Below are 72,089 nucleotides of genomic sequence, written 5' to 3' on the forward strand. Positions count from 1 at the left end.
TATGACCTATGGTGATGGTAAACAAAAGCTCAACGAACAAACTTCAAGGGGGTTCTATAATAACACAAGAAAATATAAAAAATCTTATGCATAATTCTACTGTTCAAGTCCATTCACACGCTTGTAATGAAAGAAAAATATAGGGGGAAAACTCCCTGAAAATTCTCCCCTTTTCTTTTAAAAGCAAAAACAAAACTATTAACACCGCACACGCTTCTAAAAACTAAAATATCGAGTAGATTTTCCAGTAAATTATGAGCTGAACTACCCTAGTTTAAAAAAATATACCAATATTTTGAAAAATGCTTGGTAATAATGTGTAAATCATGCTGTCTACCCTATTTTGGACGTGTCGTGAGGGTACGCATGTGCTGCAACGTGACAGGTTTCTTACAAATAATTTATCATGAAACGTAATACAGTCAAGTTGGAACAGATGCGTTTTCACATCGGTATTGTTATGATTAACGTTACAAAGTTTTTTTGGGAAAGTTCATTATTATGGAGTTGGAATTTTATTATGAAACCGTTTTAACAGGATTAAATTAGTTATGCTTCACATTGATAAAATGTATTATTTTCACATACTTGAACACATAACATCACGAATTTCATACCCGACAGGTGTAGGCAGAGATCTATAAAATAGTTTGCCGATCCAGGAATCCAACCCGAGACCTCACGATGAGCAGTCGAATATACTACCGACCGCGCTACGGAAGCAGTAATTATTTTTTTACAATTCATTGTATCTTTTAATTAGCCAGAGTCAGCTAGCCCACTGCTGGACAAAGGCTTCTAGTTGTTCGTTATCGCAGGCTATCCATCTTGGAACCGGCCCAAGTCATCTCACCTTTCCACAAGTCTTGCCCCTCACCGCAAACCACCTGACTGATAAAAACTTACCCTTCTGATTAAAAATGCTAATCAACACTGCAAATATTTTTTAAATAAATGTATATAACTTACTATGGTAGTACTTGAAATAAATGCAAAAACACAAATAAAAAAGTTATTTTTAAAATGAATACAAAACTCAGATAAAACAGTTATTTTTTAATATTAAGTTGTAGAAAACAGAATTTAAAAAATAAAAACCATATTAAAAATAAACCAACAACACCAGTTCAAATAAAATTAACATTTCAACCAACTATACTAACGCACTACAACCGCTATTATCTCCCATACATTTTTCCCGTAGTTTTTGTTGGAACATAAAAACAACGCGATCTTTCCGCTTACTTTAATAGAAGTACCGCATACTATCCCTTGGGTTCTATAGCTACGGAGCACCAGCTATGGAACCGACAAAGGGAAGCCCACGCCATGGTCCAACGTAGTTATTATGGGTATATCCGAAATTGTCATATCGTATGTGACCTACATTGTGAAGGTACAGGTAGGTTAAGTTAGATTTTTATGTGGAAGTTCTTAAAGTTAATGCTATTTTTGTTGTACAATTGTTACTTCTTTTTATTTACAGTCGAAAAGCAAAATGTTAAAATTTATATTTTAAGCTAAATGACAAAAATGGCTTTAAAAAAAACAGCTTCAGATATCGTCAACTGTGTAGTTTAAAAAAATAATGATACATTCTTAAGTTAAATTAAAAAGTAAAGTAAGTAAAAAAAAGTAAAGTTTTGGCACCAATAATTGTCTTTAGTCAACTGGACTAGGATAGATATTGTGCTTGAATTAATTATGTATGACTATATTATTCTAACTCTATGAGATATTATTCTAATTCTAGCTCTATGAGAAATGAAAGAAAGATAACCAACCATACGTACGATTAGTTACTAACGCAAAAGCAACTATCGCGTCCAAAAACCTTTCTAATGACATCATATTTATCGATCTCACAAAAAAGATACGTTACCGAGGGAACACTACTATTTAACCAAAATCAGACGTATAAATAACTATCCATATCCATACTATAACTACACTAATATTATACGTGCGATTGTCTGTCTGTTTGTTACACCTCAAAAGAGGAGGAATACTGCCTGTTTTTTACGCTTTTACATCTAAACCGCCATACCAAATTAGATAAAATTTTGCAGAGAGACAATAAAAAACCTGGGAACAAACATAGACTACTTTAATTTTCGAAAATTCACCCCAAAAAAGGAGGAATAGGGAGTGAAATTTCTTTCGCAAGCGGCGCCACTCGGGGCCACTAGTACCAAATATCAGGTAACCACACGCAATGCCGAACTCATATTCTATTTGATATAATTCTAAGGGACGCTCGCCGGTAGGGGACGTTTCCATCGTGACCCTGCTACGTCGTAAGCTATTAAGCATATTACTTTTCTCGTTATTTGTCATGTTAATATAAATAAGCGTGTTTTGTTGCTTTTGACGGTTATTTATTTGATATGCCTTGACCCTGTGTTGGTTGAGGATTTTGTGACTAGGAAAAAAATGACTGTATAAAAACTGGTCTCTAGTCACTAATTGTCTAATTATTACACAGATTTTAATACAAATAATTTTATTTTATATTCCATAGTTCAACAATATTTTGATATTATTGTGTCAATGACAAGACGAAACCAACATTTTCATTCTCTTCAAAGCGCTGTTGCTCTGGTCTTAGTTTTTACCTGTTTAATCATTCTTGTTACACTTACATTAAAATCTAACACTCTAATACTTTAGATAGTTACCTACAATAGCAAATTGTCTTTAAATGCTTTATTCTAACTGTAATTAGTACGCTAGTTAGACATTACAGGAAAAGCTTTAAACCCTCTTTATTCTACAATAAATTTAATCTAACTGTATGTTCTAGAAATATAAAGGAGCTAGAAACATATTATTGTTAAAACGGATAATACTTAGTTCAAAGTTATTTGCTTTGTCATTTTTCACCCGACTGCGACACACAAAGGAGTAAAATGTCTTGATCTGCCTATGGAGGTCTGCGTTTCTTCGCTGAATAAAAATGAATAAAGTCTCCTATCAAGATATATTATGATAAGATATTATAGAAATCGACAAAAATAATTTTCAAAACTATATAAAGATATATTGGAGTAAAACATCTGGTTTCATTGTATATAATTCTATAGAATCACAATCTCTCGCGGTTAGGAATGCACAGAATTGCTACCCTGTGGCCCGTTTACTGTTATTTTGTGCAATTCGAATTTATTTGCATGGCTTTAGCTACTTCTTTACGACTCCAACGGCCAACTGCTGAAACTCTAAGCTGAAATTAACTTGAGAATGGAAACGTCGCGTTCAGATAACGTGAAAACTATCTTATGATTCCGTTACAGTAAAGTTTAATAAATCTATAGTAGTCGATACATATGCTGTCTTACTAATAAACGTCGTAGTCACACATTGTATTGTGGCATTCACTCGTATACAGTTTCAAAACTGATTAAAAAGTGACAAAACACTGTTTAACTAATCAGATATTACGCGACTTTTACTATAGTTATCATATAACTGGCCCGTTTACTGCAGTCTCAAAGAAAATTTTAATTTATAGTTTTATAATTTCGAGATGCATAACTATTTATATGCGAGTGCAGAGCAGAGGTGAGATGTTTGATTCCTACATGCAGTGGTTCAAAAAATTCCTTCTGAGCTATTTCGTCAAGAAGGAGTTACAGATAATGCATGTATTAATAATAATAATAATAAGACTCCGGCTGACCACCTCCGCAGGAAATATAGAAACAGAACCTATAAAAATCCAACGCGGCATATTTCCAGGAGATTCCCTTAGTCCCTTATGGTTCTGTTTAGCTTTAAATCCCCTATCAAAACAGTTAAATTTATTAGAACCCGGTTATTTATTAGATTATGATGACACACTGACTGACGGACTAATTGACAGACAAAAATTGAAAATTAACCATCTGCTTTATATGGATGACATTAAGCTATATGCAACCACCCCCACCGATCTACTCAAATTAGCAAATTTTACAGAACAGGTTTCAAGTGATATAGTAATGGAGTTTGGCATCGACAAGTGCAAGATCAATTCATTTAGATCCGGACAGCCTTATCGGTATTCATATGAGGTACAAACAGGAGAAACTATAAATTCACTAAACGAAAATGAATCATACAAATATCTAGGCTATGCCCAATCTCAACAAATCCACCACAAACAAATAAAAGCATCACTAACCCACCAATTCAAGCACAGATTAAATTCTATCTTTAGCACCCAACTCAACTCACGAAACACTATCAAAGCCGTAAATACATACGCTATCCCTATCCTAACCTACTCTTTTGGTATAATTAAATGGTCTAACACAGAACTCAAAAACATACAACGCATCATTAACACGACTATGACCAAGCATAGAAAACACCACCCCAGAGCTTGCATTCAGAGGCAAACATTACCAAGAGAGGAGGGTGGCAGAGGAATTATTGACATAACAAATCTACACAATAAACAAATAACAGTCTTAAGAAATTACTTCCATTATAAATCTACACTTTCAAATCTACATAAAGCAATAGTCTATACTGATAACAAATTCACACTGTTAAATATGTCAGACAAAACCGAACAAAATAATGAAAAGCAGAAAAGCAGTCAAACTAAAATAGAAGAATGGGGCCAGAAGGCGTTACATGGCAGGCACCGCCAGGATCTAAGTCAACTGAACGTCGACAAGAAAGCGTCGAACGATTGGCTCACTGACGGACACCTGTTTCCTGAAACCGAAGGATTTATGATAGCGATTCAAGATCAAGTAGTAGAGACCCGAAATTTCCAAAAACATATAATACGAACTCCAATTACAACAGATAGCTGCAGACGTTGCAATGGTGCTTCAGAGACCATCCAACATATTACAGGGGCCTGTAAAGCAATAGTGCAGACCGATTACAAACACAGACACGACCAGATAGCCAATATAATACACCAAAGATTAGCATTAAAATATAAATTTATAACTGCACCATTGATACCATATTATAAGTACACACCAGAAACAATCCTCGAGAACAATACACATAAGCTATATTTTGACCGAGCTATACTAACCGATAAAACCACCCATTACAATAGGCCAGACATTACCCTAATAGACAAAATCAACAAAACTGCCCAACTCATCGACATAGCTGTACCTAATACTCACAACTTGCAGAACACCATAGCAGAGAAACTCTCAAAGTACATTGATCTAAAAATTGAAATATCTAGAATGTGGCAACTTAATAATGTCACAATAATACCAATAGTAATTTCTACCACTGGAGTTATACCTAAACAGCTCCACCAATCAATAAAATCTCTGGACCTCCCCCCGTACATATACAAAATGCTACAAAAAGCAGCTATCCTTAACACATGTAGGATAGTCAGAAAATTCCTTCAAACAGACAGTCAAACAAATAGATCAGCTACTACGCACACATAATTACTACCATTATAATCTCTCATATATTCATCACTCCACTCACATTCCCAGGGTTTACACTTGGCTTCGGCCCGTGTTCTCTCTAAAATTACCGGCGTCAGCCGAGTTACAATAAGTAAAAACTAAAAATAATAATAATAATAATAATCTTTATTTCCCAGAATATGGTAAATTACAAGGTCTTACATAAAAATTTGTACAGCATATTCTGCCATTGTAGGCGTGCAAATATTTTATAGCCACTTAGAATTTATATAATCAACATGCAATAAAATTATATCTTATATTAAATACATTATCCTGTAGCGCGATTTTCCATAGTCGATACTATACAGTATTGGAGAGCTTGACATTTTAAATGAACTGCAACAATAGTTCCGCCGACGACCGCTGGAGGCGCTGATCAGATTTTCGTACAAAATTTGTTGACCTGTAAACGATATGGAGAGAAATTGCCCCTCACATTTAAATCTTACCAAGTATACTACAAACGAAAATACTTGAGCATTTTTTATTACCAGAAGACAATATGCCACGACATTAACATAAAAACAAAACTAACACGCCATACTAACAAGCCTTAAAACATAAAATATATTAGCATATAAAAAGCTCAAGTATGTGAATTGATTGAACTATTTGCGTAGTAGCGTGAGAATTACTAGTTAGTTCCGCGTACGAGCTGTTTTAAAAGTAGGCCACTACAGGGCGGAACTGTAACGTAAATTTTACACTTTATGTCAAGTTAATTATATTAATGAATGTAGGTACATGGATATGACGTATAGTGGAACACACGCGATCATGCGAATCTAGTCCAGTATATTTGTACTATAAGTCTCTCCTACTCCTAGGTATCATTTGAGGTAAAATTACCTACTAATTGATACACATAGTTCTTGCCTTTCAGTTGTTAAAAATTGCAGTTAATGTCGGGTTGTCGCAGCCGGTTGTCGATAGTCAACAGTGGTAGGGAATCGCGCTACTAATTACATATATGTATATCAATCACATTGATCTATTAACCGATCCGTTACAAATACAAACGTTTCAATGCACTTCATATTGTTACCAAGTGCCGTTATGATATCAAAGGGAAATTGCTATATTATTATTTTAATTCCTGCGTTGATGCGTGTAATGTTGCGTTATTATTGCATAAGTTATAAAGTTATAAATCATTCCTATATTGTAAAGTAAACTTTCATATCATTGTAATCAATGACACTAGTTCATTTACAAATGGCCTGCGTTGGTAAATGATCATCAGACCGGTCATTTATCGCATGGATAAGTATTATACTATAGTTGAGTGCTAAGAAAAATCCAAAAGTATAAAAACCATGCAAACATTATTAACGTAATTTTTAAGTTTTATTTGTTTATCCTCCTTTCACGTAAATACTTAATCATTTTGAACAAAATTTTACAGATTGATAGGTTATTTCACAAGGTGTCCTTGGGATTTTAATATAATACTGGGTGTATTATATTAACATCCCCAGGACAGTTTAAAAAAAACAATAACTTTTAAAACAAGAAATACTTATATAAATCCGATCTTGCACTTGCTAACTTCAAAGTCAATTAAACTATTTGACCTTCCATTCTATCTTTAGACATTAAATAGTTCTTTGTTGAAACCAGGAAGCCAAACTAAGTTACTGGCAACTCCTCAAGACAGAATTATCATCGGATGTTATCTGATTGTGAAGTTAGATGAATTATTTGTTCCGGCTACTGTAGGCCTCGCTTTTTGCCGGTTTGCATTTTAAATTTCCTTTTCAATAAATTTATCATGAAGATGCTTGCATTATTATATTTAATATAATTTTTATTATACTGATAGCTTCACACTGGCTATAATTTAAGGGTACTGAATGAAATACACCCGCTTTTAGCCTCGTAATAGTTAGCGAGTTTATGGCCACATAATATAGTATTCACTTTTACAAAACTACAATTTTATTACAGGAATGAAATAGATCTAAATCTCTGTAATTTTGTTCATCACATTACATCCAATTTACTTGTTAAGCGTGAAATAACCTTATCGAAACAAACACAGAAATTTTCACAATTACATCAACGGTACGACAAAAAATCGTCGTTTCGATAATTCAATCGCTTTGCTCTCGTGTAGTCGTAAATACACGCTGACTCTTAGTACCATCGCACAATATACAACAGGCACGTACGTTTATATAATAATAGTAGGGACACATTTATTGGTGTACTTATATCGTTTCCAATAAATAGTTTTTCCTTGTTTTGCTTTGGTCGTAAGAGCTAAATGCCTACATACCTTTCGCTACCTAACACTACTACAATTGCTTACAGAAAAGTTCTTTTTATAGTGTTGTGTATTTTTTGTTTGGTATTTCGTGAGTTACCTGACGTTATGGAAACTTATCGTTACTATAACCGGAGTTAGGAATGTTTCGAGCGCAGAGAGGACTGATTAAAATTCATCGTAATGGATTATCCCTACTGAAAGGTCGTCTCATTTTCATTAACGTACTTTTCTGAGTAATGTGAACAGCAAAAATGTTTGCATATTATTGGTGTCAGACTGATTCTGACATAGTAGTTCTATTTGTTATGAAATTAAAACATCGAACCTCAATTAAAACATATAAATATACGTTTTATATTCAGACGTGTTTTATATTGCCATATATTTGTTGTCACAAAAAAATATAAAATTCTAAATCCGGGAATATATTAATTTATAAGTAAACTGAAATATACCCTTATTTTGATCTCCAACTCAACAATTTGACGAGTTATTCCCAGTTATGTGCATCCCAAAGCAAATACGTCGTCCCTTTTTAAACGTTCTATATAAATAGCGTTCACTCGAGATTTTCATTAATTAAGTCATCGCGAATAATATCACCGTGTTATTTAAACAAACAAGAGGCTTTTAATTAATTTCGTTTGTTTATTTTTCTCATAATTAGTGTAAAGTGTGACGTGACACATTTATTTGAGGTGTAAATATCACGGAGAGCGTGTTCGCAATGCTGAATTTCTTATTTAAATGTTTTAATGGAAAATTAAGCTCATTTTCTTTATAATTTGAACCAAAATTATTCCCTTTTTTAAATAAATGCTCTTATTTTGTACGTTCTATATTTATACCTTTTAATACAGATGATATATATCCGATAATATGTAGAAATAAAGGCTATAGGAGCTAACATCCTCATTATTTGGTAACTATTTGAAGAATAGCCAACTTAATTTTTTTCTGCCTTATTCACACCAATAAGCATTTTTTTATTTAACTTATATAATAATCCAAAATATGCTTTAAATATTCAATCCAAAAGGTGGTCTTCAAAACCTTTTGAACAACAACTTTTCTTCAAGCACATTTTACCACCTCTCCAACAATACGCATTGTGGAATGTTATATAGGTTCTGTTCTTTTTCTAGATAAACTCCGTCATTGCTAGCTTTCACCGCAATTCCGCTGGATCTGAAGTTTGTTAGAACTTGGAATTCTCTTGCGAGTACTGCACTGAATCCCGAAGGTCCTATGTGTATACTGCTCTTGGTCTTAAGATGGATACTAAAATCGTCTTTTAGTTAGCATTTAGTTTCTAAGAACTTTATATGTAGAAAATTCTTTATACATTTAAATTATTTAGTACTGACAGTTACTTGTGGAGTATGAATGTACAGTACTCAATAACAGTTGGTTGAGCAATCCTTAAAAAACAGTTATATTTTTGTTATTAAACTTCTCTGACTTTATTTCTGACTGGCTGAATAAGGACTTGGCATATATTGTAACATTAATAACCGCGGTAGTCTAGGAAAACTTTGTATAAGAAAAACCATGAAGACTTTTTAAACAATTCTTCTCGCTGCGTGACGGCCCTTAACCTTAGGTTATCCAGTTACAACAAAACGAATATCAACACCCTTTCAATATTAATAAATTGTTACCGATGTAAGGCTTCATGAATACGAAACGGCCGCGTTACATCGGGGACGATCCTAAACAAACACACTTTTAGCCAATAACGCACACAGTATTGGTTTAATGACAATTCTCTGGTTAATTCAATAGAGAAGGACCCTTTTTTATGTTGCAGATAAAGAATTAATTGGTACTGGCCGTTTTGCGGGGTAATGCGCGTTTTGAGAGGGTTAACGACTATGATGTAGACGTAGACGATTTTTGTTAATGAATGGTTTGTTTTTTTTGTAATATAAGAAATACGAATAAAGGTAAGTTATGATTTAAAAAAATACGACACATAACATAAAATTTAAAATATCAAACGAGCATATAAGTAATAAATTGAGAAACTGCATCGAGAAAAGGATGTTACGGCCTTTTTTTTCAATGAAAGGAAACCTTAAAATCAGGTAATTATGCTCTGAAAAAAAAATTAATTGGCGTCATGATGATACCTGGGGAGAAATGAGTCCCAGTTGTAACGTTGCATGGATTCCAGTCTGCGTGCAGAAAATGAATATTTACATAGAAAAATTGACGCACAGTTCCCAGAATTTTGAAATAAAATTCTTGTATATAAATTAAACAGTATATTTATATAATTATATATTTTGATACGTTTTGCAAATTGAATAAGTACGTCTCCAAAATATAACGTGTCTCTTTTGTTGGTTTTTAATTTTTTATTTATTTATTATAAATATCGCATGTCATTGACAATTATACAAAAATGGCAACTGAAAATGTAAATTGTAACAACTGAATCCAACCCAAAACCCATCCGTAGCAGTTCAAATTAAAAACGGTATAAATCCATTTCTACTACGCCTTTCACATTTATGTGCCATAATTTACGTTTATTCACGTTACAGAATCAAACCTACAATGAAAATGCTATCATTCGACAATTCTCCTCACTTTAATAAACTTTGTGAGATTTATCGTATTTTTCTCATCGGAGTTATTAAAGTCTTTTAAAGTGCAGTTTAACTTCACTTATTTTTGAAAGACCAAATGTCTTGTCTGCACTTAAACGATATTTTTTAAAGCGTTGTTGGTTACAGAGGTTAAATAGTAAGATAATTTTATTAGTGCAGCAGGGAATTCAGTTCTTTGTTCTTCCTCTTTCTTACTATTTTTTTACCAAACAGCCCTTTTAAGAGCAGTTTCGTAAAACTATCTTACCGCCTAGATTGGCTACTAATGAATATTAGATAGTGTGTTTCTCTTTCACAAGGCTGACACATACATACATAAGACGTCGCACTACCACTGCTTCAACATCAACTACAAATAAATGGTTTTCAATAAATAAATTTACTTAGGATCTCTTGAAAGAGCCTCAAAAAGTGGGGACGTATAACAAAGTTCCACGTCAAAATAGCCTAAAGAGAAAGCAAAAAATCAAGTTCTCAATAACTTTATACATAATACTGTTTTCAAAGGTCTCAATAATGAAATACTTTAGCAGTAATGGAATTTATAATCTCAAAGTTAGCAAGTCAACAGGCTGTTAAGTGTTGAACAAGATCGATCGCCTATTTAATGGAATATTTACTTTTTAAAGTATAACAGAGCCACTTAGTAAGCTGGGTCAGTTGATTCTGCAGTATGACCTCGTTCCGATAACGAAATGTTTGAAAAACGGTACAGGAATTATTATTTCGAGCTGTTTTTAGAATCGATTTCTATATTTGGGAATATCCCCCGTATCTTTTTTCACAATTGGTTTAGGTATAATATTGCACTCGGCGCCAAATAAATTTTATATCGTCAAATTTTTCATAATAATTTTCCGTACTAGTTTCGGTCTATAGCAAAAATAACAAATGGTTTAAAGTCATTTATACTATAGATACATATTTTAAAATTCCAAAATTTGTTAATAATACATATTCATAATTTGCGAGCAAATCTGAACGATACATCGCAAACCAAACAGTGGCAAAAATTAACTTTTGTATGAACACAAACGTTTGTCATTCAATGTTTGCAGGGAATACGCTGCGTGGGCGATACACAATGTCTATCTATATACAAAATGTCGTGAAATGAGGCTGTTTGTTTATCGAAAATAACCATGATTCGTTCTGAGAATTATATATTTTGAGATACAAAAGTAATTCGCAGAATCAATGCGTAGTTTGTTGGTGATAAACCTACGTCAAATAAATGATGGACGATATAATAATAATATTGATCGTTAGGTGTCTGTTGTTTGGGTTTTCTTCTGCATTACTATTTTGAAGCTTATTTATTCATATACATCAAATGTATCTAATTTTTCATCATTCATATACATAAAATCTATAGCAATGATTTAAATTTTCTCTTAAAATGTACAACCAGCTTGAATTTTACTTCTTTAGATATTATTTTCAGTAAAATAATGTAGACGTAAAAAATACAGTTATATGATCGTGTATTTATTTCGTGACTTGGCCGGGCTTACTTTTCTTTCATTTTGTCAACCTTTTTTTTATTTGAAACAAATTTTTTATTCGAGATTTTCTAAACTAAAAATCCAATTTATATAGAGCATTTCAGACCAAAAATAAAAAAAAACATAGGCGACCTAAACCACGTTCAAAAGATAGTTGTCCCAATATTGACGCGATCTAACCACTAAGTTTGTTTAGGACAGACATAGTTCCTGACTCAGTTGAAAATTCGAACACTGTACATAATCTTTAGCGTTGTAATCATGTGAAAATAGCCAAAGGTACCTACAAATTTGGGTCAGCGCCCGCACGGGACCGATTAGCCGAATTTACAACCGAACCGTACTGTTTTTGCATTATTTATATGTAATTCTCTTGATATTTTGTTTACACTAATGTTTGTAGAATGTTTCTGTTTACGCCTATTAGAATTTAATATGAATGCGTGAGTTAAATTGATAAACAAAACGGGAGGTTCTCTGAATGGTAAATAAATATGGACGTCGTTATCATCCTTTTAGACAATACACGAAAATAGATAAGTGTAATGTTTGATTGTCATAACATTAATATAATTTATGGAAATAATACTTTACTATTTCTTATAAAAAAGAAATAATTGTATTAAAATATAATACAATGAGAAAACGCTCGCTGCGCCGCTCCATAATTTAATTTTGTTTATAATCCAATAACATTTTATACGACTTGAGAATCTGCAGTCTTAGTCCGCCCTCGCTTGCACTACATCGTTGGTATCCCTGCCGTTGCACAACGTACGTGAATCCACTCCTAACACAAGCTTAGCTGGATGCGTTAAAATATTCATGACATATGGCTGGTTTTGCCACTTCTAAATAAATATCGGTTAGCTTATAAGGTTTATTAACATTTTTTTTATAAATCTATTGTTATTATATCAATCAGTACTGCTATTTTCTACCACTATCGACAATCGACAAATTTGTATGAAAAATCTGATCAACGCCCCTAGTGGTAGGATTAAAAACTATTTTAAGCACATTTAAAATGCCAAAGTCTGTATAAAATCTATAGAATAGAAAAGACCGACCGCAGAGAATCACACTACTTATAGATTTTCCGATACTCATCGATTCGTTGTGTACATAGTCTTAGAGAAATGTACTGATAATGACACCGCAGTTTTAACCAAGTACTCTCCCCTGCTGATTCTCTTCTGCCGCTTCAAAACGCAGATTGATAAACAGTCGTCCCTTTATTCCTCGCAGTGAGGGTAGATAACACTCCATGCTACAAAGGAATGCGTACAGTCCACCACACAAGTAGTGCATCAAAGCATACGTAATGCGGAATGACATGGCAACTTTATCTACTTAGTGTATGGAGGGGTGACGCGCGGTTACGCCTGAAGCCAATTTTGGAAATGAATTTCCTTCGGATTGTATCATTTGTAAGGTATGGAAGAAGGTAATCGGAATTAATTACTTTTGTTTTCAGTAGGGATTAAAATTTGTAACTACAGTACACACATAGGTATCTGATAGATGTCATGATGTAATATATGATGTACTAACATATCTAGTTCATATACGTTCCATACCCACCTTAACATTGCATTAAAGCCGAATTTCTGCAAAAACAATATTTAGCCGAACTTATATTATTGTAGTTGACAAGTAGAGCACTCAATGTAGAAAAAGCGAACCATTAAAAGGAACTAAAAATAGATTTCATATAAACAACAAACATCCGATATTGTGGTCCTATCAATAGACCTCAATCCAACCTACAAATACAAGTATCATTCACGTATACAAAACAAACATCTGTAACTCGATTCTCTACTACTACTATCGACAACCTACTACATATCGAGAAATTAGACACGATCTGTTTAGCGCCTCTACCGGGTGCTGTAAGAACTATTTTGGTAGTACATTTTACATGTGTTCTCTCGATACTCAACAGTACAGACTATACAGAATTGCGCTACAGTACAGACAAACAAACACTACACCTTTATAGAGAGAGAGTCGAGAGCTATACGGGTCGCGTATTTATTTGGCAACAACAGCTGTCATGGCAGAAAGTTTACGCAGCCATACGTCTAACGACAGTTTTCGCTTTGTGCCGCGCCGTGTAATCATGTCGCTCGGATAATGTGTATCAAGTCTACGTGTTTCAACTGGATTTTGTATGAAATACTGCTTCAAATGAAATTTTCACCATATCGTTTTAACTGTATTTACCTACTATATATTTTCTTACCAGTGACAGTACATCGTATCTTGCTTCTTCGGTTTTATTGTCTCACATTTGTATTATACGTTCGACAAAAGTTTTTCTTGATCACCTGTAAAAGTAAATATTATAAGTGATAGAGGACTTTCGTGTTTAATACCAAATAAAAATGATTGAAAGCGTGATAACTGATCTCAGCCGTCCTTTTCATAATACGTCTATTTATGAGCCCGAAACACAGTGCGGTAAAAGACGCCTATAAACAGTTTTATCAATTACTCTGTTATCAATAATGATTAAAGACTTTCTGTACTACCACATTCACTGTCCATAAAACATATTATTTTATATTAACACCACATAATACCTACATTTAAACACCCTAAACCAAAAATTGTTCGCATCATAACATGAGCCCACAACCGCTAAGTTGGAAGTGTTGACCACGCGCGCGGTCAACTTCACCACAGCATAAGGTTCTACGGGGTAACGTAGGGTAAACGATACGTGGCCTAATGTTGCCTTCGAGTGCCGTGGTCATGTGGCTCCCCGCAAATCTCGGAAGCTTTTGTACCGATTATGATATTAAATTGTTTTAGTCGTTTTGCGGTTTTGTGTTTTATAATAATGAGTATTTTATAGGTAGTAGGTACGACTTCCTTGGTGTTTTGATTTGTTTTGAATCATTTTTGCGTTTACAGATTATTGTTGTTTACCATAATCGCTTTGTTTTTATAATTACGTTAGGGACGACTTCAATTTATAAGCTAAAACCCACAATATGACTAACTTTACCGACATCGAGACGGAGGATATCTAGTACACTAAATAATGTCAGTAGCATGATTTTCTGTACTAAGTAATATCGAGCGTCGAGACTTTGACATTTAAAATGTATTGCAAAAATAGTTTCTACGGCGTTAACTGTAGGCACTGACCAGTTTTTCATATAAGTTTTATCAATAGCCTGCGGGTTTTTAATAGTTGTCTGAAATTGCCTCTCTGATGAGTAAAGTAGCAAAAAAATATTTAAAATATCAATACTTAGACCTAAAAGACTCAGATAATATCAGTAAAACTGTGAGAGTACTCCCCTCCCACACAGCAGTTATATAACGTTAGAAACTGAGGTATAACATTTATGTTTAAATTGTTTTAGTATCGTGTTACACAATATTGCATAACGTCATAAAAGTGCTGTGTGGGAGCACCCTTACAAATGCCGATACATAACAAAAGCACGTCCACGAACAGGCTCACCGCTTCAACTTCACGCGAAACATTTTGTCCCGCCATCTTATCTAGATTAATCTTCGGTGGAAATTACAGGATCCTTTAAGAACGGTCCGCTAACTTGTTTCTTGGTTACGCGACGAGAATATCTTTTTACTCGTTAGAAATACTAGCAAAAATGTAGGTAGGATTCACTAGTCGGTGTACATGACTATGCTTTTGAAATATGAAATCTTAAGAAGTACTTTCTATATCTATACTAATATTATAAAGCTGAAGAGTTTGTTTGTTTGATTGTTTGATTGTTTGATTGTTTGATTGTTTGATTGTTTGATTGTTTGTTTGTTTGTTTGTTTGAACGCGCTAATCTCAGAAACTATTGGTCCGATTTGAAAAATTCTTTCAGTGTTAGATAGCCCATTTATCGAGGAAGGTTATAGGCTATATATCATCACGCTTAGACCAGTAGGAGCAGAGTACGAGTAAAAAATGTTACAAAAACGGGGAAAAATTTGACCCATTCTCTATTATGTGACGTAAGCGAAGTTGCGCGGGTCAGCTAGTAGATTATAAAAACCCGTTACTACCTCACTATTGGGCAACCGAACCCACTGTCAAAGAAAGGGTCTCCTTCCGAAATGAGGAGAGGCTAGGCCTGGATGCTGGTAAAATGCAGAAACTTTGCTTTCTCTTCAATATCTGTTTTTAGAACTCGGTAAAGTAAAGTTTTATTTACTTCCCTTCACCGTTGGAACAAGTAAAAATTATTGGAACATTGTCAATTACATTCCTATGATAATTTTTTTGAGTTCCTTATTTTTTACAACCGCTTGCCAAGAAAAAGAACATACAATATTCTCTTACTATATCGTAAAGTTATAAGCCGGCTACTCAAGCCAGTTACTAAGTTGCTGTAACGTTATACATCTATTTTCTACGTCATGTCAAAGTTCAAAGGTGTACGGTAGCGCAATCAGGAATTTTCGATGCACTAATAACGGACTCTCTAGCTCATATCACAAACAGCCAGTGTTTGATATTTGGCCGTCCATACTATATTAGTTCCTTTGACGGTCGCTAGAGGCAGTGAGTGATCCAAGTTTGATACAAAAACTGATGACAGGTATTTAATAATAGAATTGTTTGAAATTCACATACATAATATGTACCTTTGCTGTGATTATTTTAATTGCAAAATATTTTATTTTCATCACTTGCAGTGAACTGTTTTGAACAACTTAAATACCCATATAGTATCTTTTGTATAATTTTCTTTTTATTTTCTAAAAACGATTTTTGACACGTAATGAAGAGAAAAAGTATGAAGTAAATACGCCACACGCCACAGCACGAACTCAAACAAGGTATCAAAATAAAATAGGAATTAAAATCTAAAACTGTTCAACAAAATGTTTGTAGAGTTCTACTTTCGGAACGAAAGATCTTTGAACTTGACATTGATCTCATTTGAAACTTTTAGCTCAGTGAAATCGTTCGGAGATGAGAACTTGACCCTCTTGCGGTATCTATTTTACGCACCCTTTAATACTAAATTTTACGGTATCATCAATCTTTTAAAAACGTTCTGTTACTGATGATTTCCATAAACACTCGGTACAGGTTTTCATATGTCGTCACGGCCAGTGCCAAAACATCAAGCAACCTTGATTTTCCATGTGTAATATTTTCGGTTACTTTCTGTACCGTAATGTATTTGAGGACTTAAGTGGTTTTACATTTACTCGAAATAATTAACCTAATCACGCTATGGCATTTTAATCAGGTGGAAACGTTAAGCTACAAATCAAGTACCGCTAACCTTTAAATATGCACGAGACCCGTCTATATTGTGTATAGAACGCGATAGTTTATAATCGTTAAACAATTTTAATCGATTAAAACTATAAATAGCGGTTAACTTTCGATGAACAAAACTATGTTGGTAACTGTACCGATATTTAATTGGGACAGGCGGGTTGCTGCCGAGTACAAAGATAGATTAGTTGGTGCAGCGGCTATTTGGCAACGAGCGGGCACCTAAGTACGAACCATAATCTAAAATCAGTAGCGCTTTAACATGGCACGTCCTGTTAACGGGAGGCTAACGTTTCTGCTTAGTTTTAGGTATTTAATGAGTTTAGCTTATTACCTTTATAGCATGCAGCTTGTTAAAAACTGTGTAAATATTTTTTTCTACTAGAATTCGAAATTTGCGTTCTAGATTCTTCGTATAAACACAAAATCTACATCTACGACAACAGTAGCCCGATTTTCTGCCACTATTAACTACCGATAACCGGCTAGTTATCAACAAAGACTGATCTGCGCCTCTAGCAGGTGCTAGAGGTAACTCTCGATATAAAAAAGTGTCAAATGTACAAAGTCGCACTACAGAAATATTTGCATAATTTTCATTATTCTCTACTGGCCTCTTCGGGCGACTTGAACAACTATGACACTAGGTTGACCACTAACCTCTTACGATGAGAAAGTAAGAGAAAGACTACCTCATAAGTTGACCTGATCCAAGGAAATTAATAAGTTTTTTTTACCTGTGAGATGTAGATTATTATCAATGAGTGTATAATACACGTATAAGAGATCTCTACACTCAAAGCACATTAAGCAAGAGGCTACAACACCAAACCTTGTGTAAATTCCAGTTGTATTACAATAGGTACAGTGGACCGGGCGTTTTCCACGAAGGTCTACCACATACCAGTTCTCCCTTAAAGTTTTTTGCTCCAATCGTTTTGATTACGATCGACGATCAAAGGAACGGTTACCGTGAGGGTCATCGCTGAACCGAATGTAACTTTAAGTGTCTGTATCCGAACAATCGTTGACAAGATATATGAGTATTTGTTCGCTATACGTAAGATATTGAAATACGGAAGATAAATGCTTATATTGTGGGCTGTTAATACCTTATGCTGATGTTTGTTTAAGAGACTAGAAAGTAACTTTGAACGCAAATGTAATGTTCAATCTTAATAATTTTGCTAATTACCTGTACAAAAAGTATAAGTGTTCCCAGAAACTATAAAAAGCGATGAAAGTAATAATAACAACAATGAATGGTATGGATTTCAACGAATCGATTTAAAAATTCCAAAAGGAATAGAACAAGGGAGATAGAATCGTATCTTTTGTATTCTCAGCTATTTCCCAAGAACTAAACATGGAAGTAGTCTTGTACCTAGCTTTGTACATCATTTGTGCGGCAATTTTCTACGAAACGTCCCTTTTGCGAATTCACGATCTCGCACATGTATCCCATGCTCTCCTGTTTATCATTAGTCATTGAATAGATTCAGCCAACCGTGCACCACTATTTCCACTCACTTATAACACAAGAACCAAAATAGTCATATACATAAGAGATCGCTGTCCAAACTTCCTTAAGCCCATGTTCAAAAGTGCGTACAAAGCATCACCATCTAATAGAATATAAGCCCAATATACGTACAAACGGTCAGTCAAATAAAACTCTTGTCATAAAAATAAGAGAATGGTATTATTCATCATTACCATAATAAACCGTATAGGGGAAGCAAATAAAAATAGAAGGGAGAAAAATAGGAAACGAAGGGAACTTGAAAAATTCACAGATCATTTGTCTTATATACCAGGGACGAATGATCGATGGAAGGTAGAAAAAACAGCGGCGGTATTTCTATTGTGACCTCGTGAAAGGTCAATTGAAATGTTACAGGTGATACTCAACTATAATTATGGTGGAACATTTATCTGAGCTATTTTTCCGATATTGAAACTTGCTTTTTTTTCTATTTAACCGGAATATGCAAAGGTCGTGGATTGCGCAAACCCTTAAGCAGTTGCTTCTAACTAGTGCAACTACGTACTTCTAACAACTTCTAGCGAGCGTTTGACCGTTTGAATATTTGAAAATATTTGAAGTAAATAGTTTTTGCAAAAGGCGCGATGTGCGCTGATCAGTTTTTTCGATAGTCAAATCGCCCATTAGATCCCTATCACCCATCAGGCAAAAAATAAACAAATCAATAATTTTGTGGGTTACATAACTGATTGAATAAGTTTTAGGTGGTTTAAATGGACTAGTGTAGGTACCAAAAGCGGCTGCCGAATTAAAATATTATCACACTATTGATGGACCGGTAACTACAGTACAACATTCTGAATAAGTACCTACTTTTATCTCTGTACTCTGACGAAAATTTAATAAACCTGTTCAAAAGGCAAAAATAACAACCCAGTAATCAAATACTGGAAACTTCTGACTGAGCAAATAAAGCACTTAGAATCGTTACTCAAACATCTAAAATAAAAATATTACAGCTCTTGTAAAATGAATACTTTTCCTAAGGAAAATAAAACTCCAAAAATAATAACAGAAAAAGGTAATTCTTAACGTTCTGCTCCGAGGGTCGAAGTCCAAAATTTATTCATTGTACTTCATTACCGTAATAATGTTAAGGGTATTCAAAGAAAATCTGGAAATATGCTTACAAAATGTATTTATTCGAAATCTTTTCCTTTTTTATTTTATAAATAATACCTATGTACATAATTGAAAAAAAATATTCCGAATGACAGTCTTAACTTTGTCGTTCTCCTAATAATATAATACCCATATACCTTAACGCTGTATCTTAAAACTATTTTTCTATTCGCTACTACGAGTTTTTGTGATAAAAAATAAACGCCTTAAAACATATACAGCAATTAACTGAACTGAACCAGATAGGATGAATTGACAAAGCTTTTCATTGATTGGTAAACATTTAGTTGTAATTGCTTGGTAAACTTCCATTTAAATGGAATCAAGCCTGCAAACACATATGAAATAATGGATACAGCCGCAATTTTTGTTCACATTTTGTCAACAAAATGTTACCTGTAATTAAGCTTCAGTTAACTCTTTATCAAATAGTTTGTACAAGTTACTAACACTTTTCATAAAGTTCAATAATTTAGAATAGTCTCCATCGTATTCTTGTTTGATGAATTCTGCTCCTCTTTCTGCTATCATGATAGAAGGAGCAGCGGTGTCTCCACTAGTGATTGTCGGCATGACACTTGCATCTACCACTCGCAGATGGGTAATGCCATGGACCCTCAACCTACTATCTACAACTGAAGTCTTCGGATCAGTTCCCATCTTACAAGTCCCAACTAGATTACTTGCAGAAGTCACCATGTTCATACTAATGCATCTCCAGTACCTCTCACCATCTAAGTAATTGCGGTCACATTCTGGCCACGGCATTCGTCCCAAGAAACCATTGACGTCTTTAAAGAATTTTGTTCGAACTACTTTTGTAGCCATTCTGATTCCTTTGATCACAGTCTTCAAATCTCTTTCGTCTTCGAAGTAATTTGGGAATATAAGTGGAGGGTCTTTTGGATCATTTGACTTTAGAGTAATATTTCCTCTTGAATATGGATGCAGAAGGCTTAATGCAAAGAAGTAAAGAACATGTTCTTTATTCTTCTCTATAATGTAATCTACAATAGGCTGTTTGTATCTGTATATCGATGTTAAATGTTCTCTCAGTTTTGTTGCATTCTTAGGTTTAATCATAAGTTGCAGTTGACATTCAGGAGCCGTGACATTCTTTTGAGTTGTGAAGAACGCCATAACATCTGTCATAAGATTACTATGTGCCAAATGTCCTGTCCGATTGAAAATGTAATGTATTGTACTTAAATGTTCTTCACCCACTGTATGATGATCTGGCATATTCTGATTACCGTATATTGTAATAGGAACGCGTAAATGATCCTGCAGATTTTGGCCTACCATTGGTGAATCTACGATACAAGAGATGTTTTTAGAGCGAAGTTCTGCTTCAGGACCGATACCAGAAAGCATCAATAGTTTGGGAGTATTTACAGCGCCAGCACTTAGAATGACTTCATGGACAGAGTAAAACGTCATAGTCTTACCTTTCTTCTCTACTTCAACGCCAAAAGCCACAGTTTTATCATTGCTTATTAAGATTTTTTTAACGAAAGCATTTTTGAGTACTGTCAAGTTAATCCTCTTTCTAGCTGGTTTTAAGTATGCTTTGTGTGTACTGTGTCTCAGGCCGTCAGCTGCAGTGACAGTTACGGCGCCAGAACCAAATAGACCGGCCACATTAAGATCCGGAACTACCTTAAATCCAATCTCATGAAAAGCCTTCAGTACGCCATTAGTGCAATTGCTTGTACTGTTAAATTTATTTATAGCTATAGGTCCTGTAACACCATAGAATCTGCCAATATCAGGATCGCAGATCATGTCTTCTTTTTGAAGACCTTCGGCGTTCTTGAAACATCTTCTTACGCTATCCAGGCTCCATTGCTTATTACCTTCGTCGTACCAACTTTGAAAGTCGCGTTCGTTTCCCCGAGTATAAACCATGCCATTGAGACTGCTAGAACCGCCGAACATTTTCCCCATTGGCAGATTTATGGAACCATTTATAATAGCTTGACCTATAACGCTGTTGTTCGCTGTCACATATTTCCAGTTGTATTCACTGTTGGTTATGTCAGCGTCAAATCCCGGAATCTGAAAAATTATCGCATGAATCAATCAATGCGTCCTTTTTGTTGTGAAAACTATTTTTATTCGGAGAGACAACCACAACTCAAAACGTAAGTTAATTTAGTGATGTATATTTATATTATAAAGAAGCTCCTACACTAAAAGCATGTATCACATATTAGGTACTGTAATAAAATGTTGAAGTCTTTTCACCAAAACACGTAAATTCTCAGATTGTTTTAACAAAGACTGTGTATTTTAAAGTACGGAATACAAAAGCGCAATGTGTTGACCCAATTTAAAATACAATACACAGTAGCTACTTTTGTATACTCACGTCGGACTCAACAGGCGGGTCACCCCCAGCTTCAAGTAGCAATATCTTCCAATGTCCGACTTCACTGAGTCGGTTTGCAACTACACTCCCTGCCGTCCCCCCACCCACAATTATAAAGTCAAAGCTTTTGTAATCTGAAACAATATTCATCCATTAATAAAATGCATTGTTAAAATAAAGAATAAAAAACGTTGTTTGTGAAAAAATATCCATTATCTTTTGTTTTTTAAAGTGAAACATAATATTAATTGAGTTAGGCGTTTTTATTTTGAGGTAAAAATAATCAAAAGGTATGAAAAACGAACGACTTTTTCAAGGGGTTTGAACGTAATCTCAAACTCAAGTTTGGAATAAGATTAAAAATACTATGGTTTCTGTTTTTTTTGCCTTTGGCAGAGAGCCTAAAAATGGATGTTGGATGTAATGCAAAGGCAAGATTTGAAACATTCGACGATAAACTGTCTTATTCTTCTTAGTGCCATTTGAAATAAATAAAAAAAATCGAATAGAAATCAATTTAACCATTTCTTTTAGGCGATTGGTAAGATGAAACCGTTGACCATAATAATAAATAATCGGAAAAGAGATGGGCCCGATCATTACAAAACAGTTGGAGCATAAAACAAAATAAAAAGCAGTAGTCTAACAACTTACTTGGAACATCGAACTCCTGTGCACTGTCACCTTTGAGAATACATTGTGTGGCTGCAAAGTACTGCAGAGCCGCCGCGAACGTCTGCGGGGCGGTGCCTGTCGTCGGCGACAGGCATGTTGCATTGTCTATACTGAAACACAATAAGTCTCGGTTAAATATCGAAAATAAAGTGTCGTCACAACATGTTTACAACTACAAGTCATGACAAGGAGATTCCAAAATAAAGACAACAATATGTCCAGTGTTAAATAAATTGTAACATATTTGACAGTATTGTATATTTAAAATCATAAATACGATCAATTGCAAATTCAAATTATTTTAATTTTTATGTATTGGAATCTTGAACAAAGGGGCAACCTTTGCTAGGATTACAATAATTGTCCAGTAACAAGGCTGTTTTATTAAAAAAAATACATTGAATATTTGTTATTAAACTCAAGCACACTCTACTGCTGGACCTTTGTTATTTTAAGGCCATATAAAAAAAATTGTTTTTTTTATTTTGGGACTGGCTTTTTTAATCTGGCTAATTAAATTAAAAAGAAGAACTAACAGCCGGCCAGGCTTCTTTCAGCCAGTAGCAAAAATTGAATAGCCGCCCGATTCTTATGAAATACCTACTTAAATCACGTATAAGAAAATAATTTAAAGGCCAGAACTTACCAAAACATTTGTGTTAGATGTGTTGCTGCTTCAGCACTACGAGTAATATGAATCCTTCGGCACTCGTAAATACCTTATTATAGTAGAATATATTACTTCGGAAAAATTATTAAGACCGCCCGCAAACAATCGACTTTGTAGAACTAACAATTTGCGAAGAATAATACACGAACTTTTGTTCCTCTTTTGTTGTAACACTACATATATTATATGAGTCTTGAATTCAAACCCTAGAACCAAAAAAATCGGAACTAAATAATAAGAAAATCCGAATCTTTCTTCATTTATAACATTTCTCGTTACTACCACATTAACCGAGTGATGGTCTATTTAATATAGCATGTGTAATAATGTGTATCCAGCAGTAGAAAGCCGTATACTGAACATATATTAAAAAAAAAATCATTAAATACTAATCGTACGTCCGCGTCGAACCTAAAGTCCCAACTGTGACAAATGCTCTTTAAATATAATATTTCATAATAGAGTGCAAAATGTATTGTGTTCTTTTATTGTAGTATAATGTATGCGAACCACATGTGTTGTTTACTTCACCGTATTATAATCCGATCAAAATACTTTACACCTGTGAAAATGATAACTGCAATGCAGTTTAATGGGTGGATAGGACTGTGACTCACTTGAATAGATTTTCATTTGAGCATAAGACCAACTATATTTTGATAAGTTGTAGTTTTTTTTTAAGACAACTTGCGCATTGAGCTTTGCTCCTGTGTCGCCGGGACTTTTACAAACATACAAACAATGGACACAAAGTGCAACCAGACCCGAAACAATTATTTGTAGATCGCACAAATAATTGTTCCGTGTGGTAATCGGATCCACGAACCCCCGACGCAATGGTAGCGGCGTGGAGACCTAAACCACTGCGCCGCGGAGGCAGTCAAAGAGTAGTTAGGTTCAATGGCAGACTGGGTTAAGAGTTTCTATAAAAAATTGCATTGTGATGTCGAATCAAATTCGCACGACGCATCGGGGATCCATCTTCGCACGAGGGAAATAATCGTATCCAATCTTGCGATATTTTGTCACGTTTTTTAGTCACTCAAACTGCGGAAAGAACGTGGCTTGACTTACAAAAATGCATCGCAGCAATTAATGTTGCAACAGATCTACTTTGCGAATTCGTATCGCGTTAATTCGTAGTTTTATACAAGTCTTAGTCCTGATAATTGACAGAACAACCTAAAGTATATTTGGAATCAAGTTATATCACAACTTTTAAATTTACTAACCGGGAGATATAGTGACAAAATTATTTCTAAGAAATCTGTAATGTATTCATAAGTTAACCCTCACTTACTGAAGGTATAATAACTTGCTATAAATATCTTCGCAAATATACATGACATAAGTCATCTTTTTTGTCCTTGGAATTATCCGCTCAACATTTGCTTACAATACAATTTTATTTAAGTATCAAATTATTTATTCAATTACATATGTTATTATTTAATAAAACACATGTACTTTTCGTTCTGGAATCAGGTTCTATTTTGTAATATTATAACATGATGTGGCTTTGTTATTCAATATACATAATACATAAAATAATATTAACATGTATTTTGACATAAAACTCACGTGATAAAACAATGACAAAGCAAAAAAAACGCACAGGTGGTTGAGAACCATGTTGACACATTTTTAAGATATATTTTTTTCAGGTTGGAATAAAATATGTCATAAGAATATAGGATTAGGAGAACAAGCAACAATTTGCAATTTTGTAAATTGATAGGAGAGGTTAATAAATCCGTTGCTGCTGCACTGTAATTACTCAAAGTATTTAAGTATAGCATAAAAATTAAAAATATGGTTATATTTCTTCGTATCTAATCGATATTAAATGACTCTAACAGTGTATACATAAGTACTAAGTACTGAATCAACCGCTCCCTATGAATGGGCGGGCCACTAGTATATTCATAACTAGCTGACCCGTGCGGCTCTGCTCGCGTGAATTTCGTACTGTTGCTTATTCGTTTGAGCACGCGAATTGCAAAGCACTCGATACACCTACACATAAAAATGCTAACAACTCTTTTGTAATCTAATGGTTATTTACGAAAGGGACCCGAAGGGCACACAGTGTGACACAGGCTCAGGCAAGCCTGATTTCCTGTGGTTACCTTCTTTCCGCTCTCGTCTGTATCCGTACCAGTTTACAGTGTAAAATATAATACCTTATTATAGACTGATCATTGCCCGTCTGGATTCAGAATATTATTATAGATACAGACATACCTATCTGCGCCGTAGCTCTTCACACGCGTAATAATGTAGGTATACTTGCGACGATACGTCCGAAACCGCGTAACCCGTAATTATTTTTTATATATCATCCGTTGTTTATTTTTTAAAACCTACCACATACCTAGTCTGTTTCATAGCTATCCAATTTATTTCTTTGATGCAACCAATTAATTTGGTTACGTGTTACGAACTACAACGCCATCTGTTAGTTGCGGCGAACAACGACAACAAACGAAATTACTCAGTTTGCCATCTAGGATATCCCGACCGCACCGCAACCACGTAAACCAACATTTTTGTGTAATATATCATACAACATTTATGTTTGAAAATCTTATAAATGCAAAGCCTGTTTCAAAGGTATTTTTTTTACAATAAAGCAATCAAAATAAATTAATTAGGAAAAACATGCTGTGTTGCGGACTATAACGCCATCTATTGGTTGGTGCAAACAACAGGTATCGATACGGCAGGCGCCGCGTAAGGGTCAGCGCAGACCAAGAGGAGCGCAGCGGAGAGGATTTTTTTAACGCACTTAAAAATCAACTTTAAAATCATTAAAATAAAGTGCATAATTGCTTGAACCTGACAAAAAATGCTCGCGCGTCCTCGAGGATGCGCAGGTATCCCCGCGCATCCTCGAGGACGCGCGAGCATCGTACGAAAAATTTCAATGTTGTTACTGAGTTTAAAGAGAGAGAACGTCATTTTTGTTCTTCTTCAGTCAAAAGAGCAATTATAATCATGGCCCAGTCTACTATCGTTGACGAATTTTCACGAAAACTGGCCTGTTTAATGAAGAATGGTAACCTAGAAAGTTTTCCTCGCGCAGGCTCGAGCAGTCGCGAGCATGCTCGAGCATCCGCGAGCCGTAAAGAAAATGCTCGAGACCGCGCGAGGATTATTCCGGTCTGTCTGCGCTGGGCCTAAGGCCCAGCGCAGACAGACCGGAATAATCCTCGCGCAAAAATTCGTCAACAATGGTAGACTGGGCCATGATTATAATTGCTCTTTTGACTGAAGAAGAATAAAAATGACGTTCTCTCTCTTTAAACTCAGTAACAACATTGAAATTTTTCGTACGATGCTCGCGCGTCCTCGAGTATGCGCGGGGATACCCGCGCATCCTCGAGGACGCGCGAGCATTTTTTGTCAGGTTCAAGCAAATATGCACTTTATTTTAATTAATTTAAAGTTGATTTTCAACTGCGTTAAAAAAATCCTCTCCGCTGCGCTCCTCTTGGTCTGCGCTGACCCTTAACTATGCGAATGTTGTGAAATGGATTGACGCCATCTATGGTCTCTTTAGGGAAACGCAGGTTCAAACAATTTCTACGTATTTTTTTCAATTTTCTAAAAATCTATGAAATTTTATGCGATAAAAAGTATCCTAAAAATTGCTCCACTACTTATTCTATGCATATACCAAATTTCAGTGCATTCTATCCGGTAGTTTTTACGTGATAGCGACACATACAGACGGAGGACAGACAGACAGACAGACAGAAAAGAAAATTATAAATTGCAGATTCGGTATCAGTATCCGTTACTAAACATCCCCCATTGGTTTTTTTTTAAATATATTCAATGTACAGAATTGACCTCTCTACAGATTTATTATAAATATATATATATATAGAATAGACTAAGTAAGCACACCATCTTTCGCCGAAACCGGGAAAACTGCAACCATTAGTTTTTTCTCTAGAACTATAACACAATTTTCGTCTAACTAACAAAAAATAACAGATTCAAAAGTCGATTAAATTACCTCAACTAACATCAATCAATCTCAACGAAATCCAGAAAGAATAAACTAAATAAAGCAAAGATTATAAAGGGGTGAAAAGTTATTACGTTAAAGACAAAAGGTTGAATAATGAACGAAACAAAGCCTACGAAAGCTGTAAATATGATTATGCCGAGCTACCTTCAGCGATGAATTATGAGTGTCTCTACTACCCAAGGTATAAAAGGCCCGTAATTATTAAATTCATTTAAATTTGTACCGAGCTATCATTTTGTAGGGGCCCCTTGGTTTTCATTTAGCTCAAGGTTAAATATGATATAACCGCAAATGGTGTTGTTTTAAAGCCAGCGTTTTATCTCAGAGCGGGACTAAACATTTAATTAATCCTAGATCAAATCGTATGACATTGCTAGTGTGCGATAGTAACGAAAATAGTTATTTTGAAAACGGTAACGTTACGATAATACACCAAGAATTTGGCATCTGATATGCTTAAATAAAATAGTTTGTTACTAAAGGTTATGCAACCATCACCTAAAGTAACAAACTATTTTTTATTTGTCACTCATGTAGATACAACACATAACATCACTTAAACAAAATAGTTCTTGCAAAGAACGCTTGAGGCGCTGAAGCGCGATTCTCTACAGTCGGTACTATCGAGTATCGAGGAGTGTCAAATTTAAAATGATTAGTAAAAATAGTTCCTACGGCTCCTGCTAGAAACGCCAATCAGATTTTCATATTTCTCGGTGGCTAGCCAGTTTTCAATAGTCGATGGCGATAGAGAATTGCGCTACGAATTAGATTTTTGTCTAAAATTTGTCGATAGCTAGCCGGTTGTCACTAGTCGATAGTAGTAAGAACTGAGAAAGAGGTTATAATCTCATTAAAGACACACTATATCTACTTATTAATCCAAAAACAGAAAAAAATCTGAAACTGTTCTTTTCAACTATTGTCGACAGAGTTTCAACAACTGGCACGTATAGATTAGTAATCACCTCTATAGTTTATAGAGTTTGTAGTTTATATTGTGTAAATCATAGATTACCCTATCAATTGTTTAACATGTCTACAACTATGAATTATAATGTATTCTGTGTATTACAGCCATCAATTCGTAGGAATGCAGTACAAAAGAACAGATGTTTTCATACGAATAAAACACGTGAATATACATCAAGTGCATACAAGTTGTTTTTATGCATGAAATTATTTTTATTGTAATAGCCACTTTTTATAGTAGGTACCTAAATGAAATCCATAAAAATGTTTTTTTTTTTTAAAGACAACTCCCGCACTAAGTAATGCTCTTGTGTCGCGGGGACTTTTACAAACACAGAAACGACGGACACAAAGCACAATCAGACCCGAAACAATTATTTGTGGATCGCACAAATAATTGCCCCGTGTGGGAATCGAACCCACGACCTCCCGACACAGTGGTATCAGCGTGGCGACCTAAGCCACTGCGCCACGAAGGTAGTCAAATAATGATGCGTCTTTTATTCTCTATATCTATATTTTTTATTTGATTTTTGAAAACTTAGTTGAGAGCCTCTTGAGTCTTGCAAGATTTATGGAGATCAATAATTTTGTGATTTTCCAAAATAAAGTAAATGTAATTAGAAAAAATATTAAGCAAACATAACCTTAAAAATCACTGACGTTCTAAATTCTAAATTTAGTTTACAACCGCCAGCCGCGAACCTTGAAAAGGATACGCACGCGAAATGAGCCACGCGATATAGCTAGTCTATATACCTACCTAAAGAGACACTTTTTTGCTGCCAGTACACTATAAAACGTATGTCATCTAAAACTAGGCGGAATACAAACTATTTAGTCAGCCATTTAGTGAGTCAACACAGTGCTCATAGAAGGAGCTCATTTCGTGTCTAAACGTAGTTAAAATCTATGTGAAGCAGACTTTACACAGGCGTCGTCAACAAACTCGTGAACGTACAAGGCGCGGCAGGATCATAGGACAGAAGCTTGACATGAACTTTCTGTATCTCACTTGAAAGTAATGTAAAATGTCAGTTTAAAGTATTATTTTTACTTGGCTTACCATACATTTCAGTTACTTGTTACTAGAATACATGCCTAAACTCATTTGAGGGCCTACTAAGATTCGTGAAAACGATATTTCGTCAAATATTGAAGGTGTTTGTTTATGACTTTCTCCTTTTGTATTTTGATACGGAGTCAGGCAGTATCGGATAAATAATAACATACATACAAAAACGTAAAATACACATTATTATTATATCGATAGCCATGTCACGTCAAATTTAATACAACAAAAACCATGTAAATTATTTGTCGGCCTGTCTCCTCAACTACACAATGTACCTGACGAAGGTGTGTTCCGCAAGCCATTAAGTAATTGAACCAGTTATACACAGTTTACGTTGACAAAACAACAATTTTAAAATAAAACAATATTTATATGTTATTGTGTGTTCTGAGTTATGTTTGCGCACGTTTCGATCGTTTAATCCACTGTGTTTGCGATACGCAGCAATGTTGCAATGCAACATTTGTGAAAGATACTATAGATTATAATGAGACTGTCAATTAAGCTTGCAAGACTATAAACATGATGTTGGTGAATTAGGTATCGGTTAGGTGATCGTACCAGAAATTGATTTGACAACCTTTAAATTAAATTTTGTGATGATATCAAAAGTGTTCTACCTACTTACAATGCTACAGCAGTTTGGGCAGCAACATATATTATATGACCGCTAGTCACTAGACCCAGTTCGATTCTTCGTTTGAGTGGGTCGATTCTCAGATTTCTCAGGTCGGGTTAAGATTAAGCAGAGACCAAAGAACACCACTTGCTACGATCTCTACATATTCCTCTTATATACAAAACCTTAGTGTAATGTGTACAAGTCGCGATAGTTTAAAAACACACAGAATATATTTCAAAACTGAAAAATATGATATACTTATGTATTTGCTTTTAACAATTGTTACATTAGTCGTTTACTTTCACTTGTGTCAATAAATGTGTAAATTCTTTTACAAAAAAATAAAGTTGTTGTAGGTAGAAATATAGTACATCTGTCTTTTATACATTAAGTTTATAGTATAGGTATTGACGGGTTAAATAAGAAATGACTTGCCTGGATCGACAATCATCATCCCTAATCAGTGTTATCTCCACATGCGTTCAAAGATTTCATTTTGGAACGAATGCAGCGAATTTTTGATCCTCACTCTTCAACTAAAACTCCAACTATCTTCTTGATAAAGTTCTAAAAAAATGATTCAGCAATTTAGCAGCGAAAAGGTATCATACAGACCTTTTCATTTATAATTAGCATGGATAAATGTAGCGAAGCTTTCACCACTGGATTAGGGTTTCTGTAGTTAAGGTCTGTCTGTAAGTCTGAGTTTCATCCTAATCAATTTCAAGGTAATCATAAATTTCGAGGTACGTATCTATTATTCAGGCATAGACGAATAAATCAGTGTTCGCACAAAACGCCCTCGGCGCGATACCACGAAGCATTTAGGATTAATTATATTCGTGCTATATTTTAAATGGAAGTAAACCTGTGTGTACAAAAAGATAATTATTTACATTATTAATTTGTCATAATTTTATACATTCTCAAAGATTTGTTTCATTCAATTTGTCTGTTTCTTTGTCATAGATCTATTGCATCAAGGGGAACCAATTTAGCGCTATAAACCAAAAGAGTAATGACAAAATGAGTTGGAAGTCTAAAGGAGTGCTTATAGTCTAGAATTTCATAAAACAAAGAAAAAGTAAAGGTTTTGATTATATTATGTTGTACAGCGTTTTTTGTTACTATTTATCCACATGCAATTATCCAGGTATATCATATTATCATATCTTAATGACATCTATCGCACCTTTATTGTTAATTAAATCACACGTCCAAATTGATATTTAGGACAAAACATAAAATAACAGTAGATAGATTTGTGAAAAAAGAGAAACAAATCTATTTTGAAACAAATATTTCATTCAAACCCAGTATTGTGTAAACGAAAGTGATTGCCAACATATTGCAACTACAAAGCCGGTCAATCCTATAAATAAAACAAGGCCACAATCAAACTAAAAAATGCAATAAAAAAAACTCAGTAAAAAAAAATATTTTAGAGATTTATGTTCGCATACTGGAAAGTCATCTACGTAATTGAAAGTTGCGCTTTAAGCTATCGCTTCATTTGTGGTAAATTCGGCCGAAATAGCAACTGTAACGCAGCAGTTAAGGGGTTCTAACGCTGGTACCAATATGCACGTGGTTGCGCATTTGAACTAGACAGAGATATAGGAAAAAATAGTATTGGTGTATTTTGGCGACGAGATTAATTCTATATATCAGCCTAGACTTTCTTCCAACTATGTTGGAGTTGCAGTCGGCTTCAAGTCTCACCGGATGCAGCTGGATAGCAGAATTTTATACAAAGCGACTGCCTATTGGACCTCCACAACCCAGTTGCCTGGGTTATAACACGATACCCTTCGGTAATACTGGTTGTCAGTCTTTTAAGCTTCTGACTACTGTTAACGACTGTCATAGATTTTTGATTTTGACAGCCGGGATCCACAATTTAACGTGCCTTCCGATACACGGAGGAACTCAATATGCATATGATGATCACCCATCCACAGACCCACCTCGGCAAGCGTAGCTTAACCTCAGAGATCAATCCGCGCGGCTGTTGTTAACCTGTTGCAATTTTGTTGTTAAGACGAGCGACGAGATTAAGTCTAATGTAAGAAAATCGAATCTTAGAACTGCATTACAAATTGAACATTGAAAAAAAGACACAATCATGATGTAAGACCATCAAGCCACATTTCGCTTCGCTAGCTGCCGTCTCTTGGAAGGAAATTTTATCAGCGCCTCTAGCGGGTGCTGTAGAAACATACTCTCATGGTCATTTTAACTGTCAAACTCTTGATACTCGATAGTACCAAAGGTAGAAAATGGCGTTGCAGCTGTGCCGACCCAGTAGTAACTGTGAGACGGTGACAATTTGACGCAATTTCCTAGGTATTACAATCCCCAACAAAAATTCGAAACAGACCTCATAACAACAAAACGAAACATACCAAAACTCAAGTAAAAAGATACCAAGATGAATCTCCTTGTCGTTCTCAACTAACAATAAACTGTGCTGCAGTTGACACTACTTGTGCTTCCAAACTTAACCTGAAACTACTAGAATTTTCTGGAAAAACTTTGTCAAGAAAAAAGAAGTTTTTTTTAATGCCGGATGCGACAGTTACCGCAATGCAGTTAATAAAATAATAAGATGAGCACATACTTGTAACTTGAAGTTGGCAGAAGTCTTGATAGAGTTAAGTTGTAGTAATTTTATACTCTTTTCTTATCTGTAGTTTATGTATCAATATACCCAGATTAGTTTAGGTTTCTGCCTATTCAAAGCGATCTTGGACAACTCTTCCTAAGTGTTTATAGATTTGTTAACTGTAAATTCGGTACCTACATATAAACAATTTGCTCTTTTATGTTCATCGTGTTGCTATGACCATCGAAACAGTAGGGAAGTTAGGTATTTTATAGAACTTTTTTACTCTCATCATCAAGTAATTATAATAGTTTCTAAGCACTACGTATTTACTACGTACTAGCAATATAATAAACTAGCTGACCCGTGCAACTTCGCTTGCGTCACATAAGAGAGAATGGGTCAAGATTTTCCCCGCTTTTGTTACATTTTTTATTGCTAGTCTTCTCCTTTTAGTCGTAGCGGGATGATATATAGCCTATAACCTTCCTCAATAAATAGGCTATTTAACAGTGAAATAATTTTCCAAATCGGATCTGTAGTTCCTGAGATTAGCGCGTTCAAACAAACAAACAAACACTTCAGCTTTATAATATTAAGTATAGATTAGTGAATCAGTATGGTTTAGTTTACAGCCAGTTTGACACATCCCGTTCAAATCGTTGGCAAATTGATACTTGCTCAGAAAACAGTTTCGAAGTAAGTTTCGACATTGCCTAGGTGTTCTAACCACTCCCACTTACTTAAAACTTTTAAATACGTATTCATGTTTTAACTAAGCGCTGAGGAAGTTGGGCTAAGTTGTACCAACTTACCTCAACTCTAACGTTATTTGGAACACCTCGAACTAACACACTTTTGCTACAAATACGGGATTTAACATGTATAATATACTATAATACTGTTAAAAAGTGAGATTTAAATAATCTCTCGACATTTTAAGAGTAGGTACTTTACATCAAATGGACGAAGACTACATATTATAAACTTAACATAAACTATATTTTGTGTCAGTTGTCATCGAGTGCATTTAAGTTATAGGAAACTTTATTGATGTTAGCAAAAATCCTCATTGTAACATTGTACACTGTAGTAGGTATTAGTTATACCGTAGGTTTCTAGTACCACAATAGATAAATAAACTATAGCCTACGAGTATATTTTTACATGCATACTATTCAAAACTAGGATTAAGTTTGGGCAAGCCGTCTAGAAAATAAAAAACACTCGCAAGAAAATGTACGTAGAGTTTCGTTAAAAGATTTTTTGGAGATGTCACTCGCAAGTGGAAGTATACAAATTACCCGTATGTCCTTGGCGTTTGTAGGCTTCCTAATTAACGTTCTAGAAGTTTATTTGGGGCGAGAATTACAATTTGGGCTTTCAGTAAAATTTTGCTTTTATGAAAACACGTCTTGTGTGCGTAAAAGCCTAGTGACAGAGTGCCAACAGCGGGTCGATCGTCAACTTCTAGGAACTTAACAAATTACTTTTATTACGTACACGTAATTAAACTTCGGTTATTAAGGCCACATAAAATTTAGTTTGTTTAAATACAACAAACCGTGTTTTGTATCACAATTGCCCAAATAATACTCATATTGGTAATTGACCTTGTATTGATAGATAATAAAAAATATACGAATCATGATGAAAAACACTGACATCTAAAATATTTCTATCCACTGCATTAATTTTCCAACTAAAATATTACTACTCCGCAGAATTACTCGTCTGGTAAGTCACTTTGTACATTCATCTTCGTTCTTTGCGTCCGACAATTAATGTGTTCATCTAAAACTAAGTTAGGACTTACTCGCACACGACTAAAGAACGAAATCCTTTGTTACAATGCAACTAAACAATTCGTACGAAATGCAAGCGAATTATTCACCAACTCATTTTCAACGTTGGTTTATTAAATTTACCATATAAATGGTGCTTGTCGAGATGAGTTGGTATAAAACACAGTACAATTATAATCACCCATACACTCCAGGGATGCAACGTACCGGTTAATTATTCGCGCAGTCACAAGGGAAACTTAAACATATCGCATTCAATATATCCAACCGAAATTAAAATTTTAAAACGCCGTATTTTATTGAAATTGAATGAATATTGTTTTAATTTTCTGACGATGCACTCATTTTGATTGTATGAAATAATAAAATTAAGTTGTTGACGATTGCTGGAAAATTCCGATTTTCCTCCAAGAAGCAGTCGTATAAAACAACGCAAGATTGCAACAATGAAATAACTTCATTATAGCAATGTAAACGTTTTTATAGTAGGTATATAAAAACAGATTTTAATGTTCCAAAATGTTTCTTAGCACACTGACTTGTGTCGATAATATCAAAATTTAAGAACTTTTTGTAGGTTTTTAAAAATTCCTTAATAATGAAAAACTATTTTATCACGAAAAAGCCTTTACACTATATATGAACAGTACTTTCCTTACTCCAAACAAAAATATAAAAAGAATCACATAATAAAGCGTCCATTTTCTCAGCAAACTATGCAAATTCCAAACTTCCTTTTCCTCCATACATAGTTATATAAGAAGTTACATAAAACGGACTACACGAACTGTTCCACAGTTCGACAAACATGGCAGAGGCACATTTTGTATCAATCGATGTGAATTGAAACAGAAAATCTTGTGAAACGAGGAAAGAAAACAATATTCACTATCACTTTAAACAAATACAATAACAATGACTTTGACTGCCTCTATTGTCTGGGCTGTAGTGTTACATCGACGGCTGATCAGAAGGTCTTGAGTTTGATACCCTGGTCGCGCAAACTGCGATAAGAATAATATTCTTAATAGTGCCTGATATTATATAACATAACGTTTTGCACGTTTGGCGTAGTGGTTTAAGCGGTCACCTCGCCGCAACAACCGTAGCGTCGCGTGTGGTGGGTTTGAATCCCACCTGGGACAATTTTTTGTGTGATGAGCACGAGTATTTGTTCTGAGCCTGGTTGTCTACTTATCTATATAAGTATGTGTTTAAAAGTATATAAGTATGTTTATCAGTTATTTGGTTACCATAGTACAAGTCTGCTTAGTTTGGCATCAAATACCGTGACCGTGTATGAGTTGTCCAATAATATTTTTTATTTATTATTATTATTATTTTGTTAGTGACTAAACGTCAATGTGTTAATGAACTCTGTCTATCTTCAGGTATGATACGCATGTATGTATGTAAAAACAGTAACTGGTCAGACACAACAGATGTCTATGAACGGCTTCGGCCGCGTATGATACCAGAGTTTGGTAACCAGTATCATACGAAGAAAAAATGATCGTTGTAGGATACTGGTATCCAAGTAATAGGGATTTTTCGTTTTATGTAACCCAGTATCAGCTCAGGAAAATATCAAATAATTACAAGTGAATAATTAACATCTCCTCGTATGCAACTGATGATGTCATGTGCATTGATATATTTCCGCGATGCCTGTAGTCCAAAATGAGTAAAGATATTGAATTTATCACTACGAAGAGAGGAGGAAGAGCACTATTGAGTGATGGTCGCAAGTACCGCAGGAAAAAACCTTACTCAAACGAATCTACCTTTTGGCTTTGCCACAATATTAATTATAGATGTACAGTGAGTGTCAATCTAAATGTTAAAAATGAAGTCGTAAATCAAAACTCCTTGTTTCCTTGTATGTTTTCAATAAAGCGAGAGTTTACAATAAGCGTCGGTACAGAATGCGACCCGATGGCTTTTACTCGGATGAAAGAGGACAATAATATAACCAGAAGTGGATAATGACATAATGACACCATATTTTTTGCGAATAAAAATAATTTGAATTTGATTTTGAATAACCAGATAGTGTTTTCATTTCAGTATTGAGTTGGGAAACTATCACAGTTTTGCCGAGTTGGTTTCATAGGCAGAATGTTATATTACTTACTGGATACTGGTTACCAAACATAATAAAGAGTATCAGAAAAATAATAAATCCTATTACTTGGATACCAGTATCCTACAACGATCATTTTTTCTTCGTATGATACTGGTTACCAAACTCTGGTATCATACACGGCCGAAGGGCTATGAACGATATTTTAAGGCAAAATATTATCAAAACACATTTTCAACGTGAGTTAATAATAAATATGTATGTATGTATGCAGATGGGATGTGACAAACACGTATGTTTTCCTTGCACCGTGGTCGGTTTTGGAAAAGTCCGCACGTGATGTATTGGTAAAGTATTTAGTAATATTTTCGACAACTATTTGATGCACGATACCTGATGAACAATGTGCCGCAAATCCTTCATCAGAATTGCCTCAAATTGATGCTTTTTACGTCTAGGAACGGTCTTTCACATAGGAATAGTACTCTTTAACAACTATTTATAATAATATTGTTTTCATAGTATTTTAATTAACGTATCTTTCAAGGTCTACAGTATACAATTGTTTCGCAATATTATGTTCCATTCGCTCAAAGAATGCAAGTTCATAGAAATAATACAGATAAAAACCCCAACACGTCCCCACATTTCCAAGGGGACGACATTTTTTACCAAATAGAGTGAGCACACGAACTAAATCTTTCTAGTTCAATGGCTTGAGAGATATCATGTGATTGACTTCACCCGTCTGCAGATTATAAATGATACAAACTATCAAACAACTTAATGTTTTCTATCAATATTTTTGACCCCTAAGAACTTAGTCAAAGTGTTTCAAACGTCTTGAAGTCTTTTGACTTGAATAAATGATTGCTGGCAAAACGAATTATAACAATCGGTGCTAACTTGATTGCGTTAAAAGCGCATTTAAAAAAGTGAAACAAAAATTTCACGGGTCATAAATAAATTATTTTGTAGATACGATATTTGTGATTGATTAAACTGAAAACAATTAACTTTGTATCTTCTACTAACATAGTTATAACGCAAAAAGTAATTTAAAGTCACAAAAGCTAAACATACAATTAAAAACCCCTTGGCTTACGCGATGGACTCGAACCCTAAGAAATAAATGACTAATGGCTTAGAAAACCTTCTGAGTGCAGGAGTTGACTTTCAAACGTCGGTATATATTAAATATGTACATTTATTTTATGATGAGATGACCACTCATTACACACTTCACTGGCTGTCAACTTTATTTCAAACACCATTAGCTTTCTATAAAAAACGATTCATCAAAATCTTTACGACTATAACCTAGAAAATAGCGTTTAGATTTCATACGGGTTTTATCAAGGCTATGTACAGTCAACTTTAGAAATATGTATACCCTGTCACATTTTTCTATTAATAAAATTACCTAGAAATTTGCATACAGTAGTAAGTTTGCTAATTGTATATATAAAAATACTATTATTATTATAGTAGTGTGTGGTATGTAGTATGGTATTATCGTAGCGTGGGGAGTCTGTCCGGTACGTAGAATATATAGAAGTGTGGATGTGAATAAAGCAAGGGAAGTTTGTAAGGATCTTACCAAGTGGCGTTGGCCTCTTCCTAGCTCTATTAGGAACAAGGAGTGATTTTATGCATGTATGTAAAAATGCTATTGAAAATGTGACAGTGTGTATATATATTTTTGACGCCGACAGTACTGGGACATAAATGAAAATATATTTACTTGAATAGGTATAATATTTAGGTTACGTTGTAATAAGCCGACGCGCGTCGCGTTAACACTTTGGCCGCTAAATCTCTTTGCAAAAAGTTCAGTATACGATAGACGGAGACAAATCGTTTTATATATTAAATATCTAGTTCTGTTCGCTTTTCTAGGGCGTAAATAATCGTAGAATATAGTGGCGACGTGGAAATATGGCTTATTTTTAAAGAAAAATGGGAATTTTATAGATTGATATTGTGTTTTGACATAATTTCACATTAGTTATAGTTAGTCATATACACGCTACTAAGCTGCGGACCACATGGGATGAGAATATTCCAACAGAAATGAACACCAAAAATGAAAGCATCGTTTTAGAACTCAGGTAACTAGATGGTGGTCGCCCATCCGTTGGTACAGGATTATCCATTATTTACGGCACACCCTGTATATAATTGAGTTAATTTTTCTAGTGTTTAAAACGCCCATTCAATCTTAGAGGACAACTGAAACAAAACAAATCATGATAAATTCGATTCGTTATCTTGTTACGTGAGACGAATATTACAACGAGTTTATATCGCGTAGACACTTTATGGGGCGAGAAAATATTTTGAAATAAATCTGACACATTTTATACACTAAAATAGAGCTCTGTATTATATTTTTAAATAGGTCTTTCTCGTGATATTGATAAATAACCACTAAACTGCTATTTTATTTAAAAAAGCTATGAACATATTACTATATTATTTAAGACTTTATTTGATGGCGTTTAATTATTGTGAATCTTACGTCACATGTTCTCAGGACATGCTAAAAAGTACTCAAAATTATTACAAACTAAAATATGTTCGATTTTAGAAGAAAAGTCGTGTAGCTTGGAGGGTTTCCAATATAATTTATTAGCAATCTGGCAGAGGCATGCATCAACAAAGTTTACCGCTCCATAAGTTGTTCTAAATTATAAGTTGCTTAACAAAATTATGTAGGTTTTTGATCTCATATTGTTATTAAGGTTTCTTTACCTTACCGATTGTTTCCAACTAAATCGAATCAACAGCCCAATAGAAAGTGTAACTCTTGGATTGCTCAGTCCCTAATTTTTTTTCATGAGTCTTATTCTGTGCTCGATTACGTCGAAATAAAACTCTTAGTACAGATAATGTATATAAGTACAGATATAGATGCTCCCACTAACCCTTCCTGCCAAAGACAGTGGGACGTGCCGCTCTGCGCCAAGGTAAGGCAGTCCCTTCTGGACAGCACTTCCACTGCCGCAGAGCGCGCGCGCCTTCTGGCTGTGGGTGAGTGGGAATCGGGTTTATGGCTGCAGGCTCTCCCGTCGTCCAATGTAGGGACTATGTTGGACGACGCCACCTTCCGACTTGCTGCCTGCCTCCGTGTAGGGGCACCTTGTGTATCTCCGCACCGCTGTCATTGCGGTGTACTAGTTGACAACCTCGGACATCACGGCCTCTCCTGTAGTAGGAGCGCCGGCCGCATTTCACGTCATTGCAGCTTAAATGACATAATTCGTCGTGCTCTTGTCACCGCCGGCGTGCCAGCTGTTCTTGAACCTAATGGGCTGGCACGTGACGATGGCAAGAGACCTGATGGTATGTCGTTGCTACCTTGGAAGATGGGTAGGCCTTTGGTATGGGACGCAACTTGCGTCGATACCCTTGCGCCATCACATCTTCCTAGCACGTCGATTTGCTCCGGCGCTGCTGCTGCAGCTGCAGAGTCCCTCAAACGGCGCAAATATGCAAATCTTATTGGTGATTGCATATTTGAGCCGTTCGGAGTTGAGACGATGGGGTCGTGGGGTCCGAGTGCAAAAAAAAATTTCTTTGATATCTCTCGCCGAATAGTCAGCACGACACGTGACCAGAGGGCTGGCCTTTACTTAGGGCAAAGAATAAGCATTGCCATTCAACGTGGCAATGCTGCCAGCCTTCTGGGCACGTTACCCGGGGACGGCGATGCGGAGATATTTTATGATGCCTTATTTTAGTTTTATTTATGTTTAGTTCCTTTATTATTATTTTTTTTTTTTTCGTTTGTACATATAAAATTATTATTTAATGTATTAATTTAATGTTTAGTTTTAGTTTATTCAATAGTAAATATTTAAATAACTAAAAAAAAAAAAAAAAGTACAGATATGTTTATCTGTGACACAATAAACTTTTATAAAAATGAAATTTTCTGACGATAAAAAAACTGAGCAATAATGAAGTTATGGGATATTGAAAAAATCGGCGTTAAATAAAAAATTCTTAACAAACGATACGTTTGAACAGATAGGACAATGCGAACGAGGTGTACACACGGTTGTAGGGCAGTACAATGGCGGTGTCGCTGTCCTCAGAAATAGAACGGCAATCTATCTAGCATTGTGCTGTGTACGCGGCTGTATTGTACAGCGGATTTGTTCGATCCCCTTGTTGAATGTTTGAAGTTTCAAGTTAATTTGTGAAAAGACTGTTAAAATTCTAAAAATCTAAATTTTGGAAGTAAAACTTAATAGGACTGCTGAATTTGGCTTGCTATTGTCTTCTCTTCAAAGCATCACACATCTTTGTATATGAAACCGGTTTTTGTTGATGTATATTTGTTAATATTTCTTGTAATTGTAAGCTCATGCCAATTAGTAAGTGTGTAAGTGCCAAAGGAATCTATGTCTCTGGTGATCTAAAGAATAATTGCATTGTGGAGACCAAATTACACAATTTACTACACACCAAATAAACAGACGCGCTGTTCATTCCACAAAAAAATCTCAGCATAAGCTTTCACGTAGAAAAATATCTGGCGCATTACGCGAAGCACAAAAGCCACGTAAATCAGTAACTGACAGCCGCTTGTTTTGAATAGACCCACAATTTGTCACAAATTATACAGTGTGACGCTGAAAAAGGTTGCTTTTTTCCACAACGCGAAATAATTCGGTAATTGGGACGGAGAATTGACCTTATTAACCGCTTGCTTTTGGACATATTGGAGTTGTTTTTATTAATGTATGTTCTGTTTTGTTTTCATTTGTGTAATTGAAACGGAACGTTGATATTTAACGCTTAATTTTTGTTGATACTGCCTCTTTTCACAATGTGATTGAAAACAAATCCTTTTGATATTTTATTTAAGTGTCGATTGATTTTTTAAGACGCAATTAAGTCATACAAAAGTCAAAGTTTACACATGTTGTTTATATATTCTACTTTAATAATATCGTAAGCTGCGTAACTAATCAGTTAAAACACCTACACGGTTAGTATATTTTTACAACTATTCATAAATTACTGTGAGCGTCTGTCTGCGAGTAAACTCGAAACTTTGAACCCCTTTCGTAACTTTAAGAGTGTTCGTAAACATTGTATAAAGTTATAATAGGGTTTTTTCGATATTACTGCGAGTTGGGAATAGTCCCATCTGTTGTGTGTTTTGTAAATCGGGAACCATTTCTATGGGTAGAACAACGCTTTCACGCAAATATAACTTTTTCCTTTTAACTGATTTTGATAAACTTGGTTGGATCGTACATTTTTTAAATAAACGTGTGTAAGTAATCTCTCTCAATCTAATAGGCAGTTTATAGATTTAACTTTATTAAAGTTCTTAATAAAAAACATTTGCTTACAAGTTCAAAAATAGTAACCACTTAGATTTATGTATTCAGAAAGCTAAAATTGTATATTATAACGAACGAACAGACCAGCGAACATCACTTGGTACGATTCTAACAAACTTCCTTCCTACATAAAATCGCGCCTTTTCCTGTAGGGGTAGGCAGAGACCACAGAACGCTACTTGGTACGATCCATACAAACTTCCTTTGCTTCGTTTACATCCATACATCTTGTTATACAGAACCGCCGGTAACGAGTACTTTACTTGAGAAGTAAACAGTGAATTCCTTCTCAACAATATGTATTTAGTTCAGGAACACTAGATGTATTCGTCTTAAACCGAGTACACATTTACTGTTTGTGCATTGTCTCCGGACTGAATCCTAATTGAAACATACGTTTCGTATCTTGCATACTTGCGTCAGAACAGTGTGCACGTAGCTTAGTGTTTAAAAACACGTAAAATCACATTTTAGCCTTTTCATTAAGCTGCTTAAAAACCTCATGATTTTGTTAAAAGATGCGGATTCTAAATTTCAGACTCTTGATTTCCATATAATAATTTTTTTTAGCGTAATACATTCGTTTATCTATACTAATCTATACTAATATTATAAAGCTGAAGAGTTTGTTTGTTTGAACGCGCTAATCTCAGGAACTACAGGTCCGATTTGAATAATTCTTTCAGTGTTGGATAGTCCATTTATCGAGGAAGGTTATAGGCTATATATCATCACGCTACTACCAATAGGAGCAGAGTACCAGTGAAAAATGTTTCAAAACGGGGAACATTTTGGCCCATTCTCTCTGTGACGCAAGCGAAGTTGCGCGGGTCAGCTAGTGGTAAAATATTTTTCAAGTAGTGAATCATTTCTACGGCTTCCTGCATTGATTCATACGTGTTTACAATTACATAAAAACATCTCCCTACTCTAAGCATGATTGTCATGAAGTCAGCAGTCAGCTACGGCTCTTTGAATTAAAATAATATTCATAGTTAATAGATTTTTTTTTTCATTTCCTTTTAGATTTTGTATATATAATAGTAATTTGTAAATATGCATATGTTACGTTACGTATAAATAAATAATGCAATATATAAAAAAAAAGTTAATAGAATTGTATAGTTCTTTTTTCTTCCAGCGCCTTAGACCACCTTGGCGCTCGATTAACGAACAAAACAGGCCAAAAAAGAAATAAAACATGTGGAATTGAAAAACTAAAATGTATTACTCAATAATTAACTTACACGTGTCTTAATACTTAATACTATATTATAATTGTGCTAAGCACACACCGATTCTATAGAAAATATCAAAATAATATCCAACACAATAACTTGTATTGAACTGCTAAGAACTGTACAATTCCATTTTATTATCAATTGATATTGTTACGTTAATTTTGTTAATTTATGCAACCAACTGTCGTGATAGCATATTCGTTTCATGTAGGTTAATTAATACATTCTAAACATTCGAATATTTGTTGTATTTCTTTATAATATTACATACGGAATTATAAAGTTTTAATAGTCATACAAAGCCATCTAAGACCACTAATGAGCATTTTATCTGTCGTAATTGTTTTCGCGGTTGTCACTCCCACGTGTACCTATTGAACCATAAGCTAATTATTGTACTAATTCTGCCTTACCTTGCCTTATTAATATCTGCAATAGATGAACACAGACCCATTTTAAAATTATACGACTATGATGGTTAGTTATGATAATAACATTTTATAAAAAAACCATTCGAGTACAAAATAAACAAGTATTTCCGAAGCCACGGGCTCCGATTCCCAAAATATCCGGTAATAAGGATTCATTAGGCGTATTGTATTATTATACCTTCCTAATTCGTTCATATTCCGCTCCACAATCTCTCTACGTAAGCCGCAACAATCATAATTAAACAGTGATCTTACAAAAAGAGATCCCCAAAGTCGTTCATAAGACGGTATAACACGGTACAATAATGAGTTTACCCACGAAAATTACCAAAATAAATCACACCATAACTGAGGCATATTTTGCATAAGATAAGGCGAACATTAGAGATGACACCGTAAGATTGCATTATTGCAATAAATTACTTGATACTCTGGTATCGTAGCAAACGAGTTGTTTAGACGGTACGGTCCGCAATCTCGGGCCCCACTATAAATTGTGCTTGTAGAAACTAGCGCGAAATATAAAGCCAGTTTGTAGGAAGGTCAGCTACTATTTTGGAGTTGATGAAGCTGTTTCAAAGTAAAATATAGTTTGAAGCAGGTACACCAGATAAATTCGCGTTTTACGATCTTCTTACACAACTAGTGTACTGCTACTGGGGTTTATTTTTAGCAAAATATATAAGGCGTGAGAGTAAGTAATTAGTTTAAGAGTAACGTAAGTTCTTAACTATAACAATTAGGATGAGTTAAGTCTTAATAAGTTAATGAAATGATAAAAATAATATTCATATTGGAAACGCATTAATAAAGGCACAGTCATTTAATTACACTGAAATATTTTTAATTGTAAAATATATTGCAACGTTTTCATTAAATCGTTTTTCATTAGCATCACAAATGTTTCCGTGAAATCAATTTCATTATACATCTGACTTCTAGGAACAACTCAAAAGCGAAATTTACAAAAACGGATAAACTCAGGACACAGATAAGCTTGAAATACAAAAGGAATAATGTGATTTAAAGCTTGTGACCCGAATTTAACGGGTCAAAGTTTTTACAATAGACAATTAGCGATGTAACTCCGCATAAAAGGTAAATGGATGGCCTCTTTGCTCCAAGTTTTTTGGGCTATTATGCATGTGTGGGTTATTCTGGGAATAAACGAGTAGCTTTACATTTCCGTCTTGGATAATTATCAACCCTTTTTTGTGCCCTCGCTATTTAGTTCAGTTGACCGTTATCATTAACTTTTGATCGTTGCGAGTACCTACTTGGTATTAAGATCATAATAATGGGTAAAGTATGACAAGATTTATAGATGAAAATGAGGCAAGGGAAGTCTGTAAGGATCCAAGTGTCGTTATTTGGTCTCAGCCGGCCCCTATGTAAAAAGGCGTGATTTTGTGTACGTATAGATGTAATAATGGGTAAATTATGAATTACTCTAGATGTCCCGTTATTTTCTTATTATTAGAAATTAATAATAAGTTGTAGCTACTTGTTGAGCATGAAGCTCTCACTTGGCCCGCAATCGTCAGGTATCCTGGCACTTGAAAGTAATAAAAAAAATAATAACCCAATACGGACAAGAGGTTGTCTGCAGTTACGCTTTCTTCTCGATTTCCTTAAAGACATTTCAGCCATTAATTACACTGCCACACCCTCATATTAACATATTTATCGCACAATTTGCCGTCCAATTTAGTCCTCGTACATTTCTCTGAATGTCTGTCTTCAAAAAGGCTAGATAAGTTAGAAAAGCTCTGAATCATTGAGGACCGTTGTCAGTTGCCCTCACACAATTGTCAGTGAGTCCAGTTATATTGAAAAACTTCGTTCCGATGCTCCGAACGACGATATATCAGGCCCTTAAACTTTTTTGATGGCTCAGCAATGGATATTCGTATTCATATTATTGAATTCCCTTTTAACGTTTATGGGGGAGAAGTGAATAAATCTATTTCAGTTGTAATGATTATTCTGAAACTATATATATAATAGAATTGTATCGATACTCGAATACTACTATTAATATTATAATGCAACGGGTCTTAAACGCGATTGGAAATTAAAGGTTGAATAGAATTGTATCGACCGTGGTCTCGGGCTGATTAAAAACTGTTGCATTATAATATTATTTGTACAAGTCGCGAGAGTTTATCATCGTTAAGGGAAATATGTTATTATAATGATTTTTTCATTTATAAGCTGATTCAGTTACTACACTACTACAGTACTTTTACAAAATCTTTTCCTGTTGAAGTGGAGGCCTCTTGATGCCAATAATGAAAGTCGCGGATTCGTTCCGCGACTTTCATCATTGGCCTGTATCCATCTGTTGCAGATGACTTAGGAGGCGTCAGACGGAGGAATATTTGTAACGAAAAAACATCTTTCATATTACCATATTCCTTCTACATCACAGAATTGCTAATGTGGCTTTTGGTTATCATCGTACCTGTGATTAATAAAACTGTCCAGAAGATATTATCGATAACGACTCAATTATACCATAAATTAGGTAAAAATGTAAATTAAGTAATAAATTTGTCAAGCTATTTGATAATCAACAGTAAGGAAATGGGGACTAATATGACAGCTGATATAATAACAACACATTTTGTAGGGTTTACTTACAGTTCATTACAATGTTTATCATAATTACTCATGTAGCGAACAAAACAACTTATTTTATGTGTAAAAAGCCTGACATTTTAAACACGAAACGAATGTCGTTAATAGGGTACAGAAGTCGAAATAATTTGACACACGATAAAGCAATGAGGAAGGATTACACGCCGTAATCAGTACTTTACGGGCGCATTCAACAAACGAATGAAACTCATATACAGAGTACTGTAAATTTTTACTCCCACAGTCTTTTTTTTTTAAAGGCATTTTTTTTAAAAGTCTCCGCGGCACAGGGGAATTTATTGATGCGAATTAATCATTTTACTTGTGTCACGGATAAGAACCGATACATCTGTATGTGATCACACCAATATTATTTTGTTCCGTGTGGGAATCGAACCGTCAATCTGACGCAGCGGTAGTGGCATGGCAATCACCTCAACCATTGCGCCACAGCGGCCGTCGAAAGAAAGCCATCAGTCTATTGTGACATAAAGCCTAGTATTTAATATTGGCGCGTCGTCAGTCCCTCCTGTTATTGTTCCAAAATAGACTCACATTGTTCAATGATTAAATACTAGCTCCGAACGGGCTGATAAAATTGCAAACGTATCAATTATGGCTAATTTCAAACTATACTTTTTTAATTAATTATCTATTTACCAAAGCCATTAAGTTTGTAATTACAGTTATAATACGTGTCCAAAGTGCCAATTATTGTTCATCGTACCTACTATCCGCTGACTAACTATGCTAGCGGGGTAGAATATTTACACAAGTATCTTTGAATTAGGATTCCGTCGTATCACTAGGTTTTGACAAGATTCCAAACATTTTATTTGGAACCTTATTTGTTAGTCGAATATTTATTAATTTAATAAAAACTTACATATCTAACTAAAAAAAGTTTTTTTAACAAAATTAGATAATGCACTACATCGAATGTCCCTATTAACAATGTAGCAATTGCAAATAGTAGACTTTGACATGCTAATGCGATATTAAAATTACGTAACTATAAAATTGAGTGATGCTTTCGTATTCGTCTTAAATAACAAGCTGCCAAAAGCAGCTTATGAGCACTATTCTTTAGTCGCTCAATCAAAACTGAACCACACTTATTTGCTCACTCATCACGAAGTCCCTACAGTGCGTAACCACTGAAATAAACGTCCGCGAACTACACATGACGGAAATTAAAGTTTGGAACAGCGTGACACTTTAATTAAGCCGCTCCCACATTTATGCGCGTACTTAACAAAATGTACGATATACGAGACTGTTGTTCATAGTTCCGTCTCAAGGATGTTTCGTGTGAAAAATGATGGAAACCCGCGGTGTACGTTGACTTTTGATCTCGTTTGAGCTCTTAGTATTAGAATTTTGTATCCGTATTATGTGGGTTATGTAACTCTTTTCTTATACGTCCATTTTTGTATGTAATAAACTTTTACATGAACTACTCTAGTAAGTGTAGACAGGTTAAACCTGGCGTTCTTTTTAAATCTACATTTTGAATTAAGACTTATGCAACTAGCTCTCTGGTCTCTGCCTACCTTTATGGGAAGAAAGCCTGAATTAAGATGTGAATGTATGTATGTAATATAACAAGCTTAGGATAACAGTCGTAATTGTCCCAATGCAATCATTGTTGATAAATATCTTAACAGGAACATATTACGTAGTTCATGATTGCCCTTTAGTTTGTTGCACACATTATCTAGTATCAACATAGTTTATGTTTAAAACAAAGCCACAGAGTTGTCAGTGTAGTGAAAAATACCATTCGTCGAATCCCCAATCCTTCAGTGGTCTGTGGTCACAACTCTCTTTCGCTTTAATTAAACAGCCGAAACTACGGCAACTATCTCGATAGTTTGACGCAGATATATCGGTATTAGACTAAGGTTTTATGTATAAAGAAATATAAGAATATATACAAATCAATTTTGAACACGTGTACAACTTGTTCGAAATGTTTTAATGGCGGTCGGACGGTAAACATTAGATTAATGTGTTTTCAAAACCGTTTGATTAAGTTTTAGATGTTCAATGAATTTGATAAATACGGAGAATTTCTATACCTAAGTAACCTTGCCGCAACTAACGGTGCTGTTATATAACTTTTAGCCTGTTTTTTTTTATAGATTTTAATCACTTTTCCTTCTTCTCCTTCCTAGTTTTACTACCTTGTTGCAACAGTCCACTTTCCTGCTATTCTTTCTCCGGTTCGTCTTATATAGGACATTTGCCAATTGGTAGTTTTAAAATTTCGTATTAGCTTTATAGCGTATAGTATACAATATTCCTCATTTTCCACAAAACCTGTGGAAATGCGACAATTTGTGAAGCAAACTAGATGCTAGTTTTCTTGCTAATAAGGGTTTATTAGTTATGCAGTTATTGTCACATTCAAACAATTTTCAAACTGTACATGAGTGAAAAAGACAAAACACTGTGTAAGCTGATCGGAGCATACTCAACGTTTATTAGTAAGACAGTTAGTAATTAATCATATCATTAAACATTACGACGTATTCCTAGAAGAGTAGTATTTTCATTACATTCTTGTGATATCTAGTACTTAGGTCCTAAATTAATTTAGCCATTGTCCCATAATGTATATAAACCATCAATCTAATTTCTCATTAATAGCATCAGCAGTTGTAATTATCTCAATGTTCATCTAATTGTATGTTTAGTTATCCGTGATGTAACTTAATAATTTCGCTCATTAAGCGATGCGATCGCTGTGTGAACATTACATTAACGCATACATTACGGTAAGCGTGTCGTCTTTGTGTATTTTGGAAACTGTATTTGATACATTTAAATAATATAATCTAAGGACGAGCTGTAGCGCGAATCTCTACCACTATCAATCATCGACAACTGGCTAGCTATTGAGATTTTTAGAATAAAATTCTCGTCGTTACAATTACTGTACTTATTAAGAGATAGTAAAATAGCCCATCGCAGTCGTATTTTAGCAGTAGTTTTACTATAAACAGTAGGTATAGCCTTTTAGTTATCAATTGTTAATTTAATAAAAAAAATCTGTACACTTTTATTTATAAAACCTATTGTCTTATGTCATAATAATATGCAATTGCTTTCATAGGTAACATAAAACATTTGTTTTAACGCGAACTTAGCTCGATAAATACATAGTTTTCTACTTCATCGTAAAACTTAGGTACCACTCTAAAGTACTATCACTGTTTTACCTAATCAATCAAACAATCCAACATTATGCAATAACCCGTTTAAATGAGTTATTCCGGTCTGATCCCCCAAACCGATCCACTACCAATTAATATTATTTTTTAATTCCGGTTTGATCCCCTTCCTATATTTAATGGATAAGTACAGTCAATAAAAAACAGATGTTATTCACTACTTTATAAAAAAAATTGTAAAGAGAAGTTCAAAGGTTTTTGGATATAAACGTTTGTTAGTCGATTACTGTTGGGTTATTTTAAGAGACGCTGATCAAAATCAGTTTAAAAAAAAAGAGTGACCTGTGCCATTTTTGAGTTTTTGTGAGTCTCATACAAAAAAGTTTTGGTAAAAATATGGTATTTTTATACATTTTTAAGTGTAGGTATTACATTAAATATCTCAAAAAGTTGACGGACTTCAGTATATAACTTAGGGTTTATAATCCTATCGATACACATTAGTTTCATCTATGGGTAAAAAGCCTTATAAAGTATTGAGTCAGTTTTTATTTATAGAAATAAAAACTGATTCGAGTTACAATCATCGCAGATTTATATTATTTGGTCTTTTGAAATAGAAGTACTACCTATATAACATTATAACAGTAATCACATTATCGCACAATGATCTTTTGTTAAAACTAGGATTTGAAAAAAAAGATATAATAAAAAAAATGTAAACATAAATCAAATAACAAACATCAAATTTCAATTATTAAATACTGATATAAAATTATCACAGTAATCATATTCAGTGTAGAAATAAGACTTATACAGTCTCATTAATAACCGATTTCTCAGAACGACATCACGAACTTAACTCATCAATGATTGGTTACTTTGGAATCAATAGACAATACATTCACACACCAACAGCCTATTTCGCAGGTAAATATATTACAAAAGCTTCAGACTTTGCCGCAACGATGCCAGAAATAATTATCACTTGCTCTTACGGTGAAGGAAAACATCGTGAGGAAACCTTGCAAGCCTAAAATTTGTTTAATACATTTATTGAGGGCATGCAACGTCCCCTAACCTGTACTCGGCCAGCGTGGTGGACTCAAGACCTAACCCCTCCCCTCGTTTCGGAGGAGACCCTTGCCCTGCAGCGGGACAGTAACGGGCAAAAAAAATAAAACAAATAAATAAATAGGATTCAACTGTTGAGCTAGCCAAAGAAATGAATAAATCTAAATAGACTGCATGTTCCTGAAATACTAAGAAAGATTTGGAGATTTCTGGGTCAAAATGTATAGAGATGAGATTAATAAAAATATATATATATATTAATTCTATAACATAATCTAATAGAACCTGTATACATATTTTGTTATTGACTGTCCTAAAAATGTGATAATAGACAGTCAGGGGATCAGACCGGAATAGAAAATAATTTTAAAATACTAGGGTATCAGTATTGGGGATCCGAACGGAATAACTCGTTTAAATCACATTTAGTTCATTTTAAACTACATAATTTAACCTTGCTAATTTTCACACAACGCAAACATCAATGATCGATGATCAGTTTCACCACACACGTTCACAAATGCCTACACAGCTTCAGCTTTAGATAACGTGGACATATTTCCTTCGGCCCGCTATAGATTTTATGTAACCGATTTTATGAGAGACATATTACGTTGTACGAGGTTATGATGCCTCACACAAAATTAAGTAGGAGCTCGTGGCTAAGAAACAACAGCCGAACAGATCGATCTCTGAGGTTAAGATACACTTGTCGATGTTGTTCTGTGGATGGGTGACCATATTTTACATATCGAGTTCCTACTTGATTCGGAACGCACCATGAATTGTGGGTCCCGGCTGTTATTTTCGAAGATCTTTGTAAGTTGTTACCAATAGACAAAAGCTTGAAAGTGACTGACTTGGATTTGGTGTTGTACCCAGGCAACTGGGTAGTGGAGGTCCGATATGTAGTCACTCCATCCAAAATACTGGTATTTAGCTGCATCCGGTAGGACTAGGAAGCCCACTCCAACATAGTTGGTATAAAGGCTAGGCTGATAAATGATAAATTACATCGTACGATATTACGATAGCTCACATAAATTTAAGTACATTATTAAATCAAGTTACGCCTCCGTATATTTTGACCCTTTTATCATTGGCTCAGCAATTCGTTAATATTTGGGGCTTTAAGTAAAGTAAACAGGGCCTTTGTTACTTATTACAATGTACACAATACTAAATACTAACAAAACAACGTGATATTTTGTTTGATGGAACAAAATGGAGTGTGTTGTGAACTAACTAGCGGTCTGTTTACTGAGTGCATACAATGAAGGTTTCTTACTTAGTTGTGAATGACGTCAAATGTATATTCTTGTACAATGACCTCTCGCTTTAATTTTGTGAAACATAAATAACCACTTGAAACTGTATGTCCAGTAAACGTTTCACACTACAAGTACATTGCAGGTTATGTTATTTTTATATATTTATTTTATTATTCGTGTTCATTTGCTTGCCATAATTGCTTGTTAATTAATTTAATATTTTTTTACAGTATTGATTTGAGGATAATTTTACAGTATTAATTTTACAACCAGTACGGTAGTACAGGGTGACTTTAAAATACTGGGTTAATTGGTATGGCGCAAATGGATATGTTATAGGACAACATTAAACAATTTAAAAATTACAATTGATTTAAAGTATTGTTTCATACTAAATATAGGAAAGATATCTCTTCTCTAGTTTCTCGTGCAAGTTTTTTACTTATGTCTTTTACCAAATTAAATCTAAAATCACCCCGGCCCACGGTCTACTCAGAAACTCTATTCATAGAATGTCATAGAATTATTCGTTTACATACAAAACACACGTCTTGTTTTGAAAAGCGTAGGCAGAGGATCTGAAACGCCTACAACATAGTTTTGCTTTGACGACATTCATGCACCTTGTGATACATATCCTACTGTAGCGAGTATTACGTGTCCTTTTAGAAGGACTGTTGGTTACCTGAATAATATATGGTTTAAGGGCATTGACTTTAGTTACGTAAAATTTTAATTATAATTGAAAAAAAAAACAGCTATTATACGCAATTTCAAAATTATAGCCTAGTATTTTTTCCATTAATTCTCAATTAAAATGTGTCTAAAACTCTCTCTGTAATAATCACTTTATCAAATTACTTTTTAATACTAGACGCAGCTGTCAATCAAGTAACTGATCATATACATGTTACAAAGTAGCATCCTGTCATATGCTGGCCATGTACGATCAAGTTAGTGGTAAGTTTGCAGCTGCTTCATCACATGCATATCAAGTAGACAGACTTTATTGGTTCATCGAATGGTTACTGGTCAACCTAGTGTCAACCTTATTGTAGCCGTCTTATACATAACGTAAGGGCTGACTTTTACCAGACCGACATTTTTCCCTCTGTAGCACGGAGACCCTCAACTTAACTAACACTAAGCAACTATCCATCTACAGAATATCATATCCACGCAAAGGTTAACGCATAAAGCAAGGTAATAAAAGAAACTCAATCCTGCATAGCCAATTGAATAGCCATACTTAAAATTCGTGAAATTAGACGTATTTCGTTTTGTTATGTTCTCGTACTGTAAAGATATCGAACATCAAAAATGTTGACACCGCCTACACGTGGAGTATCCAACGAACACTTAAACAAAATATAAAATATTAATCAAGTCCATCCTTCATCCCTTTATTTATTATTCAAACGGCTTTCAAAAGGATCGCCTACCTTCGATAAATTATAAAATCTCGCTGAAGCGTTTTATGTTGATGAAATGCAAATGACCTGACACTTCGCTAACTATACACTTGTTGTCTTTTTAGTATAACGGTTAATGTATTCATGATATTGTCGCTGATTTTATCTTAGATTTTACACAGGCTTATATCTTGACTCAAAGTTGTTAATGCAGATGGTTTAGTGAAGAAAAAACATGTTAGTAATTTATCTTTATTATTACAATAATATTTACATGAAAGATAAGAATAACTGATATTCTTGACTTTATGAATAATTAACTGACTCGCGCAACTTTGCTTGCGTCACATAAGAGAGAATGGGTCAAAATTTTCCCTTAGCCTATAACGATAGATGGGCTATCTAACACTGAAAGAATTTCTGAATTTCAAATCGGACCAGTAGTTTCTGAGATTAGCGCGTTCAAACAAACAAACAAACAAATTGTTAAGCTTTTTAATATTAGTATACTGGTAAATAATCTACTAATAAAACCCAATAAATAGACTTACTTGAAGAAGTAATATTTGTGAGTTCTGAAATTATGCTAAAAATTCTCGTACATTTAGTTAAACCAATTTATTACCCTTTCTGAGTATTGAGTATACATTTTATTTCTAGAACTACTTAGAATATTACAGGAAATCTTTCCACGAGTAGTTAATATGAGAATTTTTATTTTTGTATTAATGCTGAATCAGCGCCTCTAGCGGGCGCTGTAGGAACTATTCTTGCAATACATTTTAAACGTCAAACTCTCTATTTCTGATAGAATCAACTGTAGACAAATGCGCTAAAGATGACCATTTGTAAATAATCTAAAGATAATATTAAGCCATTACTTTAACTCACCACAAAACGTCAAACACATGAAAACATACGACAGTACTAATTCAATTAGTGTATCCATGTATGTTTAATTTCATTACACACGGTTTGGATCGGTTGATAGTGGCATCAATCACATCGTGTGGTTACAGACAATAAATAACTTTGTAATGTATACGTGTGGTTGATTGAACACTTCAATGTAGCGTTACTGATCAGTGAGTGGGAATGAGAACTTAATGTGTATCGAGTTATTGACTGTATATCTTACCCCCGGTTTCTGAGTACATTTAGCGGTAGTTTAACTATGCAATAGCGTTTTTTTTTGTATGAGTTTTGACGCTATTGAATAGATAAACTACCGTTAAATGAACCTCAGAAACCAGGGGTTAGTAGATTTGTGTAGGAACCAGGAAATTCTAGGTAGACTGGTATTCTTCACCTATCTACCTATTTGAACTATGATGGTTAACAATGATATTATGAATTCTTTGATTTATTACCCAGATGACATCTCTATAACTAAATTTCAGCCTGCAATTCTCGTTAAAATTATATTGAAGTAGATATGCAGTTGATAGGAAGGAATATTGCACGCTAACCCGTTGGTGATACATTTCTGTTGGCGAGCACCGATTTTGACTTTATATGATTGCACGATCAAGTAGAAATCTTTACGATGGACAACCTTAGAGTTGCGAATATTTTTCAGTACGTACATTAATTTTCCTCTGGCTAAAAACTATCACGCTATACCTAGACATACAGAATTCCTCTACACTAATCTTTAATGAAATGTAACTTTTCTTACAAACTAAATCACGTAATATCTGTATCATCTTACACGTATAACCCTAAAAAGCGACCTAAAATTCGTGTAAAAAATCACTAACAAAACATCACCAGTATCTTAGTTTGGTTAGACGTCGGGACGGAGGGAAGCGTCGGCGAAAAAATTGTAAAGTATTCACGGAAAGACACTGATAAATTACCCCGTGTTTTACAGACACATCTGACGATTTATTACGTCGCCCACATACAAATATTCGCCATAAATTTGTAAATATACGTACATTGAACGTATGGGAAGGAAAGATCGATGGATGTACAAGTCTGGAATGTTTTATTATTCGTGATTTTCATTTCATTAGATGTGATTTTTTGTACCCAATTTGAGGGTTGAATGTAAATTATGTATGTTTCTCTATTGTTATTTTATTTATGTGAGCTATACACACATACACACGAATATAGTCTATATTTATCAGTAGAAATTCGGTTATTTTTATGCGATCATACTACGTTCAATAATATAATAGTTTGACAATATAATATGTTTATAATGAACATCGGCAATTGACATTTTAATATTTGCATACCATAGCCAATAATATGATAAATGCCTACGGCTATCTTATGTTAGAGCATTAATATAAAATAACATTTCAAAACAATATCATGAGAAGCACAAGCCAAAACAAAACCAACACCTGCTCCACAAAACACACAAACTGGAAGCAGGAAACATTACAAAAACACACTCATTTTTCGCAGTCGTCTCCACATTTTGCGGCATAACTTAGTTGCCAAACAAATGTTCTGTAGACATCATCTGTCAAGGTCATATCCACACTTAGGTCCTTCTAACCCCTTTATACTCCACGGTGAATAGTTAACCGCCTCTCTTTACCGTCGAAAAGAAAAATAACGGAACACAAAAAGGCCTTTTCGACACCCGGATGCGACTGAATAATTTATTAAGAAGAATGCTCTAAACAAAAGGAGTTGAAGTGTTTTATGGCTATGTTTTTTGCATAATAGCCTTATTATAGCTATGTGTGATAATAAAATGTAAGTAGTAGGGTTCCCTGGAAAGAATAAAGGCATTGATGGTTTTTGTTTGATTTATGTTTCGTTGATCTTTATTATTATTTATTTATTTATTTATTATTATTAAAACAGTGTTTCTTACTTGAAACTTATACTTATGGTCCACAAAACTGTTTGAACAGTTTGTCTGTGGACACGGTCGAGTCTCATTTAATTATAGCAGTACTTAAGATGTACATATATGTATATATTGTATAAGAGCTTTGATTATATATTATAAGTTTATGTATTATAATGTATTTATATTGTATGTATAAGAGTAATATTATATGGTTCAGTAGCTTGTGTTTTATACATGTATATATCTTTGGTTACGCATCTAATGCGATATTTCGAATTATTCATTGCTTAAATGTTAAACTTTATCGTCGTGAAGTTTCGATACAAATTTATTTAAAACAATATTTCAGTAAAGAATAATGAAAGATGGTACAGTCAAAATACCACGTTTGATTGAGGAAAAACTAAATTAAATTCCGACATAGCGCTACTATAGTATCTGGCTCGGCAGCTTTTAAACTATTTTGTATAAACTGTTGAAACGAGATCACCTCGCTAAACACAATATCGTAGCACATGCAGTTTAACGTAGCGTGTGCGTAGCGATCGTAGCAAGCGTCCGTAGCAGTGCTACGTGTGTAACTCAACCGTGGCATTTGTTGCTCCTGAATACAAGGCAGGCGTTTTAATAGTTAGCATTCAGTGTTGAGTTTCCTAACTATTACTAGTAAAATACTGGGTGGTAAAGTTTTATGGAAATTCATACAAAACTGCAGTGTCTATTAAACTATTAACTGACTGTGTTTTGAAATGAAAGTATTCGCATTTGTTCATTATGTGGGTTACCTTTTGAGTCTAAAATGTATGTACGTGTATTTAATATATTGATTTGTCTTTAATAGGAAAAAATATTTAAAATATCGCACACTATAAAGACGTTTTAAAAATCCACTTTTTCACAGATTACTGTTCCATTAGTGATTAGAAACTACAAGGTCACAATTCACTCAAAAATTAAAAAACTAATTTTGTTGCGTAACAAGAACCGAACCCAGAGGAGCCGTGTTCGGCGACAGCTAATCATAATAATGAGATAAGAATTTAATGGACCCGCCCTATCTGGCCCAAAGCTGTGTCGAACAGGTCCAGTATATCATGACCCTCGTAATGAGTTATATTTGTTAACGTCGCTAAAGAAGCCAGAGGTCTTTGTTTTTGGTGAGTTAAATAAGTTATTTAAGAAGATTACGTGGTTTCATTGGCTCTATAAAACACTAATGTCGTCTCGGCCAGTTTCGCAGATACTGCAACACATTACTAAAATTGACTGAGGTCACTGACCGACCTAACGATGATAGATGAACGTTTCAATAAACCTTTAATATATTTTAAACAAAATGTTTTTAGAAAGGGTTGGGCAAATATGTTTTGAAAATAAACTATTTGGTCTCTTTACATGGATATTTAGGTGTTTTATTATTTAACATCTCTTTTTATGTTAATGGAATAAAAAGTATTTGCACCTTTATTATTATCCTATAACATTTTACTAATGACTTTACAAAAGGAGTGGGTTTTCAAATCGTTGATTTTTTTCTATATATTTATTTTTGATTACACTTATGATTAATACTTTTATTTATTCACCTCTTAAAGTGATAAATTAGCATTAAAATACTTATAATTCTGATACAAAGACAACTAAAAAACATGTTAATATCGGCGTTTAAGATAGCAAGCGCCATCTATCGAAAGAGGCCGCAAACGTGTTCTGTTAAATTTCGGAGAAAACATTTAAATAAAAACATTTACAGCTCGGTTTCATATTTTGATACATTTATTAGTTTCGTTAAAAGACCTGTACGGACGAAGAAGAAATAACGTTGTTAATATTAAATTCCAATAATGTTAGATCAATATGGTTGTATTCAACGAATATTCATGTAAACTAATAGATAATTATTACCGTTTAGACGCGAATCAATACTGTGTACTTTTCGTTGAAATTTGTACTGATATTTCAATATTAGATGCATTTGTTGATTGAGCATTAATAAACAATACGGTTTTGATGACCAGAAAAATAACACAGTGAATGTACTTGTAACTAGTGCATAAATTAATGTGAGTGAGAGTAAATACATAAAAACACGTCTTTTCCACATAGAATAGGCTGAGAACTAATAACGTCAATTGGTAAGATCCATAAACTTACCCTGCCTTATTCACATCCATACAAGATTATGTACGTAAAATTCCCTTATATATGTAGCTAAATACATAAAGTAAATATGTAAAGCGTTACAAAATTTCTTAAAACATCGGGATTTAAGTGTATTTTCTAGTTCCTAGCATATCTGAGCGTTCAATTTCCTGTCAATGACATAGTGAAGCACCAGCCTGAACTACAATCTCTGGACGTGGTCCAACGTTGAACATGCACTTAATGACGTCCACACATGGCCCACTTGACTTATGTCTGTATTACCTTATGAGAGCTCAAGAACATTCTCCACATATTATAAAGTAACATGTCTTAAGCGAGATTGAGAATTGAAGGCGAAGTTACCTTATTTGTTTCTCCGTTATTTCGATCGCGATATATCGACTATGATCGATTGAACTCGATCTAAACCTGTTGCGGTATAATAATATAATTATGTACATATTACAAGTTGCGAGAGTTTAAAATCATTGTTTCTCTAAGTGGTAATAAACCAAGTAATTAAATTATTACTTGGTTTCGATAACACTGAGTTTGGTATCTGTAATTGTATGATAATTTTCAACTTCGTCAAAGACGACGAAAAGACAACGCAATAGTTTACAAAGATGCCTTCACACTTCATGCCACTATACGAAGTAGAAGTTAGGTAAGATGTTGCGTAACGATTTTAAACATAAAAAATCGGATTTTAATATCAATCAACTGTCTAACAATGAACTGATCTCTACGCATAGTTAACATGAGTGACATTCGAGATTTATAAAATAAAATCGCTGATAATTCACATATAATTATTTGACGGGACATTGATTTACTTAATGACGCCTTTACCTCCGCGGTAAGCAGACGTTACGTCGTACGAAATATCCAATACTAACATAGTGGAATATTCCAAGCATTTCTCTAACTAATTATTACCGCAGTACTGTGGGAAATTGTAATTATAATATTCTTGGTAATACTATTTATTAATTTTCGCCTCCCTTTATTCTCAGTTCGTAGTGGTTCGTAAAACCTGAACAAGTCTCTTGTTGCGAAGCGTAATTATATTGTGAGGCAATTCCTATACAATACAAAACGTTTCGTTTTAAATCTTTTGAGATGTTTTCGCGAATCGTATTGATGATAATTCTTACAATTCGTTTTGTGTTCTTATTTGGAAGTATAGCATAGTATATTTTTAGCATGACATGTATAATAAAGATAATAATGTGCATATAATCGTAAACTTTTAGTAAGCCCCACGAAAACAAGGTTTCTGTGATATAAATTTTGTTACATTCATTCTAACGTGTATAGTTGTAAACGTACGTTTAATTGCCTTACAGGTGAAAATCAAAATATTTATTTATTACTTGTTTGTTTAACTATTGCTAAGTTAGAAACAACCTGTTGACTGTAGCTATAGTCTTTCCCAAAAAATACAGAAACAATCTATCTCTCTGCCAAAAGTCATTTCAATCTGTTAAGCCGTTCTAGCTTTAAAAACAAAAATAGTTAATCAACACGGCCAGCAACACGATCGTGAGCTCTCACGTTGTATTACTTGACGTTCCATCCCAACACTTGTCTGTGGTGACCACTGACAACGCGAACATATAAAAAGTCCTTTTCATTTCGAAATATCTGAAAAATGTGCATTAATAACCAGCCTGGGTACAATACGGGTCGTATTGCACACCCAATGCTCGTCGATGCCATTATTAAGTCCGAACGCGATAATGGCCGGCCATTTATTTAACAGAGAACCAATTCCGACTTAATTTGAAAATCAAGTAACGTACGGTTGCAATCTGGACGTTACAGCAACTTCAATCATACAGGGTGTTCACCTTTAATCAAATCAAATATTACGAAGCATTTTGTTATTTTAACTTGCATGGGCTTTATCAAGTTTTTTTTATTTTAAGAGAGCGTGTGTGTGGTAAAGGATTCGGGTTCTTTAATTCTTAGTAGCTCTGAATTCGGTAGTGTATACTTAGAGTATTGAAATAATGCAATGCACTTTGAACAATGAAGCTATATAAACAACATGAAAAAAAAAAAGTGCAATCCGTGTAATATTTTTTATGAACTCATTCTAAAACTAAAAAGTTTTCATCGAAATCGAATACCACATGAAACAAAAATCAAACCTAATACGCAGACTGCAGTTCAAAAACGAATGAGCAAAACAAATAATTTCGTAAAAGCGTACAGCGAGAGCTCCAACTGTCAACTGCAAAATCTATCTGTGACAACAAAAATAAATAAACAAATATGTTTCTGAATATACTACATTTATGTGTCGTAGTTTTCGTTCATAGTAAGGATTCCTCTCATAGTAAAAACAGTATCTCATCACTACCGTAATTCTTCGAATGTGACAATAAAATTCTACCAATAAATAGGATCCATATTAACCGGTGTCCTTTTAAAATGTTCGTCAAAGGGTAAAAGGTATGACAATTTCAGTTAAATTATACCCGTATATCATAGGTGTTCGACATGCAGATTGCTACCGCCGCCTCTTGTCCCCTCGTTAGCAACATTTCAATCGCACGAACAGAAATAACAAGAAAATCCAATAAACGCTCTGTTGCACCATTATTTGTAAAACATTTGTACGCACGCTTCAGTACGGTTATAAATTCAATAGTTTTAGCATTTCAGCCGCCAATCAAATTGGGTTGTCCGTTTTGGAATACTGCCTAAATTGTAATAGCTTTTATTCCAAACCCTCTTTGAATATAATTTTATACAGGCGCTTGTCATATCATGCAAATAAATTAAAGCTGTGAATACAGTTCATGTAGGCGCTTTTTAAAGTAATGAGTCCACGCTCTACTTTTTAAATGACGCGTCTGACCGTTGGTGGTGTAAAGGCCATCATTTATGTTTTCACGTACATAGTACACAATATACAGGTGGGCGTTACACAGATATATCGTGCCATTTGCGTGGAAATCCACGCATTTGAGGCCACGACCTGTTTCAAGGCAGCAAGAGACAATCCTGATAATTAGGTAACATTACATTTCACGTGCATGAATAAATTACCACTCTCGGAAATGTATAGCTCTTTTCATTGTGGAAATGATACGTGAAAATGTTCAGTGAAACGGTTTCTCGATTAATTAAGGGAATGTACTGATACGGACCGCAGTTTGAAGCGTCTAGTACCTTAAGAGTGAGTACGGATACTTTAGTTGGGATTAGTGAGACATAAGATAGGAAAACTTGTTCAGTAATTAGTCGGCGCTACATTGATAGCGGGCTTAGACTGCTTTGTTTGAGTTTCAGTTAATTCGAATGCACGGTGTCTGATGAGCGTACGATTAGTACGACGTCTGGAGATTGTTGTCTTAGTGTAGCTCGGTTTAATATCTCGTTTAGATGGTGAATAAAAGCGATACACGATTAGCAAATTGATGCGAGGCGTTAAGTCTCTTCAGAGAAATTGAGACTTTACTAATTTCTTCAACAACGCTGGAAACCGTAAATATGTCTTATCAAATTTTATTAATTGAAAAAATTCGTGGACGTTGATCTTTTAAGTTACATTACTTTATGTGGGCATATTTTAAACCTAAACTCACAAACCATATAAAATTATGAATACAATATCAGAAAAAATAAATATGTCTAAAAATATCAGTTTATTTCTCACATGGTTAACTAAAATTAATTTACCGTGCTAGTGTTGGGCAAGCAAGAATCCAATCAATGCACCGTGTACCGAAGATGTCGATTAAAATTGTTGTTTATAGAGCAGAGGGTGTATGGATTTTGGCTATAGTTACTTTCAGAGGCTTGACAACAACTAATTATAAATGAATGAAAATGAGTAAATTTAATCATCATCTCCAATACTTCTAATGGAAAAACTGAAATTTCCTTAGCCATTCACAATCTAGTTTACTACTTAATACTACGTATTTGATCAAGGGCAGTAGGCTCGCCTATAACTGTTGAGAAATAATTTAGTGTTAATTACAAATAAACGAAAGCAATTTAGCCCGACCCGGGAATCGAACCCTAAACCTCGTGATCTACAGACATATACGTTACAGCTCAGACCACAGAGGCAGGCCATAGACCGTATGAAAAAACGTCTTACCTAGACAATCCAAACATCTTGCTAACGCTGTCCAAATATAAGCACTAAAGCGGGCTTTGCTACTGGCAATCATGTACCAGCAAATCTGCATAATTTGGACTACAATCTTCTCTGAATGTTTATACACACATAGTTCACATACACAACACACGCACACATACATATTTTTCCCAACCCCAGTGTAATCGAGCGAGACGTACTCGTCAATTGGGTTTGGTCCCACTCGATATGCAGATGGCCTCTCGTTAGGCGGCTCTTACGAACCCACCTTTACAAAGCACCTAATACATTTACTTGTACTGTTCCAAGTTATTTATGATCTGGTCAAACGGTACGATGTAAGGAGTTTGTTTGAATGTAGTGGAAGATACTAAATAGAGCTTATTGATGCTTAGATAAAGTTTTTTACAGCTGCCCCTGTGGCGAGATCGGTTGTATATCTGACTTCTGACTATATTCTATTCCCAGGTTGGGGTCGTGTATGTATGTTTTTATAATATTTACAGATATATACTATACGTTACAGGCCAGACCACAGAGCGCGTATGTCTGTTTTAGCGTTCGGTACTAGCCTATTACTGTTCGCATTCGACAATCAGTGATTCGTATCAACTTGTTCTCGGTACTAATTCTAGTCTGCACACCAATTTTGGATAACCAACTCTTTTAAAAACGATCACTAAAGCATTAACTAGTATGAAACAAATCGCTCCTTCAACTATCTTATTTCGCACTCGCCTTTGTCTGACGCAGCGTTTGTTCCGTAATTTTGTTTCGTCGTTGGACATAAAACAATATACTTTTTTTAATATAATTACATTCTTCCTGGGACATTAATATCTCTGATCCTAACAGTTTGTTTACAACGATGTTCTCTTAACTAGATTTAGGTATTTTGGAAATAGTAAAAAAATGTGGGAATGAATATTGAATATTGTTCTTATATCTATATGAAAAGGAAGGAACAACTGCCTCTGTGGCGCGGTCGGTAGTATATGCGACTGCGGTGCGAGAGGTCTCGGGTTCGAATCCTGGGTCGGGCCAAAAAGTCTTTTCTGAGATTTTCTGTTAAGAATTTCCTAGAAATTGCCCGGAGTTAGGAAGTTGAGGTCGAAGACCTCCGTGCCTCGGAGAGCACGTAAAGCCGTCGGTCCTGCGCCTGACCTCTCACTGGTCGTGTCGGTTATCCGTCCCACCAAACTATGAGAGTGATGGAATAGAGAGTGTACCTGTGTATTGTGCACACACTTGGACACTATAAACAAAGTCCTGCACAGATGGCCAGTTTCAATGAAACTGACCGCCGTAGCCGTATATCGGCTAGGAGGACATTATGGAAAGGAAGGGCAAAACATAAATAGCCAACAATATATTATTCATAACAATATTATGATCTCGTTTCAACACAAATTGTAATCTTCTTTTATTAATTCAGCAGCTCTTTCTGCAACCATCACGCAAGCTGCCATTGTGTTACCACTTATATGATTTGGCATCACACTTGCGTCCACTACGCGAAGATTTTCAACTCCATGCACTTTTAACCGGCTGCTCACTACTGAGTCACTTTCAAGCTGTCCCATCTTACACGACTTCACCGGGTGATACACTGTACTTACAATATCCAGACATTGGCATTTCCAGTACTCTCGACTACCTAACTCCAATTCGTCACAATTCGGGGTCTTTGTTCTCCCCAAGAAAGCTCCAATAGATTTAAAATATTCTGTGTCAAGAAGCTCAAGCAGTTTTTGAATCCCTAATACCATCAATTCCAAATCATTGTCGTCAGCGAAGTAGTTTGCATTAATGAGTGGAGGATCCTTTGGGTTATTGGAACTTAAAGTTATAGTTCCACTTGATAGCGGATGTAATAAACTGAGGAGTAAAAGATGGAGTGTGTGATTTTGGTTTAGTTCTACTATAGAGTCTACTACGTGATCTGTAAACCTGAACAGGCCGACAAAGTCTTTTTTTAAACCAGTGCTGTTCTTTCTTTTTCTTAAAAAAAAAGCTTCAAACTCAGGGTACTTTGCATCCTCGTTAGTGGCATAAAAAGCATAAATGTTCGAAAGAGGGATGTGTGCTAAGGGACCAGAGCGATTATAAAAGTACTTGAGATCGTCAAATTCGTCGTCGGCTTCAGAGTTTTCAGTCGGTTCGTTGGAGAATACAGTGATCGGGAACATAAGATGATCTATTAGGTTTTGGCCAACCATAGGCAGATCCACTATCGTCTGAATACCCTTCGATTCAAGATGTTCTTTGGGCCCAATTCCAGATAACATGAGTATCTGCGGAGAATTTAGTGTTCCTGCACTTAAAATTACTTCTTTGTTTGCGTGTATTGTTACGGTTACTCCATTTTGTTCCACCAAGACTCCGTAGGCTTGGTTTAAATCATTTATCAAAACTTTGGTTACCAAGGCATTTTTCATGATGCTAAAATTCTTCCTATCCTTTATTGGCACGAGATATGCCTTACTCATGCTATTCCTTTCTCCGTTCGAAGCGGTAGCCCTCATGAAAGCGGCTCCGAACGCGTTAGCAACATTTATGTCTTTAACTTTTTTAATGCCTATTTCATCGTATGCCGATATTACTCTATTGACACGTTCTTTCTCTGTACTGTTGAACGAATTGATAACAAGAGGTCCTTCATGACCGTAATGATTACGAATATCAGGATCTTGATCTAAAAGATGATCTTGAAAATTTTGAGATTTTCTAAAGCATCTTCGTACGTCATCCACCGTCCATTCAGTGTTGCCTGCGTCGAACCATCTCTGATAGTCTTTGCTGTTGCCTTCGACATACATCATTCCATTGACATTTGTCGATCCTCCCACCACTTTTCCTCGAGGCCAGGAAATGTATCCGTCTTGATTTCCTTGGTTAGTTCTTCCATTGTTTACGGTTTTGTAGCGCCAAATGAAATCACTATTTTGTAAACCGATGTGGTAACCTGGAATCTAAAATGTTTTTAGTTAAACCAGAGGTAAAAGACATTAAATTATAGACAAAAGCAAAGTTATTTTCAAATAACTTAGTAAATACTCACAGAAGATTCGACAGGTGGGTCTCCCCCAGCCTCTATGAGTAGAACATTCCAGTGTTCTATTTCACTAAGTCGATTAGCTAACACACATCCTGAAGCACCGGCACCTACTATTATAAAGTCATATGCAGCAAAATCTAAAACCAAGAAATAAATAGGCAGATATTACCAGGTTTATGCTACGTCATGCTGTATTTTTATCCGAGCAGTATAATCATGATATTTATATCAAATGATGTCCGAGCAGTGGAACGACTACCTCATAATAATTATAATAATAATCTAGTAATATCAAAGTAAAAAAATGTTGAAGTAGGATTATACAATTTCTTTTTTTCGTTACAGACATGCTCATCCCAGAAAAACTTCTGTGTTGTCAAATACATTTAATGTAGAACGACGAAAGCTGTATTTACTTATAAATGATCGAATATTTTGATATATTGCAGAAATGTATACGTACTTTGGACACTGGCATCGGGGAGTGATTCTTCCGAAAAACATTGTGCCGCAGCCAGTAACTGAACAGCAGAAGCGAAGGTCGAAGCGCTATATCCAGCCGTAGGCGCAGAGCAGGTGGCACCGTAACTAAAAATAAATATAATCTTGATTTGAACACCTGGGGTAGCCCCTTAGCATCAACGACTAATGTTGTAAAGCGGAAGTTTAGATGTTTTCATCACGACACAACTACTTTACAGATTTTGATGAAGTTTGGTACATTGATTTATAACCCGGATTAACACATAGTACATAATTGTAACAAGAATAAAATAAAAATAAGTCCAGAATTTTACTACGGAAGCTTATTATTAAAATACAAGGAAATTTGATTACTGACCTTGTCCACGTCATGGTGTCGATGCTTCCTCCTACAAGACAGCTCTGACGCCAAATTTAATGAGAGATTTCATAAATACTCTTTGTTGTTTAATTAGCTACACTTAATTTAAAATGAATATTAAGTATACACATTACGTGTGCAACGTGCAGAACTCGGACTATATAATATAAGTTTTTTATGAGACGACAATTGTCATGAATATTAAAATGACACGTAAAGCTGGGTCCAGACGAGTGTAACGTGAATTGTACGTGTTTAAGGCACTGCGAACGTTTCATGTAACGTTCGCTTCGGCGCTCGAGCTGATCCCTCGATCGGCTGCCGGTTTTTTGCGCGAACACAAAATCGCTCGCAGAACTTGTTTAGACGGCGTTCGTGACAGTTGCGTCGTGTGTACATTCATGATGTGGAATAAGCAACAATCGCTAGTATTTATTGGCGTTTATGAGCGAAAACAGCTCCCGAATTAGTTTCGCGTACGCGATTCGCTTTGAGTTCGCCTGCCGTCCACACTGTTGACGCCAAATTACGCGTAATCTTACGTGATATGTTTCACACATCTTGACCCGGATTGAGTTTATTTTAATACTAGCTGACCCGCGCAACTTCGCTTGCGTCACATAAGAGAATCATAATTTTTCCCGTTTTTGTAACATTTTTCACTGGTACTCTGCTCCTATTGGTCGTAGCGTGATGATATATAGCCTATAGCCTTCCTCGATAAATGGGCTATCTAACACTGAAAGAATTTTTCAAATCGGACCCGTAGTTCCCGAGATTAGTGCGTTCAAACAAACGAACAAACAAACTCTTCAGCTTTATAATATTAGTTTTAATATAACAATCGCAATCCAACATACAATGTAACGTTAATTCTACGTGTGAACGGCACAGATAGCTGACCGCCTTTATGTATATTAAGTTATTGCTTTTATAATTTTGCGAGAATTTGCAACGACGGCTAGAAACGCAGATGAGTAAACAATGAACTGTATTTTTGCATTGTCATGTTTGTTGAGCTCCAAAACATGGGTGCACGTGGAGAACCATGTGAGTAGAAGAATATGTTCTTTAACGCACATAATAAACGCTTAAAAAAGTATCGCTTTTCAATTTATACCTACAGTCTGAAAATCCGATTATTGCAACAATTTTGTTTCCGAAACTAAAGCAATTTAAGATTAATTAAGAATAGTATGTACGAGTAGTATGAAGCATTACATTGATACATTGTCCTTCAAAGTAAAGTCACTTCGCATGTATGAACTGGTAATAAAATCTCTTTGGCTATAGTATTCGTATCTCGCTGGTTTTGGTACCATTGAAAGTTAAAATTTTAAAGAACATAATTCAAAATTCGAATTAAGAAAATGTGTGATTTTCATTTGTTTTTCGTATTGTAACATGAGTGAATCTAATGAAGAAATTCCATACAATTTAATTTTTTTACTACAAAAAATATAAATGAAACGACAGCCGCGAAAAAAAATTGCGATGTTTATGATTCATTATTGTGTACTCATTTGTGATTCATTATTACGACGTAATGAAACCGAATCATTTTTGAAGAAGCTGATAACTGGTGATGAACACGTACGACAAGAACGTGCAAAAAAGGTGGTGGCCAAAGGCCGGTCAGGTTTCATAGACTGTGGCGAAACCCAGGTTAACTCGCAATAAGGTGATGTTGTGTGTGTGGTGGGATTGGAAGGGCATTATTCATTATGAGCTTTTACCACCAGGCAGTACTATCGATTTTGAACTCAAACGCAAACAACTTTTGAACGCGAACAACTGACGAGATTAAAGTAAGAGGTTGAGAGAAAGCAGAAGGAATTAAACAACAGAAGGGGTGTGGTGTTTCATCATAATAACACTAGTCCTCACACATCTGTAGCCACTCCGCAAAAATTAAGAGAGTTTGGCTGGGAGGTGTTAATGCATCCGCCGTATAGTCCTGACCTTGCACCTTCAGATTTCCACTAGTTTCGGTCTCTTCAGAACTCTTTAGGCAGTGTTAGGTTAACATCACGAGAGGACTGCCAAATCCACTAGTCGCGGTATTTTGATGGTAAGTCCCAAAAAAATTTATAGCAATAGGATCATGTCCCTACCTACAAGATGGCAAAAGGTTATCGAACAAAATGGTACATACATACTGTAGTTAAATGTCAATAAACTAAATTAAAAAATGATTTGACTTTTCTGAAGAAATTATTTCCCTAACCTATTATTATGCTTTCACAGCCTATCAAACCAACCAATATCTATTCATTTCATTTTAAAGAAACGTTAGTATATGAAACTTAACATTTAATAGTCACTATATTATTATTATTATTACACTATACTAAGGAAGATGTTTTCTTCCCTAGAATATAGTGATTAACACTGAATAACACATGTACAACATAGTGGCTTTCAAATAATAATTGTCAACTGAAATACGTGATAGCCCTCTAGGGGGTTCTCTCGTATCGGAGTTGGCAACAATTTGAAAGCCACTATGGTATACATTGTTTCCTCCCTTAGATTATAGTGATTAACACTTTACGTCAAGGCAGCAATGTACTGAATAGTGACCATCAATTTGACGTACACTAGTTGTCAACTGAGAGACGTGAAGGTGCTCCAACACAGCAGTCATATAGCGTTATACAACATTGTGTAACACGATAACAAAACAATTTCAATAAAAATTTAGAACAAATTTGTTTAAAAACTTATGTTATAAGTCAGTTTCTAACGTTATATAACTGTTGCGTGGTACTGGTGTTATAAAAAAATATTGTCATAATACTTTACTTCTTTCATAACATATTTTGCAACAAATAAAAAACGCTTCCCCTTCTATCTTACCTCGCACTCTTAGGGCATTCGACTAACACAGCGTTTATTTCGTAATTGTGTTTCGACATTGGACATAAAACAATATAATGTTTATAATATAATTACGTTTTTGCTGGTACATTAATATCTCTGATCCCAACGGCTTGCTTACAACGATGTTCTCTTAACTACGGGTTCTCTAACTCTTAACTCTTATTAAGGTATTTTAAAATAAAGTAATATTTCCCCTATGCTATTTTATTCAACGCATTAAAAAAATGTGGACTAAGTCGTATTGCTTTATATTTTATACCTATATAGAAACGACAAGCGAAACATAAATAGCCAACAATTTTTTATTCATATTAAAAAACACATTACACTAATACGTATACTTGTTTCAATACAAATTGTAATCTTCTTTTATTAATTCAGCAGCTCTTTCTGCAACCATCGCGCACGGTGCCATTGTGTTACCACTTATATGATTTGGCATCACACTTGCGTCCACTACGCGAAGATTTTCAACCCCATGCACTTTTAACCGACTGCTCACTACTGAGTCACTTTCAAGCTGTCCCATCTTACACGTCTTCACCGGGTGGAACATTGTACTTACAATATCTAGACATTGGCATTTCCAGTACTCTCGACTACCTAACTCCAATTCGTCACAATTCGGGGTCTTTGTTCTTCCCAAGAAAGCTCCAATAGATTTAAAATATTCTGTGTCCAGAAGCTCAAGCAGTTTTTGAATCCCTGATACCATCAATTCCAAATCATTGTCGTCAGCGAAGTAGTTTGCATTAATGAGTGGAGGATCCTTTGGGTTATTGGAACTTAAAGTTATAGTTCCACTTGATAGCGGATGTAATAAACTGAGGAAGAAACTATGGAGTGTGTGATTTTGATTTAGTTCTACTATAGAGTCTGCTACGTGATCTGTGAACCTAAACAGAGTGACAAACTCCTTTTTTAAGCCAGTACTGTTCTTTCTCCTTCTTATAACAAAAGCTTCAAACTCGGGGTATTTTGCATCCTCGTTAGTGGCATAAAAAGCGAATGTGTCCGAAACAACGATTTGTGCTAAGGGACCAGAGCGATTATGAAAGTATTTAAGGTTGTCGAATTCGTCGTCGGCTTCAGAGTTTTCGGTCGGTTCGTTAGAGAATACAGTGATCGGGAAAAGTAAATGATCTATTAGGTTTTGGCCAACCATAGGCAGATCCACTATCGTCTGAATACCCTTCGATTCAAGATGTTCTTTGGGCCCAATTCCAGATAACATGAGTATCTGCGGAGTATTTAATGCTCCTGCACTTAAAATTACTTCTTTATTTGCGTGTATTGTTACGGTTACTCCATTTTGTTCCACCAAGACTCCGTAGGCTTGGTTTAAATCATTTATCAAAACTTTGGTTACCAAGGCATTTTTCATAATGCTAAAATTCTTCCTATCCTTTATTGGCACGAGATATGCCTTACTCATGCTATTTCTTTCACCGTTTGAAGCAGTCACTGTCATAATAGCAGCCCCAAACGCGTTAGCAACATTTATGTCTTTAACTTTTTTAATGCCTATTTCATCGTATGCCGATATTAGTTTATTGCCACGTACTCTTTCTGTACTATTGAAGGTATTGATAACAAGAGGTCCGTCATGACCGTAATGATTACGAATATCAGGATCTTGATCTAAAAGTTGATCTTGATAATTTTCAGATTTTCTAAAGCATCTGCGTACGTCCTCCACCGTCCATTCAGTGTTGCCTGCGTCGTACCATCTCTGATAGTCTTCGCTGTTGCCTTGAACATACATCATTCCATTGATATTTGTCGATCCTCCCACCATTTTTCCTCGAGGCCAGTAGATGCATCCATCTTGATTTCCTTGGTTAGTTCTTCCATCGTTCACGGTTTTGTAGCGCCAATTGAAATCACTATTATGTAAACTGAAGTGATAACCTGGAATCTAAAATGTTTTTAGTTAAACCACAGGTAAAAGACATTAAATTATAGACAAAAGCAAAGTTATTTTCAAATAACTTAGTAAATACTCACAGAAGATTCGACAGGTGGGTCTCCCCCAGCCTCTATGAGTAGAACATTCCAGTGTTCTATTTCACTAAGACGATTAGCTAACACACATCCTGAAGCACCGGCACCCACTATTATGAAGTCATATGCAGCGAAATCTATAAAAAAATGGTAAAAGTAGAATTACAATTTGTTTATTTTTCGTTACACACACGCTCATCCCAGAAGAGCTTATGTGTCAACATATATTATACGTTTAATTTAGAGAGAACGTTTCATCGAAAACTATTGTTACTAATTCCTAGATTTTCTGCTATACCTGTGCCATGTAAATGTAAAAGACTAAGTAATCATCAAGTGGGTTAAGCAACCTTAACGCGAGCTCTCTTCACATGGGAAGCAGCATATTGGTAATTGAGCTGAGTGTCTTCGTTTCCAAAGACATGTCAAAGGCATCTTATACAACTTTTACACCAACCATGCTACATTTTGATTATTGTATCAAAAAAATGGGTACGTACTTTGGACGCTGGACTCTGGTAGTGACTCTTCCGAAAAACATTGTGCTGCAGCCAGCAACTGCACAGCAGAAGCGAAGGTCGAAGCGCTATATCCAGCAGAAGGCGCAGAGCAGGTTGCGCCGTAACTTCAAAAAATATAAATCTGATTTTAACTGTTTAAATAGCTAGCCCGTTGTCGGTAGTCAGCAGTGGTAGAGCATTCCGGTTCTGTAGCACGATTCTCTACAATTGAAACCGAGAGTATCGAGAGTTTGACATTAAAAATGTACTGCCAAAATTGTTCTTACGGAAGCAATGTTTACATGTAATGATTTTTTATATAACTACTGAACGGATTTTAATGAACTTAATTGATACACAGATAATTTAAAATCTTCAAAATATTGGACCGCAAGACCAGACAAATATATAAATACTATTTAAAG

At 34.8% G+C, this 72,089-nt stretch overlaps 3 protein-coding genes across 3 annotated transcripts in view; all 3 read right to left on the reverse strand.

The window, feature by feature from the left end:
• Positions 1-19,769: 19,769 nt before the first annotated feature.
• Positions 19,770-23,684, reverse strand: LOC142974787 (ecdysone oxidase-like). The gene is made up of 4 exons (XM_076117302.1): positions 23,463-23,684; positions 22,796-22,926; positions 22,142-22,275; positions 19,770-21,828 (listed from the first exon to the last, which is right to left on the reverse strand). The coding sequence occupies exons 1-4, from the start codon at positions 23,468-23,470 to the stop codon at positions 20,173-20,175; spliced, it is 1,929 nt and encodes a 642-aa protein (XP_075973417.1). The 5' UTR covers positions 23,471-23,684; the 3' UTR covers positions 19,770-20,172.
• Positions 23,685-63,712: 40,028 nt separating this feature from the next.
• Positions 63,713-66,431, reverse strand: LOC142974586 (ecdysone oxidase-like). The gene is made up of 4 exons (XM_076117005.1): positions 66,275-66,431; positions 65,897-66,021; positions 65,437-65,570; positions 63,713-65,347 (listed from the first exon to the last, which is right to left on the reverse strand). Exons 1-4 carry the CDS (start codon positions 66,286-66,288, stop codon positions 63,776-63,778), a joined length of 1,845 nt encoding a protein of 614 aa, XP_075973120.1. The 5' UTR covers positions 66,289-66,431; the 3' UTR covers positions 63,713-63,775.
• Positions 66,432-69,484: 3,053 nt separating this feature from the next.
• The window catches only part of LOC142974606 (ecdysone oxidase-like), a 3,011-nt gene continuing 406 nt past the window's right edge, over positions 69,485-72,089 (reverse strand). Inside the window, exons 2-4 of the mRNA XM_076117043.1 lie at positions 71,665-71,789; positions 71,168-71,301; positions 69,485-71,078 (exon numbers count right to left, since the gene is read on the reverse strand). Coding sequence (XP_075973158.1) covers positions 69,507-71,078; positions 71,168-71,301; positions 71,665-71,789 — 1,831 coding nt within the window. The 3' untranslated portion in view covers positions 69,485-69,506. The remainder of the gene's footprint in view (positions 71,079-71,167; positions 71,302-71,664; positions 71,790-72,089) is intronic.

Source organism: Anticarsia gemmatalis, chromosome 8 (assembly GCF_050436995.1).
Source record: "Anticarsia gemmatalis isolate Benzon Research Colony breed Stoneville strain chromosome 8, ilAntGemm2 primary, whole genome shotgun sequence".
NCBI lineage: Eukaryota > Metazoa > Arthropoda > Insecta > Lepidoptera > Erebidae > Anticarsia > Anticarsia gemmatalis.

Excerpts from the sequence above, each read along its gene's own strand:
- LOC142974787 (XM_076117302.1), bottom strand. Across the intron at positions 22,276-22,795 it reads ACAGGAGTTCGATGTTCCAA|ATTACAAAAGCTTTGACTTT; the intron begins GTAAGTTGTTAG and ends ATATTGTTTCAG. Across the intron at positions 21,829-22,141 it reads ACCCGCCTGTTGAGTCCGAC|ATTCCGGGATTTGACGCTGA; the intron begins GTGAGTATACAA and ends ATAATTTTTCAG.
- LOC142974586 (XM_076117005.1), bottom strand. Across the intron at positions 65,571-65,896 it reads CCCCGATGCCAGTGTCCAAA|ATTTTGCTGCATATGACTTT; the intron begins GTACGTATACAT and ends TCTTGGTTTTAG. Across the intron at positions 65,348-65,436 it reads ACCCACCTGTCGAATCTTCT|ATTCCAGGTTACCACATCGG; the intron begins GTGAGTATTTAC and ends AAAACATTTTAG.